At 33.1% G+C, this 72,089-nt stretch overlaps 7 protein-coding genes and 3 pseudogenes across 7 annotated transcripts in view; 5 read left to right on the forward strand and 5 right to left on the reverse strand.

Moving 5' to 3' along the window:
- Nucleotides 1-13,138: 13,138 nt before the first annotated feature.
- LOC125834490 (disease resistance protein RUN1-like) lies at nt 13,139-16,764 on the forward strand. The gene is made up of 6 exons (XM_049513636.1): nt 13,139-13,575; nt 13,648-14,752; nt 14,835-15,277; nt 15,315-15,318; nt 15,368-16,273; nt 16,425-16,764. Exons 1-6 carry the CDS (start codon nt 13,139-13,141, stop codon nt 16,491-16,493), a joined length of 2,964 nt encoding a protein of 987 aa, XP_049369593.1. The 3' UTR covers nt 16,494-16,764.
- Nucleotides 16,765-16,778: 14 nt separating this feature from the next.
- On the forward strand, nt 16,779-17,343 carry LOC125834483 (uncharacterized). Its single transcript, XM_049513631.1, has 2 exons — nt 16,779-17,087; nt 17,172-17,343. The coding sequence occupies exons 1-2, from the start codon at nt 16,820-16,822 to the stop codon at nt 17,282-17,284; spliced, it is 381 nt and encodes a 126-aa protein (XP_049369588.1). The 5' UTR covers nt 16,779-16,819; the 3' UTR covers nt 17,285-17,343.
- Nucleotides 17,344-17,722: 379 nt separating this feature from the next.
- Nucleotides 17,723-18,609, reverse strand: LOC125834491 (B3 domain-containing protein At2g31420-like; annotated as a pseudogene).
- A 3,319-nt stretch (nt 18,610-21,928) lies between these two features.
- Nucleotides 21,929-22,795, reverse strand: LOC125834492 (putative B3 domain-containing protein At2g27410). The gene has a single exon (XM_049513638.1). The coding sequence runs from the start codon at nt 22,793-22,795 to the stop codon at nt 21,929-21,931; it is 867 nt and encodes a 288-aa protein (XP_049369595.1).
- Nucleotides 22,796-27,214: 4,419 nt separating this feature from the next.
- LOC125834493 (disease resistance protein RPV1-like) lies at nt 27,215-33,654 on the reverse strand. The gene is made up of 9 exons (XM_049513639.1): nt 32,497-33,654; nt 31,961-32,407; nt 30,624-31,517; nt 29,878-30,452; nt 29,743-29,813; nt 29,570-29,627; nt 27,900-27,951; nt 27,601-27,682; nt 27,215-27,441 (listed from the first exon to the last, which is right to left on the reverse strand). Exons 1-9 carry the CDS (start codon nt 33,652-33,654, stop codon nt 27,215-27,217), a joined length of 3,564 nt encoding a protein of 1,187 aa, XP_049369596.1.
- Nucleotides 33,655-34,098: 444 nt separating this feature from the next.
- On the reverse strand, nt 34,099-34,609 carry LOC125834494 (disease resistance protein RPV1-like). Its single transcript, XM_049513640.1, has one exon. It carries the CDS (start codon nt 34,585-34,587, stop codon nt 34,099-34,101), a length of 489 nt encoding a protein of 162 aa, XP_049369597.1. The 5' UTR covers nt 34,588-34,609.
- Nucleotides 34,610-48,248: 13,639 nt separating this feature from the next.
- Nucleotides 48,249-50,875, forward strand: LOC125834495 (putative late blight resistance protein homolog R1A-10; annotated as a pseudogene).
- Nucleotides 50,876-52,659: 1,784 nt separating this feature from the next.
- Nucleotides 52,660-53,566, reverse strand: LOC125834496 (uncharacterized; annotated as a pseudogene).
- Nucleotides 53,567-61,441: 7,875 nt separating this feature from the next.
- LOC125834497 (putative B3 domain-containing protein At2g27410) lies at nt 61,442-62,272 on the forward strand (the record flags this gene model as incomplete). Its single annotated transcript, XM_049513641.1, has 1 exon — nt 61,442-62,272. A coding segment is annotated over one exon (831 nt), but the record flags the coding sequence as incomplete, so codon positions are not given.
- A 5,917-nt stretch (nt 62,273-68,189) lies between these two features.
- Nucleotides 68,190-72,089, forward strand: part of LOC125834535 (uncharacterized) — a 13,472-nt gene continuing 9,572 nt past the window's right edge. Inside the window, exons 1-4 of the mRNA XM_049513663.1 lie at nt 68,190-68,417; nt 68,566-68,785; nt 70,748-70,877; nt 70,998-71,100. Coding sequence (XP_049369620.1) covers nt 68,636-68,785; nt 70,748-70,877; nt 70,998-71,100 — 383 coding nt within the window. The 5' untranslated portion in view covers nt 68,190-68,417; nt 68,566-68,635. The remainder of the gene's footprint in view (nt 68,418-68,565; nt 68,786-70,747; nt 70,878-70,997; nt 71,101-72,089) is intronic.

Here is a 72,089-nt window from a genome sequence, read left to right on the forward strand (position 1 = left end):
TCCCAAACTCATCCATAAACATGGGATCATATACCTTGAATCCATAGTTCAATTCAAGGCAAGTTAGGATCGAAGTCAAGGTGAAGTTAGAGTCAAGTCAAGCAAAGTTAAGAAGTAAGTTCAAGCAAGTCGCTAAAGCTTTTCAAGAGTCTTTTTAAACGTTTTACCTTCGTTTTAAGGTTCAAGTTTCAAGTCGAGTAAAGAGTATAGAGTTCAAGCCAAGTGAAGAGTCTCAAGTTTCAAGTTAAGTCAAGAGCATAAAGTCAAGTCCATTTCTCAAAGGTTAATAGGGAACTATGTATTTTCCAAAGAAGTTTCTAAATGTTTTTACATTTTAGTAAGAAAGGAACATCGATTCCAAGAGAGACTTTGGGCTAGATTTTGAGCAATTATCTCAACTAAAGAAAGATGTGTTTAAAACACTTATGAGCTAAAGTATATTTTTGGGAGTAGTCTTGAGCACCGAGTTGGGGACACGAGTTCATAGTAACTCAGCTCTCCATAAGAACCATGCGGCCAACATGGGATTTTCTCGGGTCATACGTTTTAGATGATCACGAAAGTTAAGCTAGTGGATCCACTTAGTAAAGATAGTTTCATATACCACGGCCAGGTATAGGATGGTCCTTGGGCAACGTGAGGTAAAACGTTGTATCACCACTAGGGCTCATGGTGGTGATTGTCGGTTAAAGAATCTCCCACTAAAGTTATATTACTTCTATATAAGTAAAGTTGAGTTTGTTATTGTTTTATCATTAACGAGCTAAGTTGTTCACACTATTTTACAAGCTTTGTTTATTGCATGTGTCTTATTGCTTTTTATATTGAGTTCAGTTATTCATGAGTCGAACAGAGCCAAGGTAAGTGTTCTCTTGTACTCTTTTCAAGCTTAAGTTGTGTCTTAGCTTTCCATCTCACATACTCATACATTCAATGTACTGATGTCAGTTGGCCTGCATCTTATGATGATACAGATACAGGTACCCCAGATCAGCATCCAGCACGCCGTTGATCCAGTTGAGCACTCCAAAGTCAGTGGTGAGCCTCCTTGCTTTCCGGAGGACTCGGTTGTTTTGTTCTCTTAGTTTTGTTTTATTAGGATGTTGCGGGGTCTGTCCCAACATCCATCTCAGTATTATAGAGGCTTCATAGATAGTCAGTCAGTTAGTTTTGAGTCTCTCATCTATGTATATATGTAAATATCCTATTTTGAGGTTCGAGTTGCCTTTGTGGCCAGATGTTATAAGTTAAGTTGTTTTGTAACCTTGCGTTTGCATTGAGTTATTCTGTTGAGTTAGGTTTCCGCTGAGTTAAGAAAGCCAGACCAAGGGTTCGCTTAGGGCCAGAAATAGTCTCCGGGTGCCGGTCCCACCCAGGGTGTAGGCTCGAGGTGTGACACCATACTATTAAATCAAAGTTTGTTATATCAGTCTGCAGGGAGGTAAGTCATTTGAAGAAACATCGGAGAATTTCTAAGGCCTATCAGCTCCAAACTCATGTCTAAGGCAATCACTATCCTACACCTAGGTTAAGGCCAATAACAAGCTACCAATCATCATATCAAAAACATTTCAAAAACCACAAATAATGATAAGATCAACACAACTATACATTAGCATGCTTGATTTCTCGAAAACCCAAAAATAAGATTAAGCTATGAATTCTAACAATTAAGCATGATTCAACTATAAATCCATCCTAATTCTAGCTATTAAACATGAATTTACATTTATAAGCTTAATCTAAAGGTCGGTAAGTCATAGCCTACCTCAATGCAGATTGTGTGCACTCCAAAATCATAATTCTAGATCTTTCCCCTTCTGAACAACCTCCGATTACTACCACGTCACCACAATGATCACAACTTAAATACGGATGTTTAAACACTAAAAATGCAATAATTGGAGATGGCCCCGAAATTGAGTCAAAAAAAATTTTGGGACCTATGTTGTGAATCTCAAACAGACTCCATCAATTAGTCATAATTAGCTTACTGAACTTGTTCCCCAAAAATGGGCACAATTAAAGCTCGAAAATAATTAGAAACAGGTCATGCAAGAAAATGATCACAAGAACACCATTAAAGAGACTTGGGCAGTCTATCTAGACAAGAAATTACCTCTGAAATGAGCTTTCCACGCCTCCTCGAATAATCCCAAATGAAATCCATAAAAAACCCCAACAAAATGCAACATGAATCAACTAATTTAGAGGCTCCTAGTTCTTAAAATTGTAATTTGAATAAGCTATACTAAGCTGAAATCGCGACTGGTATTTATCAACAAAACCCAATTAAATAACCTCTACGAACATGGGACCCAATTGATGGTCGCAGAAGGTTGGGACCTCAAGGCATCGTGAATGCAGTTCCTAGCCCACGATCGTGAAGGGTCAGCCTATTTGCTCACGCATTTGCAGTGCAAGGCCCGCGAACGCGATGGCCAACCCATCAAGCTCCACAAATGCGACATTGGGCTTGCGAACACGGAGACCAAGACTGATAGTCACCATGAACGTGGATCAACGCGTGCTAACACAAAGGGTAAATAGAGGCTACACCAGCTGATGCACATCAGCTGGTTCCACAAAGTTGACAATCCCCAACACAATGCTCGAGATTCATTCAGAAGCCCGTGCATGTAAATAAACTATGCTAACCAACCAAATTCAGCATTCTAGACTTCATGGAGATGTCTAGACTTCCAACCAATGTCGTATTGACGTAATAAGGGTCCTACACATAAACTCTATTTTAAGCCATAAGCTACAAAATTGCTCGAACTAGGCTTGGAAGCCTCGGGATTTGCACCAAATGTATGGTGGTTATAAAGCAATTCAAATAGTTGCGATGATTGAAAAGCTACCTCCTTGGTGGAGAGACTTCAAAAACTATCTAACGTAGAAATTCAAAGAGATGAAGCTAGAAGATCTTGTGATTCATCGCAATATTGAGGAAGATAACAAAATAGCCAAGAAAAAGTCGTGTGGGAAATCAAAATTATGGGAGCTAATACTGTTGAAGAGGCACCTCTAAAAGGTAAGAAAACAAAGAAGTCCACTAAAAAATAAAGAAGGGGCAAGCTAAGAAAAAGTTCAAGGGCAACTGCTACAATTGTGGAAAAGCTTACCACATGGCTCCTGACTGTCGTCCCCCAAAAAAGAACAAAAACAAGGGTCAGACAAACATGGTGGAAAATATGGATGATGTGGATGGCCTTTGTACTATGATAACCAAGTGCAATTTGATTAGAAACCCTTGGATAAGAAGTCACATGTGTCAAAGTTGAGGTCTCAAAACAACAACCAGAATATGTCTTGTACTCAACAAAGAAAAAGCAAGTGCAGTATTAGTACAAAAACCACAATGTACTGGTAAAGATCATACGGCCAGTTCTAAGGTATGAATCTAGAACAAGTAACCACAATACAGTAACACAAGTCAACACATCTAACCTTAAGTCAACCACAAAAATAGACTCTTACAATTTTTTACTTAACAAACACATGAAGCATATCCCACGGGTAGGCACCTGTGATCATATGAGGTCCGGGTAGATTGTTGTGTGATGGTTGAATTGCTTGTTATTTGGGTGATTTGTATCAGACTTAAGGGAAATGGATACAAACTATAGAGGTAATGTTGTTTCGGTGAGATTTTTTTTGTACAGATAAACTCTATCATATTAAGGTTTTTAATTTTGAGTTTTGTTTTTGTGGTTATTTTAGTCACCTTGCATATTCGTTACATTATGTCGTACAACGTCCCTGTTGTCTTGGGGTGCTACATTTATGCATGCAGGTTATTAGGAAGACATGGATCCTTGTTATATCTGGTCCATTTTTATTGATGGTTTTTATGTTCCATTCATTCCGTAGTTTTTGAGTTTTCGGTCTTCTTTTTCTTTTATAGATAATGGGTATGTCAGGCCTCGACCTGACTAGATGTTAGTGGTTTTTCAATTTAGGGACTTGAAGATTCATGTTGTTGGTCGAGAATGTCAAGTGTGGCCTTACTGGATTTGTCATTAGATTATGCTTATAAGATTGTGGCATGGATAGCATTACATTTTTTTACATTTCAATTTTTTTTGTTGAATGTTATTGATTTGATGTGGACCCGATAGCCCACTTGCATTGTTTGATTTGGTTTCACTTGGTTTGCTCGGTCAAGTGAGGCACTAGGTGCCAGTCGGGACTCTTTCTTTCATAATGACCCTCATAGTCATCTTCATGTTTTTGTGTGCTTTGACTATTTTTCCCCTATACATAGCTCCTATGTTATGTTTTTATGTGATAGGATGGGAGACACTTCCCAAGGTAGTCGGGAGAGTTTTGAGTGAGTTTTTCCTATTTTGGAGCTTTTGTGTTAAAAGGGTTAAATTCAGTTAACATTCTCGAAAAATGGGCTTGGATTGGAAATTTGTCAACTTCATTAGCTCTAGAGCGTTGAGTTTATTCTAGTAGGACCCTTGGTTAGAATCCTATAGTGGTCAGGTTGATTTTGTACTTCATGGTTATTTTTTGGTTTTTAATTATTTTGGTGGTAGTGTTGACTTCGGTCAACATTTCATCAAGACAACATTCATTGGTTGATTCATCTTGTTGAATCCAGAATATCATTTTTAATTGGGTAACATATTTGATTTGCATTTGAAGGATCCTAGATGAATTCTAAGGTCTATTAAAGACTTGAGATTTTTTATCCTAAGATGTTGATACAACTGCTCCCGCGAGAGCTTGGCTAGCTTCAAAGGATATGCTCCTACAATGATGGTGTTGCTTCATTGATATCAATAGCCTTCACTGCTACAGAGCCTTGTCGCTCCAGCAAGCTTGTGCTAGCGAGCTTTTATCCTCTCCGGTGGAGTCGGAGGAAAGGTTGACCTTTGCTCTTGCGAGCCTTTTCCCGCTCTAACAATGTTGCACCTGCGACCAATGGTCCACAAGTGTGACGAACCCTGATACTTTTAAGTCTCATCACCCTTCTAATTCCATATCAGTGTGCTCCCATTTTTTGTCCATTGTCGAGTTCATGATGAGGAGATTTTTGCTCATTTTTGTCCATTTTCTTCTCCTTTGCCATCTATTGCATATTCTAACTTTTATTCTGCGTTTTGTTCTTGATTTGAACCTCAAAATTCCCTTACTTTTAAATTCTTCAAAGTAAGCTTTTGAACAATTTGAGGTATGAATTGACTTCTATTTGCACATAACTTTGGGTCATGTGATCCTCACCTTGAGGGTAACATAATAATGGAGTTAATTCTTCATTTTATCATCGATCTCCAAGGGTCAACTTTTGACCCATTCTATGGTATAAAATTTTAATATCAATATGGATATCATTATTCCCGTATTGACGTATAATTTCTGTTTTCAATAGCATGACAGTGGCATGAGGATTTTCTGAAAGAAAAAGTTTTGAGTAGAAGTTCGAGTGCGATTTCGACATTGAGGTAGGTTACGACTTCCTTCTTTAGACTTAGCATAGTTAGTTCTTATATAAATTGACTTGCATGATTGTTAGAAATGTGTTAGAATGAATTTAGGCTATATTGATTCTTTATTATGATTTGGCCATTTTTGGGAGTTTAGACTATTAGCCTAGCCTTAAGCCTTAGTTTAGGTTGATTTTTTCCTTAGCTTTGACTAGTATAGAATCCTTACAATGCTCTTAGGGGATTTAGGATTTAAACTTAGTTCTAGATGTTGTAAGTTTCTTGTTAGAATATTTAGGTGTTTTCTTTTTGTGGTTTTGGCTTTATCTATGGTATTGTGATGGTGGGCCTGAGGCCTTGGATTTGGACAAACAATAAATCCTTGTTAGTACCATTGTACTATGGAGGGTGTCTACCCTATTTGATTGCGTGATATGAATATGTTAAGGATTGATGTAACTGTGAATGGAATACATCTACATGCATTTTCTTGTGAATTTTTGGGTTTTTAAAATTACAGGCCTCAGTTTTACTTGATTGGGCCCCGTGGGAGTGTATTTCAAAATTACAAATGAAAATTTTGTTTTTACGAAGGATTGTGCCATTTTTATGGGATTTCAACTTTTAAAAAGAGATTTATCCTAAATTTGTTGGTCCTAAGGTTTCTTTGAAAGATGTACTATTTTCTTATTTACTCATAGCCTGAGGTGTGATTTCGGATTTTACTTTATGATGATGAGTCTAGGGTGTGATTTTAGTTGGCCTATAGATTGAATTTCAGATCTTATTGTTTTTGCATTTGTAGTTGAGCGGCAGCATGTCTGCACAACGTCTTGGGGAGACTACAGCGGCCAACAAGGGGGATTCAGAGACTTTTTACTTTATGTTTTGGCCACATATGCAATGCATCATCTCATATTGTATGTTTGTATGTGGTTGGCTTGCATTTAGTGTGACTTTAATCCTTGTTATTGGTATCTTCACTATCGGTACTTATGAGAATGATTCTAGTTAACTGTTACTTCATAGTGTTAGCACTATCGTGCCCCTTATATTTATACAATTTCTTTATGGGTTCAGTCAACCTATTATTCCTATTGAGTACCCTATGTTTTAAGTACTCATAATGAACTTCTGCCTCTTATTCTGATGTAATGCCCAAAACGAGACACCCTTGTTGATTTTTGATTATTCAAGATTGTTGTTGCTTTGATCGTGGTGAGCTCTTGATGTCTAGAGACTTGCTACCTTCCTTCTTTATTATGTTGTTTATATTTTGTATTTTGTGAGCAAACCTATTGTATATAGCTCTATCCTTGTACTTGAAACGCTATTGTACCAGTGCCACTAGGCTTGAAATTCGTTCTTGTATATATTTGTCTTTCCTGGTCACTTTTAGGCCCTTGTTGTATATTCTGTACTCTTTGTACATATCTATGATATGGTCCCCTTATTATTTTATCATTGCTTTTGTGTTAGTTATATTCTAGCTTTGTTTATCGCGTATTAGTTGGATTTTGGCTTACCTACTAGGGGTTTATGATAGGCGCCATCATGATCCGATTTCGAGTCGTGGCAGTTTTGTAGAGTGCCAAATTTGTAATTAGTGTAAAGATATGTCATAGGAATTAAGCTTACACATTGTGTCTAGTAGAGTCTTGTTTACGGGTATGTTGTGCACTACACTCAATATTAGGAGGCTACATGACAAGTGTCTTAATTTGAATTTATGACAAGTGTCTCTTATCCAAATAAGAACTTGAGAAAAATGGAGAAAAAAATGAATGGAGCATAGCCAAATCTCAATTTTTCATCTCCAACTGCAATTGCTGTAAAAATATGGTCAACAACATTGAAATAGTCTGTTTGTCGGAGGAAAAATGATGCTAAAAGAGATTTATAATCATGCTAGAACAAATAAATTTAATTCAAGAAATACCTTTCGAAGCTCTATGTTTAAGTAAATTTGTAAATGTAACTCCAATTCTATCTATTTTTGCAATGATCCCAAATTAGTCATGTGTCTCATTCTTCCTTTAGGTTAGAAAAAGACTTGTATATCCATCACATTTTTATTTGACTGAAACCTAGACAAAAATAAATTTGTTTTCTTTTCTGTCAAAAATAAGATTTTGAATCCCAGTTAAATAGAATATAGCAAAAACTACATAATTAATCATTGAGACTTTCTATCATAATTATAATTCGAAAATATAATTTAATATCATAATAAATTACAAATAATCGCACCATATATTTGTTCTCATGTTAAGGTTAGAGTGAAGTGTCAATAATACACCTAAATTTTTTATCTCATGTTTTTGTGTTTCATACCTAAACTATTGAGAGTGTGAGTTCATACATAAACTATCACTCATAATTAGTTTGAGAAACACACCTCAGTAGTGTATGTAACACTCTCTTTTATCTAAAAAAAACTTGTCACATGGACAAAACATTTCATCTTGACAAAAAATAAATAAACTATTAATACTAGTTAAAAGTTAAAGATTAAAATATTACTATCTCCCCCCCCCCCCCTCAGTATCCCTGACGATTCCCCCTCCCCCCAAAACCACCCACTCATTCCCGAATTCTTTTATATATCATATATTATTATAAGTGGGAAGCTCCAAAGTAAAAAGTTGAATTATCATTTTTCCCTTTTACTAAATTAAAATTTGATTAATTATTTAATTAAATACAAATATTTTAATTACATAATGGTAGAATTTAAGTCCTTAAGTACTTTAATAATTAAATTATTATTTTCTTGATAAATGAGTACATTGATATTGCTTTTAATTATACTCATAATTCTCATAACGGAAGAATTTGAAAAGTTATGATTCATTATCATATCATATATATTACTAATGTATCATATATCATATATCATATATTATATCATTCATATATTATTAAAAGTGGAAGCTCCAACCTTCAAAGTTGAAAATAAAAAGCATATCATATAGTAAATGTTCAAAGTGGGAAAGTATTATATCAAAAAATGAAAGATGACAATGTCCATAGAAAGTTGCTAGACATTTTTATCCCTTTTTAAAGACTTAATTTGTTATTCTATATTTAATCATACCATATTGTATTAGCTTTTCTCATCAACGTCGAATTACAAGTTCACCATTGCAATAAATCAAAATATTATAAAACATTTAATTAAATATTATACAAGCATATTTTAATTACTTGAAAGTTGAAATACAAGTTCAGCACAGTACAAAATTTACGACCCTTCATTGAATTAAAATCAAATTAAATAGTAATGTTTAAATAATATAAATAGTGAGTAAATAAAAAAAATCAACAATCATATTTTAATCCTCTACATTCAATTCTCCTGAAATGTGTGAAACTAATTTATTCGCACCATTACGTACTTTTGTAAGTAACTTCTTACACAAATGAGAAGTTGAACAATTTCTTCCTTAATGAGTCAATTTTATTTTTTCACCTATTATGAGCATATGTAATGTAACTTACACATATTTTTTGCATCTACAAAACTTCATTTATAACAATATGAATTACCTCAATTATTACTGCTAATTAATTTAATTTTTCTTCTTCTCTCCTATTAATTGTTTTTCACAACGTTCCACATTCTTGTTATTTTCACAATATTTGATTTATCTTCATTAAATGATTTATCGTAAATACTTCTGCACATGCACAATTTTTTGAAAGTGTAACAATTTTTTGAGAAACTGAAAAATTAGTCCAATTAAACTGACTTGATATATTTATTGTTTACAATTAATGTAAACTCATGAAAAAAAAACACACATATATGGATTTGTGATGGGTTTTCAATCCAAAACTCAACATGTAGTAATTCATTTCTTAAGGTGGAGTGATTTGGATAGCAAAACAAGAAACTGTTGTACCAGTAAGAATTTTGACTAACTCAATAATTTCTAATTTTTTGTTTTTATTTTCTTTTTTCTGTGAAGAACATATGAATTGTTACCAAGTATGTAGGTCACTGTTGTTATCTTTATATTTTACTACTTTTGTTCTGTGTTGCTTGTATTTCGCTGGATGTTCACGTGATTTCTTAGCATATTTTATTTTAAATTTTCTTGTCACCTTTAGCCTTTAACCAATCAGTTCTAAACTAAAACTTCAGGCTAGAAAAATGTTTTCATTGCAAGGATACTTTCATATGTCAAAATGAAATTTCTATCAATTATAAAACTTTTTTCTATCAGAAAGTACATTTATAATTAATTATAATGATTCTATATAAATTAGTATGGGATACACGTGCAATGCACGTGTCCAGAACTAGTTATTTTAAACAAAGAAAAACTACTCCACCTCATCTATCCCTCGCTCTCTATTTTTTTTCTTTAACATTTTTCTCGTTTTGTGTTAGATATATACATATCTTTTTAGAAAAGTGTCTTTTTACTTGTGTACCGAATATAACACAAATCGGAATTTTATTTTATTTTTAAATCTTGCGGCAAGTAGAAATTACTTTTTAAAAACATATGTATATGTCTACAACAAAACGAGAAAAAAATTGAGAGCTAACGGTTAAGGGGGTGAGGTATGGAATATTTTTTTTTAAAAAAATAAAAATAATATCTAAATTTATTTTTTTTGGAGGGGACGTGGTTTGGGGATGAAGTAAGAAATTTTTTTAAGAAAATTAAAAAAATAAAAATAAAAATTGTGGGGCGGGGGTTGGGGGAGAGGGGTGTTGGGGGGTTGCAGTTGGAGGAGGTGTGGGGAGTAGGGTAAGAAAAATATTTAAATTCTATTTTTATAATTTTCTTTTGAGATAATGATACTCTAATCTTTAACTTTTAAACAATATTAATAATTTATTTAATTTTTGTCCATATGGAATGTCATGTGACAATTCTTTTTAAATAAAAGAGAGTGTAATATACATACCATCAAGAGAATGTAATAAATGAGAGAAGTGTGTTTCTCAAACTAATGAGTGATGATTTATGTGTGTTTTTGACACTTCTCCCTTCCAATAGTTCAAGTATGAAATTACAAAAAAAAAACGAGATAATTTAGGTGTATTTTTTATACTTCTCCCTTATGTTTACTATACCATGACAATTGGGAACAACATAAAAGGTGTGTTTGGTAAGAAGGAAAATATTTTACTAGAAAATGTTTTCCTTGGAAACATGTGGATTTATGACTTATTTTCTCATGTTTAGTTGGTGAATAGAAATTATTTTTTTAGTGTTTGGTTTGTGAATGAAAAACATTTTTAAAACAATATCTATTATTTTTTATTAGGCAGTAGAAAATAACTTTTTACCCGGAAACCAACCTTGATAATGATCTAGGACATGGCCCCGACACGCGAACTAGGAAACAATTCCAACGACAAATTTGAAATCCGACCCTGAAATCTGACCCAGGACCTGACCCTCACTTTCGACTCGAGACCTAACATTCAAATTGGGACATGATATCCGACCCAACACCTGACCTTGACACCTGAACTTGAACACGATCCATCATTCCGGATTTTGACTTCGACACTCGAATTGACACCCGACTTCCAAATCAAGATCTGAAGCCGACAACAACAATTGATGCGAGACCCAAGATTCGACTTTCAAATTGGAATTTCGACTTCAACTTTCGAACCGGGATCCAATCACACCCGACTCGAAAACTTAACTTTCAAATTGAGATTTAAATTATTTTAAAAAAAAAAAAAACAAAATTTTGAATTTGTTTTGTGTGTGTGTTGGGGGAGGGGGGCTGGTAGGGGGGGTAAGAAAATAAAAATTTGAAAATTTGAAAATACTTTTCAAAAACAAACTTTTAAATCGAAAATATTTTTCAAAAACAAACTTTTAATTATTTTTTTGGGGGGAGGGGGGCTGATAGGGGGTGGGGTAAAAAAATAAAAAATTTAAAATTTGAAAATAATTTTTCAAAAACAAACTTTTAATTTATTTTTTTTTGGGGGGGGGTGCTAGGGGGGTCGGGGTAGGGTTAAAAAAAACTGAAAATATTTTTCAAAAAGACAAAAATAGACTTTTAAATTATTATTTTTGAGGGGGTGGTATGTTGGGAGGGGTTGGTAGTGGGTAGGGGTAAAAGATGGAGTGGGGTAAAAATTAAAAATTGAAAATATTTTTTAAAAATAAATTTTAATTAATTTTGTTTGGGTGGAGGGGGCGGGGGGTAGTACTAGTAGTGGGTTAAAGAAAATAATGAAAATTTAAAAAATTTAATATTATTTCAAGAATAAACTTTTAATTTTTTTTTGTGGGCGGGGGGGGGGGGGGGGGGGGGGGGAGTAGGTGTAAGAGGGTCAACTCAAATCGATCTAACGCACTTAGGCAGTCAAGACACTTAAATTCAACACACTTTACTTTTTCACTCTCGTTCCAGATTAACTCTAGACACGCATACGAAAGTAGAACACACAAGCACGTTACAGGAACAATCCCCAACTTTCTATTTAACTCGCATCACAAAGAAGCACACAAATAGTATAGCCTTACAAAATTCGACCAAAAGACATGTTGCTTAAGACTAGTGTGCTTGTGCTTCTAAATAGGCCACAACGCCCAATCACATGTCAGGCACATGCCCACAAATTCAATTGACAAGCCCAACTGATAAGCCAAATTCAAAATTTAAACAAGTCTTATATATAATGCTCATAAGTCTCCAACGGCTAGAAACTGTCAATTTCGCATAACTTCCCACGCGTGTGCGAGGCACACACGGGCAACCTTCAGCTTTGGCGCAAAAATCTCCTTCAACTGCCCAATCTCGCATCTGCCCACGTGTCAGTCATGTGCACTGGTCCTGCCTCACCCAGCTTGTCATTGGGGTCCAATCTCCTCAGATGTTGCCCTTGCCCAACACTTAGGCTTCAAAACTTGTTTAGCCACGACCTTGTCACTATCACAACTTCTCCTTGCCTTGCCTTAGTCTGCTCAGCCCTTGTCATGCCTTAGCCACATCTTACCTCACATGCCTTAACTTTTCCAGCCCTTGTCATGTCTTGGCCACCCACACCTTGCCTTGCATGCCTTAGTCACGTCATTGTCAAAGTCTTCTTTTATTTGAACTTAACCTTGATTGAAGTCGTTGGGCCTTGACTAGGCTCGTCATGTAAATCTCTAGTCAAGTCAAAGCCGCTCGAACCATCAAGCCGAGGGTATAACAGTAGGGTAGACACGAGTTGTACAGGGTAAAAAAATAGAAAATTTTAAAATTTGAACTATTTTTCAAAAATAAATTTTAAGTTGTTAATTTTATTTATTTATTTTTAATTAGGGGGAGGGGCTGGTTTTGGGGTAGGGGGTGGGACAGACAAAATAAATTGATTTTTAAAAAAAAAAAAAATTTTAAAAATTTATTTATTTTTTAATGTGGATAGTTGGGGTAAGAAAAAATATTGTAATTTGAGATTGGAGGAGAGTTTTGAAAAATGTTTTTCTTAATATTTGAAGAAATGTCATATTTTCCTTAAATTTAAAGAAAATAATTTGATTTGAAAAATATTTTTCAAAACATTTAAGATGAAAAAATTGGAAAACATTACCAAACACACCCAAAAGACAGAGTCCACTTCAACATAGAATATTAAACATGATTAGTTTTGACTGTTAAAGTAGCCCTCCATACTCTTGTGCTCCATTGCTGGTCTTTACTTTGATTCTACTTGATCAAAGAAGAAAATGTCTCATCAGTTCGTTCATCATGTATTTTTAAGTTTCAGAAGCAAGACCTTTGGAGATCATCTTCATACAGCTTTGTTAAATGCTGGTATCCCTTCATTCAGACCTGATGATAAAGAGCTTGATAAAAATCTGCAGAATTCAATTCAAGAATCAAGAATTCTAATAGCTATCATTTCAAAAGACTATGCTTCTTCATACAGATGCCTTGATGAACTCACCCATATGATTCAAACCAAGAAAGCTTTTGGAAATTTTCTTCTCCCTGTATTTTATGATGTAGATCCATCAGATGTGAGGAAGCAGAAAGGGAGCTTTGAAGAACCTTTCTTTAACTTTAAAAAGAGATATAAAACAGAGAAGGTGGATCAATGGAGGGCTGCTTTAAGAGAAGTTGCTGATTTGGGAGGAATGGTCTTACAGAATCAAGCTGATGGGTAATATTTTTCTGAATAAAATATCTGTTTATCTCATTCAATTCTTGTTACTAAATTGTAAAACTATTTCAGATCTGAGTCGAGGTTTATACAAGAAATTGTCAAGGTGGTTGTAGGAAAACTGAGACGTACTGTATTAAGTGTTGATCCCCATCCGATTGGAATAGATTCTCGAGTCAAAGAAATTGATTTGTGGTTACAAGAGGGATCCAATAATGTAGATATTCTTGCAATACATGGTATGGGAGGTATTGGCAAGACTACAATAGCCAAAATAGCTTATAACCTGAATTTTGATAGATTTGAAGGCAGTAGCTTCCTTGCAGATGTTAGAAAAGTTTTAGAAAAGTATGATGGTTTAGCTCGTTTACAAAGACAACTTCTTTCGAATATTCTTGGGAAGAATGTTGAAAAGATATATAATGTTAATGAAGGGTCTGTCAAGATTCAAGAAGCCATCAGCTGCAAAAGAGTTCTTCTTGTTCTTGATGACATAGACAACATAGATCAGCTAAATGCGGTACTCGGTATGAGGGATTGGTTTTATCCAGGTAGCAAAATTATAGTAACAACGAGAAATGGTCACTTATTAAGTTCTACTGAAGCATGTAGATGTAGGATGTATAAGCTAAAGACTTTGGATGCCAAAGAATCACTTCAACTGTTCAGTTGGCATGCATTTCGGGATGAAACCCCCCCGTTAGAATATATGGATCTTACGATAGATGTTGTACATCATTGTAAAGGAATTCCGTTAGCTCTTAAAGTGTTGGGTTCGTCTCTTGGTGACTTAAGTATAGAGATTTGGGAAAGTGCATTAAGGAAATTGAAAGCTATTCCAGACAGTAAAATCCTTGAAAAACTAAGGATAAGTTACGAATGTCTACCAGATGATAATGTTCAAAACCTATTTCTTGATATTGTCTGTTTCTTTGCTGGAAAAGACAAAGATTATGCAGTAACAATACTTGATGGATGTGGTTTCTTTTCAGTCGTTGGCATTCAAATTCTTGTTGACAGATGCCTATTGGCAATTGAACATAACAAACTGATGGTGCATCAATTACTTCAAGACATGGGAAGAGAAATTATTCGGGAAGAATCCCCTTGGGAGCCCAGTAGTCAAAGCAGGATTTGGAAACACAAAGATGCCTTTAACATATTTCAAGGGAAGACAGTAAGAAATCTGAATCTTTGATTTTTAACGCGCAATCATCCATATCTATGTGCCTTAATGTATGATTTTCGTTATCATGTAGGGTACTGAAAGGATCCAAGGTCTAGTTCTTGACATCCGGATGCTGAAGGAGGTAGAATATGTCGGGCAAAAATTGAACGGAAATGATGTTGAGCACTGGCAATTTGAATGTCCTGCAGATGTGAGATCACTGAGAATGACTGATGCAAACTCACAAGGGAGACAGAGTTTAACTGTTCTCGAGCTGTTCAGAAATGTCTTTTCAGAAACTTCAAATGGTATACTGTTTGAAATTGATGCATTTTCAAGAATGAAGAAGCTGAGAATTCTACAGCTTACAGAAGCAAAATTCACTGGTAGCTACCAATGGTTTCCTAAGAGTTTAAAATTGCTTCATTGGCGTGGATTCTTTTTGAAGTCCATTCCAAAGGATTTTCCTTTGGAGAGCCTGGTTGCTCTCGATATGAGGAGAGCAGATTGCAACAAACCTGGGAGGGAACTAGGGTAAATCTTTTAACTTCAGTTTTAGCATTGACGGTAGGAAAGTTGATAGTATGTTAATAAACATGATGTACTTGTTATTGGCTATTGCAGAAGCTCAAGTTATTAAAAATTCTCAATCTTAGTCATTCCCATTTCCTAAGAAGAACTCCTGATTTTTCCGGGCTTCCTAATCTGGAAAAACTCATTTTGAAGGATTGCGTAAGATTGTTCCATATTCATGAATCAATTGGAGATCTACAGGAACTTGTTCTCTTGAACCTGAGAGACTGCAAGAGTCTATCGAATCTTCCAAGAAGCTTTTGTCAGCTCAACTCCTTGGAAACACTTATCATTTCTGGCTGTTCTGGACTTGCTCTATCAACAATTGATCTAGGAAATCTGGAATCTTTGAAAACCCTTCATGCAGATGAAATTAATTACGATCACGAGAAATCATGGGTTGCACTCTGGCAATCTTGGTCATCCAAATTAAGAAAATCCCCTGATTATGACAACTTTTCACTATATTCTTTATCAAGTTCACTGGTTAGCTTAAGTCTGGCAAGATGCAAGCTAACAGATGATGCTCTATCACTTGGTGTTAACAACCTCTTCTCATTACGCCATTTGAATCTAAGTGGAAACCTGATTTCTAACCTACCACAGAGCATCACAAATCTAAGTATGCTTCAGGACCTTTGGCTAGATGCGTGCCCGAACCTCCAATCACTCCACAATCTTCCTTCAAGGCACATCAAGCTGAAGGCTACAGAATGCACATCACTAGAAAGAGTTACAAATATGCCAAGCCTATTGGAGACTCATACATTATTCTTGGATGTTAGAGGCAGTGAGAAACTAACTGAGATTCCTGGATTGTTCAAGCTGGAGCCAATAAAAATTTTTGAAGAGGAAATGGTGAACACTCTGAACCATCTAAACCTGGATGATATACAACATGCAGAAGTGGAACTATTTAACAGGCTTACCAACACAAAAAAGAAATATTCAGTGCAGGTAAGCGTTGTCTGTCAAATGAATTTCATCTGTCTTGTAAGCTTCTTTCCTACTAAAACCACCCCGACAATTAACAAAACATGTTTCATAAGAAAAAACGAGAAATCTCCTATGTCAAAATTTTCATGCTGAATATTTCTTTTTCCCATAGGGACTCTATGAGTTTGGCATCTTCAGCACTACTTTCCTGGAAGTGAGATCCCAAGTTGGTTCAGCATGAAGGGTGAAGAAAGCTTACTGACTCTGAAAGTGGATTCTCTTACTAATACAAAGATAATAGGACTTAATATCTGCATTTTATATTCACGTTCCAATCATCAAAAATCTCGATGCTGGGAAGAAAACCAACTTGGGAACTGGTATTCTTTTTTCATCAAACTGAATAATTTGTCCAAGGGTGTCAAATGGATTTATGCCCCAACATTCATAGGCATTCCAGGACCAAATGAGAACTTGACATTTTTATGCCAGTGGAAATTGGGAACGTACCTTGAAGCAGGTGACGAGATTAATGTCTCAATAATAGGGTGGAGTTGTACTTTTCAGATGAAAGATTTTGGAGTTAGCCTTGAGTGTGAGACAGTAGAAACAGATCTATCCGTAACATCAAACGAGCTTGCAATTAAAAGTAGTGATCCTAGTGCTTATCTATCTGGACACTGTGTCATGGAAAGTTATATGCCTGTGTATCAGCTAGCATGGAATCATTACTGCTTTTCTCACCCAGACTACTTTTTGTTTAATGGCCACCAAAGGAAACAAGCAGCAATGAGGTTGATTTTGTACCAAAAGTTATTCGAAGATTTTGTGCAGAGTAAGTAGTACAGGTTTAAGGTTTATAAGCTTTCTGTTTCCCACAGTCTTTCTTGTTACTGATCAGTAACATGCTTTCATGAAGGTTCTATAGATGCTGGAACAGAAGATGATAGTGACATTGATATCTATCATGAGAAATATGCTGAGGAGGCTGCCTTGGCAGAACTAGAAGACGACATGGAATGGCCTTGGTAAAGGGCGAGGACTGGAGCAACGAGGGTGCAGCAATCTTAAATATTGGTTTAGTTGGCTATTACATGATTGACAAACTATTAGGTGATAAGCTTCTTATAATGTGTATCTTATAAGGTACACAACATATATCTTCTGGCAAGAGGATTGGACAACCATTATGCGTACAAAACAGAAAAGGTGATGATTTTATCCCATTAAGAGTTATAAATTTAGAGTACAAAACAGAAAAGGTGAACTACCAACAGGCAATAAAGAATCTTATTTCAAAAAGCTATATTTCATACACTTCCATGTATAAAAATAAACTAAAAAGATTCCTGTCAAAACAAACTTACTAATTCTAAACAAAATCTGGCAAACTGCACCAAATATAGCCAACCATGAAATCTTCATGGCAAACTGCACTAAATAAACCAATACATGAAATCAACATTTAAATTATTGTGGAACCAAAACAAGAGCCAGCCATGGAATCAAATGTTGATGAAATGACCACAACTGCACTACCATTCCAGATTTGAGGTTATTCCTTTCTACTACTTGCATCCAGTCGTTCAATAACACATAACTTGAGCTGTTACTCATGTCCCATTTTGCCAAATGAATCTTTGTTTCTTCAAGGGAAGGCTCAATCAAGTTGAACTGAATCCTGTTCTTTTTGTTAGACACAATATCTTTCGTCTCCAATACCATTTTCTGTTATGGTGTCAAGAAATCCTTATCCTCCACTTGGTTGATGGGGATTGACAGACGCATATGCTTATAACTCAAATCTGTATCATAAAGAACTTTCTGAATTACGAGTCTCACTTCAGTAATCTGAACCCCCATTATTGAAATCTTCTCCTTCAACTCATCTGGCAAACCTGGAGAATCAATTATGGTTTAATCTTTCTTCTCTTTTTCGCTCTGTCTTCCTCTTTACTCTGTTTTTCATCCAACAGAATTTCAGTCTTCTTTTTCGCCATGGAAAGGTCTTCATCAACTATTTCGTCTGTTTTGTGTTTAAGAGTGATTCGAATCTCGAGACCCTTTTCCTGTGACGGGATAACAGTAGGAGGCTTCTTTCTTGTGAAAATTTTGCTTCTTTGAGCCCTTGGCAAAAGATAGTAGTAGTGATCAACAGAATGTTCACACATATATGGATTCTTTCTAAAGGCTTCATCTTTCTCATGCTCTTCATCATCCACATATTCGGAATCAGTAATGCACGACTCCTCTTTCGACCCACCACCATCATCTTCCTTTAGTATTCCCATGGAAAAAGAAAATCTCCAGTAACAGAGATAAATGGAAAAACTATTAGAAAGCAATAGCTTCAACATTGGGAATTCTTGATTTCTTGGACACGCTAGTAAATCTTCCAAAAATAATATGCTTATACTTTACCTGTTTCTTTTCACGTAACTTTTTTTCATGGAATACAAAAATTTCTATATATTTTAAGGAATTTTTGCTCGTAAACATTTATGCTCTTAAAATCGTGTTCTTGACCACTAAAATGCACCATCTTTCCGCCTACTCTCCCAACATATTCCCTAACCCCATCAGCTTTAGGGTTGTTTGATACCTGGATACAGTTATGTAAGTATTAGTAATATATCATTGATATATATATAACCATATACAAATCAATTAAAGTCTCATTTGTTTAGTGGAGGTCTGAATGAATGGTTCAGACATTACGCCATTAAATGCATTTATTTCTTCTACTTAAAAATCTCTTAATCGGTCTGAAAAGGTCTGAATGAATCAGAACTATGACACAGTTTTATTCTCATTCAGACTCTTTTTATTCTCATTCAGACTAAAAATACTTTTATTTTCCGAAAAAAAAAAAATATGCTCTATATTGTTTTCTTTTTAAAAAATCCCAGCATCCCTCATTTTCCAACTTTATTAGTTCTCTAAATTATTTCCATTATTTTTTCAATTTTTGTTCTTGCTACTTGTTTATTAAGAATTGAAAAAAAAAATTATTGTAAAATTTTTATTTGATTAAAAAAGCAAAGCAACTTCATAAATATGTGTTGTTGAAATAAGATGATGATATCTTTATAAATTTGTTTAGAATCATTTGAATGTATCATGTTCATTATTTATTTTAGGAAGCGTACATGGACAAACACATTATAGAACATGGAGATGTTTCACCTATTATTTAAGATTAATTTGTGTTGAATTTCTTTGTAATAATTATTTTTAATAATTATAATGTATATATGTAGTCCATGTAGTTTCATTTTATTTTTATCAAACTTAAAATATTTAATTCATAATTCAAACATCTCAACGTTTGTCAAAGAATAGCATTTTTTCTAATATTTTGTTAATGTAATAATTAACTAATCTTTTATCTGAATTATAATATTTATTCTGTTTACATATTAATAAATTATTTATATATTCAGATGTTTAAAAACAAACTGTCTTAATCATTCAGTGTTCAGATCTACCGACAAGATCTTAATCATTCAGATGTGTATTCAGATTCATATGTCTTAATCTTAATGAAAACAAATGAGGCATAAGTTTATAAAATCACACTTTAATCCTAACACTCTGTTTGGATCATTGTTACTCATTGTTTCATAATGTATTGTATTGTACTGTATTGTATATTGTATAGTAGATACAATGTTTGGCTTGACCATATTGTTTGTTGTTGTTTAATAACATTTTAATTGTTTGGTTTGATTGTATCGTACTGTATTGTAATTTAAAATTTTACTAAAATATAGATTTGACTAGAATTAAATAGTATAAGGTAAAGGGTAAAATAGTATTTTGAAATATTATGTAAAGATATAATTAGAAAAAGAAATTAAGTAACAATGGGAACACACCAAATCGGTTGTTCCATAAAATAGGGTGTTTCATTGTTATGTAACAACGAAATTTAACAATACAATATAATACAATACATTTTAAGTAACAATCAAAACAAACATTATAGGTATAGTAACGATATAATACAATACAATGGGTAACAATGATCCAAACAAAGTGTAATTCTCAACTATAACTTATTATTATTACTGTTCACACAATTTTTTAATATCTCTCTATGAAATTGCTCTCGAGTATTAACTATAATTCACCTATTAATTAATATTTGAAAATTAAGAATGAAATTGATGACTAGTTTGAGGATGGAAAAGATAACGAAATAGGGCAAAATTTAAAATTTAAAATAGGAGGGAAACTTTTCAAAATTTTCAATATATTAATATATACAGCCCAAAATTTGTAATTACTCTAATCAAGTCCGCATTTTATTTAATCTCATTTAGCTAAATTAATATCACCAATTTTAATTTCTAGAGTTGAATGATATATACCTTGTACTCATTTCACTCCCGAAACATGAGTGTGCTCCATTTAAGGTTGCCAAGTTGGGGCGGCCCACTCCTATCGAGTCGGTATTTAGACATAATATTGAATTTAAACTGATAGTACAACTCAAAGATAACAACGATCCAAACAAAGGGTAAACAAGCAATGGATCCATCGGTGGAAGATGAAGTTTCAATAAAGGAACATTCAACATTCAGAAATTAATGCAGATCAATTGCTGCCACAATCTTTATTGATTAGCATTAATCTTTGCTGCGAAAATAAATTAATACTTTCTACTCGCAAGCTGCTATTGCTGAATTTCTGTTACAACCATTGTTTCCATTATCGGTAACCAAAATGCAGAAGTTCGTCATTGGATGGAACTGTTTTGTTAGTATTGGGAGCTGAAATACATCATACACCCCTTGCATTGAATGGAACTGTTTCCCCATTGCTCAGTTCAAAAGAAGTATTTTTACACATGTGGTATTTTAGTTCCTATAAAAGCTGCCATACTGCGAGCTTACTCGTGATATTCAAATGGGCCTATTATCGAATGTCAATAATTGTAAATCATGGAAGGTGTTCGATGAAATTCCAGAGAAGTAAGTAGATGCAAAATTTCTTGATAGAAAAAACACTAAGATGAGACCTTTAAAGATGTAGTGTATCCTTTCATGAAAACTGAGACTACTGTTTTGAGGATATCTTGATGGTTATTTTTTTACGGAGAATGGGTGTGGAATTCCAATAAAAAGCATCTTAGGATTTATGGAAGATGCTCCTAACAAAATATGAGCCAGGAAATTGTATTGATCACAATTACATCCCAAATGAGAGCATTGTGTTGAGTCTTATAGCCTCAATCTACAAAATATCTCTTAACACAACCCCATGTGGTTGCAACACCATCACCAAGTCTTTGGGCCAATGGAAAGAAAGAGGTCGAGACTACTGAATCGAGAAAGTTATGCAACACAATCCTTTAAGGCAACTTAATAACACAATGCACATACGGAGCACTGTGTTTATTGTTACCACTGCAGCTGATGATAGATAACATAGTTTCGAGTTCTGTCTTTATGCCTGAGAATCTCCTCTCTAGTTAAGAGTGCAAAACAGAAAAAGTGAAGTACCAACTAAAAGTAAAGGCAATAAAGAATCTTAGTTTAAAAGTTATATTTCATTCAAATTAACTAAAAAGGATATCTGTCAAAAACAAATACTTAAAAGAAGTTTACTATGACACTAATCCTAAACAAAAGTTGGCAAACTGTACTAAATAGTTACACATGAAATCAACGTCTAAATTATTATCGAAAGAGCCAACCATGGAACCAAATCTTGATGAAATGACCACAACTGCACTACCATTCCAGACTTGAGGTTATTCCTTTCTACTACTTGCATCCAGTCATTCAATAACACATAATTTGAGCTGTTACTCATGTCCCATTTTGCCAAATGAATTTTTGTTTGTTCAAGTGAAGGATCAATCAAGTTGAACTGAATCTTGCTCTTCTTGTTAGACACAATATCTCTCGTCTCCAATACCATTTTCTGTTGTGGTGTCAAGAAATCCTTATTCTCCACTTGGTTGACCGGGATTGACAAACGCAGATGCTTATAACTCAAATCTGTATCATAGAGAACTTTCTGAATTACGAGTTTCACTTGAGAAATTTGGACACCCATTCTTGAAATCTTCTCCTTCAACTCATCTGTCAAAACTGGAGGATCAATTATTGGTTTAATCTTTCTTCTCTTTCTCTCTCTGTCTTTCCATTTACTCTGTTTTTCATTGAGCAGAGTTTCAGTCTTTTTCTCTCTATCTTCCAATTTACTCTGTTTTTCATCCAACAGAGTTTGAGTCTTGTTTCTCTCCATGGAAAGGTCTTCATCAACTGCTTGAATTGTTTTACGTTTAAGAGAGATTCGAATATTGAGACCCTTTGTCTGTGACGTTGATTGAGACGGCATAACAGTAGGAGGTTTCTTTCTTCTGAAAATTCTGCTTCTTTTTGCCCTTGGGAGAAGATAGTAGTAGTGATCAACAGAATGTTCACACATAAACGGATTCTTTCTAAAAGCTTCATACTCTTCCACATCTACACATTCGAAATCAGTAATGCACGACTCCTCTTTTGACCCACCATCAACATCGTCTTCCATTAGGAAAAAAGAAGAAATTTTTCAAGAAACAGAGAGAGAGATCAACTGTTAGAACGCAACAGCTTTGATGAATGTAATTAAGAAGATGAATTGTTGATAAAGAGGGTTTATATTGCTGTCCAATCAAAGGGTTTGAGAAACAGGGGATATTTAATTTGTTAACGTTGGGGAGTTCTTGATTTCTTGGACGCGCTAAATTTACACGCTGCTTAACGAGTTTCTAAATATCATTCACTTTTAACTTAAAATCTTCCAAAATAATAATTACTTCATGATTTTGTGTTATTGGATAAATAGAATTTGGACAATGCAAAAGTATATTATAGCTTATAGGCATATTGATGAAAGACATTGTTTTATAAAATATTTCTAAGATTAGCAATTTTTATGCAATTAGTAACAACGATATTACTATTAATTTAGATAATGCTATCAACATTTTAAGAACTAAGTAAAGTTCATCTTTTCTTGAAATTTTCTTATTAGATGTGCTCATCATATTTATAAATTATAACGTAGTTATACAGGATGACCAAGAAATATTAATCTCTATTCTTGGTAAAATACATTTTGTTATTCTAACATCAAGTTCTTGCCTCTGGAAAATTATAGACAAGAAAGATAGTACAAATAATAAATATTTACGTGAATTACAATCTTTAGACTATCTGAAATACAAAGACTTAGTCCTCCAATTCTTCTTCTCATGATCGTCAACTCAAAGGCTTCGTTTGTTCTTGAATTGATGGACTAACTTATTTATTGAATATGATCACGAATGTGGAGCTAAACACCGAGGTATGAAAATGTGTGGATTACTACGTCTACCATAGATGAAGACTTATTGATTTGCGAAAAACTTATGGATCCGCACTGGAGAAGACGGTTTCTTGATATGTAGAGGATTTGTACATCAACACCGGAGAAGAAAACAAACGCATCAAGATTTCAAATTGGATCAAATTTTGAAAAAACAAAAACCATATCACGTATTTAAACCAACATCAAAATAAAATGGACTTGGAACAATGGTAAAGTTGTCTCAGTATGATTTATAAGTTGTCTACATCACACATCTTGAAATGTGGACCTTTGTTGAACCTGCTTATAACATGGGACTGAACTGCCTTTTTACCACGTCATCAGCATAATAACCTTATTAGAGGCTAAAGCTTGTGAAAAATTAAAGTTGATTTTTTGGAGGTACAAAAAATATCTTAGATATTTAGTAGAACTTTCTAGAATTTTGTAAAGTAATATCTTTGATATTTGTACTTAAGAAAAATCTAGATAGTCTAGAATATTAGATACTTGAGGAAGATATTGTAGAAGAGGTTAGAACAATCTAGATTCTTAGTATCTAGAATCATCCCCAACACAACTATAAATAGGGGTGGCATTAGGCATTTGTATGTAACTCAAGAACAACCCAAATCAAATAGTGTTCTTCTATATCAAAGTTTTCTTATTCAAAATATTCCTTCTCCTTTCTAGCTTCTTCTTCCTTAGTTGAATCTTCCGATCTTAGTTAACGATCTTGGGCTAGTAGAAGGTTTCCCGAATTATAAAAAAAAAAAATCTACTATTCTCTACATGGTATCTGAGCCTTCAACTTTCCATATATCTTTCTCAATACTTTCTCCATAAAGGTCACCATCAGCATATATAGCTCCAGGCACTGCATGTTCAGAATTTACTTCCTTAATTTCTTCGATAGAAGCTATCATATGTAACATCCGGCAATGTGAAATAATTGAAGAGGCTTAGAATTGGAAATTTTCATTTTTTTGGAAAGGATTTGAAAATCTGGAAAATTTTGGCTAAGTATGGAAAAGGTGAGTTTTTGGCCAACTTTGATCAGTCGTAACTTCTAGCTCATGACGAGTTAGAAGTATTTCCAGTTATGGTTGCATAGCCCTCGGAACGATCTTTCCAACGCCGCCGAGTTTGCTCAATTCCGAGTTCGTATGAGCGAGTTAGGGCCTTTGAAAGTTGGGCAGTTGACAAGGAAATCGTCCGGGAATCATTAAGGGCATTTTGGTCTTTTCCCTAGCCTTTTATTTTGGTTATATAAATGTGTTAGGCTGATCATTTTGATCAGTTTTACCATTTTAAAAAGAAGTGAGAGTGAGGGTTTTGAGAGAAGAAGAAGAGAAGAAGAAGAGAAGAAGAGGAGATCAAGCAAGGAGATCATCGTGGATTTTCGTCGGGGGTGATCCCTATCAAGGTATGTGAGCTTTTAGTGTTGGGTGATCCTTTCCCCCACACACCTAGCCCCTTTTATTCATTAAGAAAGGTTTGGTTATGTTGTTAAAGTTGTTAGTTGTTGTTGTTGAAATTATAGTTGGTATTGTTGTTGATTGAAATGTTGAGATTCTTGATGATTTGGGACTTGTTTCCGGTTGGGGTTTTGAGTTGTATTCTATTGAATGTTGAGGGATATTATGTTTCTAAGTGATTGGGGCTGGAACCCTGGAGGTTAGAGGATTTAGAGTTGGAGACGTGAAGGAGAAAGTCGGGCAGCTTGCGAGGAGCACGTCCGCGTCGCGGACTTGTTCCCTCTGTGAACAAAATCTTCTCCGCGTCGCGGACAGGACGCGGACTCCACTGTTTTCAGAATTTATGATCAATTAGTTTCTTAAGGTTGGCTGTCCCAAATCATTCCTAAATCATTCCTTAACATCATGAGGTCCTTCCAGGTACCAAATCAAGTCCTTGAATCCATAATTCAATTCAAGAAAGTTAGGATCAAGTCAAGTGAAGTTAGAATGTCAAGTGGAGTTAGAGCCAAGCTTAGAAGTTAAGCAAGTCAAAGCAAGTCCTTAAAGCTTTTCAAGAGTCGTTATTGAACGTCTTAACGTCGTTTCAAGTCTCAAGTTGAGTTAAGAGTATCAAGTCTCAAGTTGAGTTAAGAGTTTCAAGTCAAGTCAAAATTAAAGAGTTTAAGTAAAGTAAGGAGTAAAGAGTCGAGTGCATTTCTCCAAAGTTATTAGGGAACTATGTACTTCCCAAAGAAGTTCTAAATGTTTTTACATTTAAGTAAGAAAGGAGCCATGTTTTCCAAAAGAGCCTTTGGGCTAAGTTTTGAGTAATCGTCTCAATCAAAGAAAGAAGTTATTTTAAAAGCATGAGCCAAAGTATTTTTGGGAGTAGTATTGAGCACCGAATTGGGGACACGAGTTCATATTAACTCGACTCTCCATAAGAACCATGCGCCAACATGGGACTTGACGTATCATTCTTTTTAGATGATCACGTAAGATTAGGCTAGTGGATCCACTAAGCAAAAGTAAGGTCCTATATCGATGGCAAGGTATAGGATGGTCCTTTGGCAACGTGAGGTAAAACGTTGTATCATCACTAAGGCTCGTAGTGGTGGTTGTCGGTTAAAGAACCTCCCACAAAAGCTATATTATGTTTATAAAAGAAAAGTTTAGTTTGTTATCATTTTATCCTTAACGATCTAAGTTGTTTACATCCTTTTACAAGCTTTATATGTATGGCTCGTGTCTTATTGCTCTACTTTGAGTCCAGTTACGTATATGAGTCGTTCAGAGTCAAGGTAAGTGATCTCTTGTTCTCCTTTCAAGCTTAAGTTGTGGTTCAGCTTTTCCAGCTCACATATTCGTACATTCCATGTACTGATGCCAGTTGGCCTGCATCGTCTTATGATGCAGATACAGGTACCCCGGATCAGCATCCTGCACGTCGTTGATCCAGCTGAGCACTCCAGAGTCAGTGGTGAGCCTCTTTGCATTCCGGAGGACTCAATTATTTTGTGTACTTAGTTTTGTTCTATTAGGATGTGCGGGGTCTGTCCCCACATCCATCTCAGTATATTAGAGGCTTCAATAGACAGTCAGACAGTCAGTCAGTCAGTTAGTTGTGAGTCTCTCATCCATGTATATGTATATATATATATATATATATATGTAAATATTCTATTTTGAGGCTCGAGTTGCCCTTTGGGCCATATTTTATTAGTTAAGTTGTTTATGTCTTTGCATGACGTTGAGTTATTCTGTTGAGTTAGGTTTCCGCTGAGTTAAGAAAGCCAGGCGAAGGGTTCGCCTGGGGCCAGCAATGGTCTCCAGGTGCCGGTCCCGCCCAAGGTGTAGGCTCGGGGCGTGACATCATATCACCAGTATGAACATCTTCAAGAGTTTCTTGCTTCATATCAATGACATCAGTGTCTTGCTTCTCCACGTGGTCGACTGCATTATATTTTGATTCCTCGATCCAATCTCTTTCAAGGTTGATAGAAACCATAGCATCTATTGCTGGAGGCTTAGCTACTAAACACTTTCTCCACTCTTCTTATTTTTCTTCAACAACCTTTTGAGCCATATTACTCTCCTTGGCTCGGCAATATCTTTTTATGTGTCCTACATTACCACATTGATAGCATCTGGGAGGCTTCTAACCATAATAGTTAGAAGGCTCTTCCTTCTTTCCAGGCGAGCTTGAATCGCCATAGGATCGAGAGTGCGACATATCTCTTGATTTTCCTTTGAAATTTCTCTTGTTGGCTACAAGAGCATCTCCCTCTCCATCTTTGACAAACACACTAGCTAACTGCTTGACTAGTAATTCCTGTGACGACAACAAATTTTCAAATTCCTCTATCGATGGTTGTTGAGCCCATCCTTGAATCGACGTCACAAATAGAATATATTCAGGTTTTAACCCACGAATGACTATTCTTCTCATTCGTGCTTCAGAAATAGCCTCCTCCGGATTCAATAAACATATTTCAAAACATAAGTTCTTAATCTTTAAAAAATATTTGGAGATAGAAAGATTACCTTGAATGGTGTTAGCCAATTCGTTCTCCAATATCTGCAGCCGAGCTTCATTCTTCTTGTTGAATAAACGATCGAGGGTCCTCTATTTCATGAGCTGATTTACATTTTATAATATGATCAAATAAACTGGAGGAGATTGTCCTCTTCAGAATGAACTCCCCATTCCCATTAATCTACTTCCACTTCTTGTACGCACTATTATTTTCCGGTCCGTCAGTAGGAGGACTTGTGTCATTCCCATTAACAACATCCCACAAATCCTCTCCCACAAGGTATGATCCCATACATGTCTTTCATACCTTGTAATTGGACTGATTCAACAATTTCATCCCCAATTCATTAACACGATCGCTAAAATCCATAAAGACAAACCAGTTGAATCTACCACTAACCCGATCTTGAAATAAAATCCAGAAGTCAACAAATGATTATGGCTTTGATACCATGTAGCGAATAGCAGAAAAAAAGTATAATTTGGGAAACCTTCTGCTAGCCCAAGATCGTTAACTAAGATTGGAAGATTCAACTAAGGAAGAGGAAGCTAGAAAGGAGAAGGAATATTTTGAATAAGAAAACTTTGACATAGAAGAAGACTATTTGATTTGGGTTGTTCTTGAGTAACATACAAATGCCTAATGCCACCCCTATTTATAGTTGTGTAGGGATGATTCTAGATACTAAGAATCTAGATTGTTCTAACCTCTTCTACAAATATCTTCCTCAAGTATCTAGTATTCTAGACTATCTAGATTTTTCTTAAATTGATGGTGTATCCTACTATGGTGTCGAGGCTTCACAAGAAATAGATGACAATATCATCACCAACTCAGATGAAGAGGCTAATACTAATGAAATCTCTCAATATTATGGAGTTGCATCGGAAGAAGCCTGTTCTAAAATTTTGAGCATCGGAGTTCTAAACTTGTCCATCATAGATGTATCTTTAGATAGTACAATTGCAGGGAAGCTAAGAGAAAGGGGGAGTCTAGGAACTCATGAACGAGATAGTTCAGATGGCTCATTCAATAACAGACAATCTTTATCATTTGATAAAGCAAGAAGAGTCTAGAAGAAATTGTTGAGATCTTCACCAAGGTGTGGCTCAAAGCTTCGTTTGAGCTCTTCCACAACAATATGGGGTAGTTTTCAAAAAATCACTCGAAGGGGGAGTATGAAAAATTAAAGTTGATTTTTTGGAGGTACAAAAAATATCTTAGATATTTAGTAGAACTTTCTAGAATTTTGTAGAGTAATATCTTTGATATTTGTACTTAAGAAAAATCTAGATAGTCTAGTATATTAGATACTTGAGGAAGATATTTGTAGAAGAGGTTAGAACAATCTAGATTCTTAGTATCTAGAATCATCCCTACACAACTATAAATAGGGGTGGCATTAGGCATTTGTATGTAACTCAAGAACAATCCAAATCAAATAGTGTTCTTCTATATCAAAGTTTTCTTATTCAAAATATTCCTTCTCCTTTCTAGCTTCTTCTTCCTTAGTTGAATCTTCCGATCTTAGTTAACGATCTTGGGCAAGCAGAAGGTTTCCCGAATTATACTTTTCTTCTGCAATTATCCACAAAGCTAACACTGAAGAGGAAATGATAGAAACCTAGCTAAGTTGGATCTGGAATATTGATCATAACATGCTTAAACAATTTACATGTGGCTAGTTTGTCACAATAGACCACAAATACATAAAACAGAGTTATTAATTACCACTCCAACACAGACTAAGAATTGCAGTTGAAATGAAATTAGTAAGACAAAATAGACTCCAAAGAAGTACGATAGAAATGATCAGTCTGGAAATAACTAGTACTCATACTGAATTACACGCGCTACTGCAAGGGCTTACGTTAGCTTTTCCTCATGGAGTATATCCTCTTAAATTAGAAACGGACTTGATTCAGGCACTACAAATGCAAATTAATGAATAGGACATCAGTTTGACATTGAACCACCTGGGAATGGAACCAGCCTGCATTGATACCCATTCACTACTCCTTTTTGAAGAACCACCTGCAAATGTAGTGGATTACCTATGATACTGATAAAATAGGAACCTACTTCCCAATGAAAATAAAATATAATGAGTGGTCAGTCATAATAATTTAAGAAAACCTTAGCTCCACACCAGCATCAAGGTAATGACCAAGTTTTATCCTCCTCCACTCCAGATATAATAGAAGTCCATAGACATTCTGGCTAATCGTAGGGAGACATTTCGTCAGGAAAATCTTCAGAATTATCACCAAACAAGAATTCATACCAGCCCGTTGAATTCCATCCATAAATGGAACAATTTTGTTGAACATCAAAGTCATGATGACAGAGGAAGTAGGAGCCTTGAACCTGATATGCAGAGATATCCACCCCATTAATGAGATGGCGTGAAGGAGGAGATGATGTATTACATCTCAAATTGTTGTCATTTTGCTTATAGACAATGTGGACGCCAAATTCCTTCAACCGAGCACCAGCAAATAGAGTCACTGAAATGCTCATAGAGTCTCCAGTATCCAAGTGATCTCCTATTTCCCAATGGCATAGCCATGTGATATCCTCACCATTATCTGGAAGACCCTTAAATGTTGGACTGTATGTCCATCTCAGATCCTTGGTCTTATTTGCTACTCTGACATGAAACTCATTCCAAAATTTATTTCTCCTTGTACAATAGGATGTGCTCGCATTCCCATAGATAACATATAAGTTCAAACCCTGAATGTCATAATTAGGCACATCAAAACTAATTGAGGACGACCCTGTAGAATTGTAGCTTAACCCGTCTGGAAGCTCACTTCCATGAAAAGAAATGCTGAATATACCAAATTCAGAGAGGCCCTGCATATTAAACACAAATATATATACATCATGTGGAGACGAAAGGAGATTATGTTTTATCCAACCAAATCTTGGTATCTTACTTCCACTATAAGTATGACAGAAGAAAGAAACTCATATTTCTTAACCAAATATGAAATATAAATGGGACTTGTAGGAGATGGAGTAAACCTGTATAGGACCTTTCCATCTTGTAAGAGTCAGACTGTTGTAGAGATCCACTATCATGTCACTCAAGTTGGGTAATCCCAGAACACTGATTAAATCAACATCAAATGAAGAAATACATTTTAGCTGGAACATTTCCTGAACCTCAATAAGTTTATTGCAAGATAATCCAAGAAAATTCAATGTTGTCAATAAATTTGGTAAATTGTGTATCCGTTGGAGTGACCTGCATTGCCAAGTACTCAAGATTTTCACACTGGCTGGGATCTCTGGAAGATATTCAAGTTGTTCACAATTTTCCAACTCAAGTTTCCTGAGATTGGTAAGCCTCTTGATGCTTTCTGGTAGACTGTAAATTGGATTCTCACTTAAAAACAAATTCTGCAGCATGGAGAAATCACCAAGCTCCTCTGGAATCAAATCACTTGATAGACCACATCCAATAAGACTTAAGGTTACTAGTGTATGAGATACTGTAGTTAACAGGATTCCAGGAGATTTTCTTGGGCTTGAGACTGAAGAGCACATCAATAAATGCTTCTTACTTACGGAAGTAGAAACTTCATCGTTAGCAGTTCCACCGGCATCAAGCTCTAGCAATGACTGCATCTTATTCAGCTCTAATGAAGACCATACAAGTTTTGAGCAACCATACAGAATTATCTTCTCGAGGGAATGAAGATTACTAATACATCTGGGAAGCTTCCTTAGACTTTGGCAGCCTCTTACGTTCAAAATGAGGAGTCTCTTTAGTCCCCCAATCGATTTATCAATCTCAATCAACCTAGTGCAGTACTTGAGAATTATCCTCTCGAGATTTGGGAGCTTTGAAAAGTCAGGGGTGCAAGACAGACCTTCTGAATGACTGAGATTCAGAATCCTCAACGCACTGAGAACCTGTAAGAGAAACAAATAAAAATCAGTATTTGACTCATCTATCAATCTTTAAACAATCAACCACTCAAAGGAGTTAGAGAAAAAGGGAAAACAATTCATAAGAATGTTGAGTCTTAGACATGGTAGTGACTAAATAATTACAATAGTTTGTTGCTCAAAGAAACTACAAACTCTCTATAAAAAGGACTTGTGCAAGGAACACGTTTTCAAGGCAGAGAGAATACACATTGTGTAAACTAGAACATTCTGGTCAAATTGACAATCCAGAGAAACAAAAAAACAATGTCCATTATTATCTCCTAAAAGCAGACATGATATCATGCAGCCTTCACTTCAGAAACTAGATGTTCAGTCAGGTAGGCGGGATTATTAATACAATATAACAACTTCTGCTTGTTGAATATAATAAGTTTCGTTATATTTGGAGTTTGTGCCATATTTACCTTGTTTCCTTGGAAGAGATGATGCAATCTACTATGGCGCATTTCCAGGGCCACCACTTTCTCCAAAGGTAAGCCATCAGGTAAACATTTATATGGGAATTTGTGCCAGCACAACCACCTCAACGACCTCGGGAATTCCTTGTAATTTCCTTTAACTGCTAAATTGTCAAGTTGCAGCAGTTTTAATTTGCGCATACCAGAAAAGGCATCAGTATTGATGCTGTCCACCTTCTTTGATTCAGAGTTTTTATTATTAGAACCATAAAGGAGAACTTTACGAGGCTGTGGTTGCCGTGGTGGATCATTTTGGCGTGACAGTCTTATTTTCCTCATTATATTGGCACATTCCTGCAAGTACTCCTGTGTTGTTGGATAATGGAAGCTCCTTGGTGGCTTATCTTTCTCTGCACAAGACCTAAGGTTCAGGCCTTGAATTATATCTGAACCCTGATGTAAACATAAACTGATCAATTGATTTGTGAAACAACATATATAAAACTAGATTTGCAAAAGTAAATGAAGATGAATTATCTTACATTTTTTTCTTTCAAAACTTTAAATGAGTCCTTGTAATGCCACAATCTACTCCGTCTTTCAGGATACTTAGGTGATTCTTGACGTATAATTTCTCGTCCCATATCTCTAACTAATGGATGCATCATCAGTCTACCATATTCATCAATTTTTAACAAGAATATATCTTGGAGATTCTGAATCCCAACCATTGAATAATATCCACATGCATCAAGTATAGTGACAACGTGGTCTACATTCTTTCCAAGAAAGAAGCAGGCAATGTCAAGGAATAGGCTTTTGTCATGATCATCTTGTATAAAGGCGAAACTAATCTGCAATTTCTTGGATACTTGACTATTAGGAATTACCTCTAGTTTCTTCAGTGTACTTTCCCATACATCTAGACTTTTACCAGAGAGAGAAGAACCCAAAACTTGTAAAGCTAGAGGACATCCAATACAGTATTCTATAATCCTTCTCAAGAACTTGGTGTAATGCTCGACTGGATGGCCTTGTCCGAATGCATGCCAACTAAATAGTTCAACGGATTCATCTTTGTTCAGTTTCTGAACATGATCAATCAATTCAATTTCACAAGCCCTCAGTAACTCTATCTGCCTAGTTGTCACTATAATTTTACTACCTGAATAAAAGCAATCTCGCATTCCAACGATAGCAGCTAACTGTTCCACTTCATCAATATCATCCAGCACAACGAGAACCCTCTTACCATAAACAGCACTTTTGATCTGATTGATTCCATCTTCAACACTCTGAATGTCAATCTTCCTCCCATCAAGAATATCAGAAAGAAATTGTTTCTGCAGATAAATTAGTCCATCGGTAGACTCGGAAAAATCTCTCACATTGTAGAGGAAGCTGCTTCTTTCAAAATTTTCAAAGTTAGAGTTAAATGCATATTTGGCGATTGTTGTCTTCCCTATACCACCCATACCACAAATGCCCCAAATACCAACATCATCTGTTTTATGTTGCAACCACAAGCAAATATTGTTAACCCGAAAATGTATACCAATTAGGTAAGGAGCAACACTGAGGATTGAACGGTTTACTTTATTTTCAGTAACTTTCACAAGTTTCTCTATAAATCTCAACTCATCAGTCCTACAATAAAGATCAAAGTGGAACAAACAAAACCAGAAATGTTGGTTAGTCATATGTGTTACGGTTGACAAACAGATTAACTATGCCTGATATTAATTTGGCTACTCTGACAATGAGTATTTACTCAAGCTTAGGTTTTGTATGTCTGTTTTCACTTAAGTGAGTAACGTTTTCGGTTATTGCACTATTTTGTTGAAGCAAGCATTGTGTATCCATTGTTTGATGTTAGGCATGGCAAGCCTAATAATGGAAGTTCAATTGACAGCCATCTACAAGGAAAATTCAGCCATCTAAAGTTTTAACAAGAGATCATAGTTTTGTTCAAAAGCAAAAGTCAAAGTCTCACTCCCGGTAAGCTTCTACTTTTTATTTGTTTCGTCCAGAAGACGTTTCTATTGTTTCCATATGCTCGCATCTTATACGTTGTTCATCATTTGGTACCAACATGGGTAAGAGAGATGAGAAAAATAGAAAAGAGAAAGAGAAGATGAATGAAATTACTCTTGATCTGAATTCTGTAAAACCATCCCATTCCCACGTTGATCAGCCACTTCCCTGAGTGCTGCCCTCCACCGTTTGATCTTCTCGATCCACTCCTCTTTACCTTCATCAGTTTGTTCCATTATTCGTTGTTCATAACTAGCAAATGCAGTAGCAAAGCTCCCCATTTGCTTTCCAACATCGAGCGGATCCACATAGTAGAAAACTGGCAATATAGCATGTCCTCTTTTCCTCTTGTTTTCAAGAATCATGACAAGCTCATCAAGGCACCAACTAGATGTTGCATAATTTTTTGACAAGACGATAATTGAACTCTTTGAGCTATGAATTGCTTTATCCAATTCAGATTTAATATCTTCCCCTCTTTCAATTTCATTATCATCTCTGAATGTTCGATAACCCTCATCCACCAAAGCTTTGTAAAGCTGATCAGTGAAAGTCTTACGAGTATCCTCGCCTCTAAAACTCATGAACACATCGTACATACATCGGGACCTGAAATTTGAGGCTTCCATCTTGAGATCACTCTTGCTGAAAAGAGATTCTCTTCTGAAAATATGAAAGTTAATTTCATTGAGCACTAGTCCAAAAAGTTCATTTGGCCGGCCTACTCAAGTTATTGGAATGCAACATATTAAAATCTAAAAGTTAAGAATAAACTATTGATAGGGGTCCCCAGAAGTCCAACAAAATAAGTAGCAAGCTGACTTGAAGTCTACAATAAAGGATTAAACTAATATGAATTATGCAATACATCATAGAAAGCAAATGGATTTAGAAAGAAAAAAGATTAAGTAGGCATGTACAACGACTCTCTCCAAAACAGCGCGATCATGACTTTCTTCTTCAAGGCATACAGATTCCAGTCCAAAATAAACTAACATGATTTGTAGTGTAGTGTGTTGAATGAATCTTGCAAGAGAATAAAACCTTCTCTTTTTGTATGTATTCCTCAAACATTGAAGATAGATTTATATAGAGAAATTGTTTGTTTCATTAATATATAATCCATGAAATGTGAGTTTTTCATTGCTAGCTGCAAGCTCATGTTTACATGTACATGGTATTTTATTCTGAAAATGGTGGAGCTAAATGAATTGTTCTTTGGACAAGTACACTCACAAACTATTACTCACTCCATCCCAATTTATGTCACACATTTCAGGTATTGAGATTCAAACAAGTTTATTTTTTACCGTAAATTTTCATATATTTTTTAAATATTTTGGTTTGTCAATTACTATGACTTATAGTACTTTTTGTGTAGTTTTGGATATATAAATTTCATTTCAAAAAAATTGAAGATTTCATGTGCACATTTTTGATCAAACTTAAACTGATTGACTCTCGAAAAACGAAATGTGTCACGTTAGGACGGAGGGAGTACAACTTACTTCACAGCTTTCATCCAAAAAAAAATTGGTATTTTTAAACGGGCAATTGAAAAATGTCAAAAGTATAGTATATATTTCCACAAGTCATGCCCAGGGTAAATGACTACATTTCGTTCTTGAATAATAATAATAATCAAGTAAAGGGAAATAGCGACAAGTAATAATATTTTATTTCAATAATCCTCTCATTCTTCTCCACGATCGTCAATTCAAGAGTTAGCATATTGGGTTATGATTCGCATTTTAGCCCAATCCATTTCAATTCAAGTAGTTCTTGGGCGGATCAATAACATGCTTAACTAAATCTATTTTGACCCATTCAAATTCAGTTCAATTTGTCTGTTTGTCAACTCTAAATGATATCTCTCTTAGAGCTAGGCTAAGGGTGAATGAATTTTTCGGATTCTTGACAGTTCCTCGATTACACCCTTATATGTGTCCACATTTGCTTATTTAAGGAGTAAATGAGTTCAATCCACGCTAAATACTTCTCTCTCTTTCGTTCTATACCCGTTTTCTTTGATTGAACTTAAAACTTTTTTGTCATGCATGAACCCGGTTCACATGGGAAGCACTTGATTACAAGCTGATGTACAAATTTAGACAAGGATTGAAGTTGTTGGGTAAGTTATTTGCAAGTTGCTTATCCAAGAAATTATGTATTAAATGAAAATGGGAAAAGGGACAAATATACCCCCGAACTTTCAAAAATGGTATGTCAATACCCTTCATCATTTCGTCCATCAAAGCCCTTGCCGTCCAATAATCAATACATATTTACCCCTCCCACTAACGGAACACTTATTGTGTACACGTGGTGCAATCTTACGCCACAACCCGAATTGACCAATTTTTTAATCCAAATTTCAAAACCCACCCATAACCCATTTAACCCACCCGATTTACCCACAAATAAACTCTCTAAAATCCTAAAGAAAAATGGAAATCCTTATTGAATTCATCAACATGAACCCTAATAGTATCCTTATCAACATTAACATCATTTTTAATCTTCTTCGCATTTTAGTAATCCACATACGGCACCGCCGACCACGGCAGCGGAGGTGGCGACGGAGGCTAAGGATAAGGATTTCGGGAAGGAGGAGTTAGTAAAGGATAAGGATTTCGGGAAAGAGGAGGTGTTGTAGAAGCTGCAGGTAAGGAGTAGGTTGGGTGGGGAGGTGGTGGGGGAAGGGTAGGAAAGGGCGGAGCAATAGAAGAAGACGGCGGCGGAGGAGGAGAGTGGTGGAGGTGATGATTTTGATGCCTTTTACTCCATGAAATTTCCATTTTTTCTTCCTTGCAGAAACTAGAGGAGCAGTAGTAGAAGAATTTTGAAGAAATCAACCGAAGAATTAGAGAAGAAGAATGATGGAAAATATGGGACCCATGTTGTTAAGGGAAATTGATTAGGAAGTTAAGTTGTTGAAAAAATAATTTCAAAAATTAAGTTTTACCAAAACAATTCATTAATTAATAGGAGTATTACAATAAAATTCCTATTACAATCATATTTTTTAAAATGTGTGTAAAGTTTAACATAAATAAATAATTTTTAGGATTTTTCTTTAGGATTTCAAAGAGTTTATTTGTGGGTAAATCGGGTGGGTTAAATGGGTTGTGGGTGGATTTTGAAATTTGGGTTAAAAAATTGGTCAATTCGGGTTGTGGCGTAGGATTGCGACACGTGTACACAATGAGTGTTCCGTTAGTGGGAGGGGTAAATGTGTACTGATTATTGGACGGCAAGGGCTCTAGTGGACGAAAAGTATAACGGAGGGTATTGACATGCCATTTTCGAAAGTTCGGGGGTATATTTGTCCCTTTTCCCAATGAAAATTCACAATAAATGTATTTATAGTATAAATGCATTCCCTTTTTAAAAATAAATAAATAAGATCCATTAGATAATTGAGAGGCACATGGCAAAATTATAAGGGTTTACACTTTCATGAGATGGAATTATATGGATTTTGTTGATTAATTGCCTCTAGTAACTAACTAGTCAATAGAAGTTGCTGGATTTTCGCCAACTTTTTAGCCATCTTCAGCATTTTAAGTTAGTTATTGGCTTTTAGGCGTTAAGTTGCTATTTTTAAGAGTTTGTTTATCATGGAATCATGTGCAAAGTAGTTGCTTAGATATAGGCTTTAGTTATTGCATTTTTTCTATATTTAAACATCATTTCAGTTCAATTAATTAAAATCATCTTTCCACCAGAAAATATTTCTTCTCTTCTTCTTGCCTTTATTTCTACTAGTTTCTAAGCATGTGTGTTGCACGTGTATTCCATGTTAATGACTACAACTTCTTAAAATTACCATAATTTTATTTCTTAACTCTTCCAAATAGATCATTGTTCTCAATTACATTTACTTAAACCATTTGCCTAAAGACAAGTGTATTTTTCTAAAAAAATAATAAAGGACAAATTACTTAACTACACTCCTTTACTTACCTTAATATCCATTTATCCCTACTTATTTCAAAAATTTCAAAAATCTCTTATTTACCTATGTATCCCGCATGTATCCCGTGCACAACGCTATGTATCCCGCTATGTGGAATGTATCAAACGCTATGTATCCCGTGCACAACGCTATGTATCCCGCAAAATCCCGTGCACAACATTATGTATCCCGCTATGTGGAATGTATAAAACCTAATGTATCCCGTGCACAACGCTATGTATCCCGCTATGTGGAATGTATCAAACCTAATGTATCCCGTGCACAACGCTATGTATCCCGCAAACATCATTTTTAAGGGATTTTTGGTAAATAGAAAACTAGAAGGGATATGATGTTATTTAGTACTTATAATATGTGGTTCCTATAATTTATACAATAATAAAATGATAGACACAATTGTGTTATTTCGAATATATATATATATATATATATATATATATATATATATATATATATATATATAGGTATAAATGGCCATGATCTTGATATTTTCAACATAACCTTGCAAATCTTTCTACTGAAGCTTTAGACACTTCTCCGAAAAATAACATATACCTTCTAATTAAGAAGAGAATGAAAGAGACATCAATATTCTCTTTGCATAACTAAAGTAGAAACACTATGTTTGCTATATATATATATAATGTTTTTTGATTTGGTAATGACGCGTAGTTTTGACTTACAAAAAATAAAGAAACTAAAAGTACAAGGAGAACATCTGAATTTGTAAAAATAAAGATACTATTTGCTAATATAGTAAAAGACTTATAATTTCATCGATAGTTCCACATAAACATTGTATACCTTCAAATCAATCAATATTGTGTGAATGTGTTTCGCTCTAACAAGGAAACTTATCACGCGCAATTCTTATTCCAACTTCTAACATTTGTGCATGCTTCCCTTACTGTTTTTTTTTTTCTGCATAACAAAGAAGAAAACCAAAATGATTATATTACAGAAAAATTGCTAAAAAATATTCAGATGTAAACCCTTTCTCCCTTTTTATACTTTTTTTTGGTTGGTATTTCTTTATTGAATTTTAATTACTTATTGACCTTTTGAATTCTCCAGATTATAGACATAGAGGTTAGCTACGTAAGTTTAGTTAATGCAGTAATAGTTTATGAAGGATTAATTTAATTTTTTATTTTTTTTAAGAAAGCCAACAATCTTATTTGAAGCAGTATTAAGAGCCCATATGAACAGGTTTCATATTTATTGCCATCTAAATGACTATCACTTTTTTTTTCTTCTCATTTACTGCGTTTTCTTAATTCTTTGAAATTTGTTTTAAGATTTTTTAAATTCTTTGTAGAATGTATATATATATTGCACACAAATGTTTTAGAAATAATGAAAGCTTGAAGTGCAAAATGAACGTTCAATATTTGATAGACAAAATGGTGTTTTAAATTTCAATTTTGTGGCTTCCCATTTATAAAAAAAAAAAAAAAAAATATATATATATATATAATAGTATAATAATATGATATGATTACTATTTGATGTTTTATTAATTAAATGTTTTATAACTTTTTTTAATTAGCATAGGGGTAATATGGTAATTCAACTTTGCATATTGGAGCTTTCCACTTATAATAATACTAGATATGGGACCCCGTGCTAGCACGGGGCCCAATATATGTTACTGTTTCAGTTTCAATTTCAATTTATGTGATACATGCATATGAAATTTGAACTTGATCAATTTTTTAGTATGTTTTTATATATTTTAAGTTGCTAATTAAATTTATTTAGAGTATGTTTTACGTAAATATATTATAAATCACAATAATTAACAAGTTAATATAAAAAAAAAAACTTATAAAAAATTCATTGACTTTTGAAATTTCATTTGTATCACACAAATCAGGACAAAGCGAGTAATATATATGAAAATTACATAAAATGTACTATAACTCACAATAATTAGCAACTTAAAATATCTATATATCTATATTTCTCCCAATTTATGTGGTATAGATGAAATTTTGAAAGTTAACAAAAACTTTTTATATGTTTTCAAATATTTTAAGCTATTAATTATTATGATTGATAATACTTTTTACATAAAAAATTTATTTATATAAAGTATAAAAGAAAAAAGTTAAAAAAAAAGGAAACATAAATGTCAACACGAGTCCAATCTATGTTAATTTTTATGTTTTAATTATTGTAATACCGATTGAATTTGGAGAGCCAACTAAATTTTTTTAAAGGACTTTTTTTATAAATTTGAAGTTGTTAATTATTATAATTTATAATATTTTTATTTATTTTAAACCAATCTATGTTTCTCTCTGTCTCAATTACATGACACATATGGAATTTGGAGAGTCAACTAAAATTTTAAAATATGTTAAGTTGTTAATTATTATACCTTATAGTACTATTACGTGATTTTCAAATAAAATATGTAATTTTTTTTATTTCAATTTATGTGTCATTGATATAATTACATATATTAAGTAATAAAGAATTAATGTCTAAATTATGTGACACCTATGAATTTTGGAGTGTAAATCAAATTAGTTATATGATTTTAAAAAAATAAAGCGGTTAACTATTACAATTTATAATACTTTTTATATATTTTTTAAATGATATATATATATATCTTTATGATAATGATATTAGTATTATAATAAATTAAATTTTATTATTTTTAAATTTATGATCTCAATTGTCAGCCTATACCACATTATAAAATGTTCCAAAGTAGATATCAAATTTACAAAAATATCGATGCTAGATAAACTAATAAAATAACATCTAAGGGCATGGGCATCTCTCTATGGCCAGTATTTCTATTAATCTTTTTTCTCATTTTTTTGACATTTAATCTTTGTTTTGTATTTTTTATTTGTATTTAAAAAAAAAAGTATTTATGTCATACCCAATTAATTATGCCCTTTATAACATCCATTACACTAATATAGATTTAAGTAAATGGAAATGAAAGATGAAAAGATAAAAACTATTCATTTTTCATAACTGTTTATAATTATTTAGCCTATAAAATAAATAAAAATAGTTGAGCATTTGTAACAAATAAGAACAAATTTCTTCACTTTGGCTCTTCTTCTTCTGACGATGATGATTAATATATGGTATCAACTTCTGTCGCTAAGATGTCCATCAAATTTCTAGGTGATGTGACTTTTTTAACAAAAGAGAAAGAGAGAATATTTCATGATTCTTGTGAAGACATTGATGTAAAGAAAGAGATCATGTAACAAAAGTTTCTCTTCAAAATAAAAGACTTTTTGAAAAAATGTTTATTCCTCCTACAAGGAGAGAAAATTCATTATGGTTGAAAAATTTATAAGAAGGCTGATTAGTGTTTCAAAGGGTAAGAAAAATTATTTGGAGAAAAAATCATTCTATTTATGAAATTCGTATCAAATTAGGAGGAGAACAAGCAAAAATTTATTTTGTGATTTGAAAAGAGAGAAAATTAGATATTATTTCTTTTAACCTCATTATTCTTCTAATTTCTTTCTTCTTTTATTTTGTCTTGATTTTTTGTATCTTTAATTAAAGTTTTTTTTTCTTATTTATCTTTAATTAAAGTTTATATATATTTTCTTAAAAAAGAATTTAAAAAGATGATCATATTTAGTTCCTTTCCTCATCAATGCTATTAATCTCATAATTAGTGTTACTTATATTATTTTCTTAATTACTTTTTTTTCCTTTCTTTTAATTATTTATTTGAAGAAATTAGTTATTATAACTTTATAAGAATTGCACATGTATTTTTACATAATTGATTTGTCATTTTTAAAATTTTTGGATCATTCTTCATCTTAAAGTTTCTATCTATATGTAATAATAAAGCTAAAATAGAAAATGTGGGGTGACACCTTCTTAGCAATAGCTACTTATTTATTCTTATCAATGTTTCTGAGATTTTTTGTTATTTTTTCCTTAAAATAATTGTTGCCTAGATTTTTAGTTTTAGTTTTATTTTTTTAGCATTTTCTAATTTTAAAAGACTGAAAAAATTATAAAATATAAAAAATGATTTATTTAACTCCTATCATCATCAATATTATTATTAATTTCTTTTACTTCTTTCCTTAATCTTCATTTCATCATTAATGTAATTTATATCATTTTCTTATATATATATATATATATATATATATATTTGTGACATTTCTTAGAAGTTAGGATTACTATTTATTTAATTTCTAAATATTTTGAATTCTTTTGTCATACTAAATACAACATGTTTTATTATAATTACGTTCAATATATTAATCAATATGTTGTACGAATGAAAAGAAAATTATCATTTCACAAAAACAAAGGTTAAAATATAATTTATTATGATTAAGGAAAGATAAAAAATATTATTCCAATATCCATAACCATATTTAATACATTAGAAATTAATTGAAAAGTTGTAAATGGAAAAGGAATCATTATTTTTAAATTTTTGGATCATTTCTTCTTCTAAAAGTTTCTATCCATATGTAACAATAAAGTTAAAATAGAAAATGTAGTGACATCATTCTTAGTAATAGAAACTTATTTATTCTTATCAATTTTTTCTGACAACTTTGGTTATATTTTTCTTTAAAATAATTATTGCCTCGATTTTTATTTTTATTTTTAACATTTATTTTTAATTTTAAAAGATCTAAAAATTTATGTTAAAAATTTAAATAATAGAAAAAATAATTTATTTAACTTTTATCATCATCAATACTCCTAATTTATTTGACGTTTTTTCTTAATCTGCATCTCATCATTAATGTTATTTATATAATTTTCTTAAATCACTTATTTTTTCTTTTTTAACTCTTTTATATATATAAAGTTGGATATGTAAATGATGATGTGACATTTCTTAGAAGCTAAGATTACTATTTATCTAATTTCTAAAAAATTTGAGTTCTTTTGTCATACTAAATACAATATGTTTTATTATAACTACATTCAATATAGTAAACAATATGTTCTAGGAATTAAAACAAAATTATCATTTCAGAAAAATAATGTAAAATTATAATTTTATTATGATTAAGGAAAGATAAAGATATTATTTCAATATCCCATAACCACATTCAATACATTAGAAATTAATTGGATATAATTGTAAATGGAAAATGAATCACCATTTAAGGAAAATAAATGTTTGCAATACCATAATAATTAAGGAGAGAGTAAGGTATTATTTTAATATCCTAATTCGGAACTTTTAATCTACTACTCAATTAAAAAGAAAATGCATTTAATAACATTAAAAAGTTATTAGTTTAATATTTTTTGTCATTCTACTAATTCAATTCAATCAAATTTAATTTTAAAGATAAAATAACAGCTCTATTTTAATTATTATCAATATATTTCAAAAAATTATCGTGAAAAGGCTTTTCTTGCACCTTATTTTAATTTTCATATACTATTATTATTTTTTCTGTCATTTTTCAATGATTTTTTATTTCGATTTAAAATTTAATGTTTATTCTTAAAACTCTAATGGTACAAATTAAGGTGGAGTAGAATATAATAAATGATGATTCTTCTACTAAATAAGAAGATATAACGAAATTGAAAGGGTGAAATTTTTTTTTTAAATGGATAGGAAATTCTATTAAGGTATCATTACGTCATTATTCAATATATTTTTAATATAAATTTCATTTGTTGATGCATTTGTTTAGTACTCCTTCTGTCCCTAATTACTTGTTCACTTTTCCTTTTATAGTTGTCTCTAATTACTTGTCCATTTTGACAAATCAAGAAAGAACAATATTTTTTACCTATTATACCCTCAATTAAATGACTAATTACTTTGAAAATTGCAAAACTTTTCATCTACTTCATAATTAATAGGGGTAAAATGATAACCTCACTATGTCATTAATTGATTTCTTAATAAATGTGTCAATTTAAAAGTGGACAGGTAATTAGGAACAGAGGGAGTATTATAGTGTTATTTCACATTACGAGATATTTCTTAGACATTTAAGGAGAATGGTACACCGGAATATATATTATGGATCAACTTCATGCAATGGAAGAATTTGTTATTAGCAAATATAGTTTAACTTATTTGATAAAAAATATATTCTTCCTCATTTAATAGGTGTAAAATTTGTCAAGCTTTTTTTTTTTCACAATCTTCATACTATTAAAACAACTAATAATATTACGATTAAACAATAGAGTAAATATAAAATTAATCAAAAATATTTAATTTTAATGCTCGCGCGAAGTGCGGCCAAGTTCTCTAATTTAAAACAAAAAGGTAAAATTTAAATGGGTCTACAATAGAATTCCTAGAAATTTGACTTGAAAAATTATGTTAAAAATGAAAAATAAAAAGTGAAATAAATTTAATTGAGAGTTATCCTTTGTCTGTCCCATTTTATGTGACACTTTTTATTTCTCGAGAATCAAATAGTTTAAGTTTGACCATAAATTTGCGTATGGTATCTTCAATTTTTTTAAATGAAATTTATATATTTGTAAACTACGTAAAAATCAAAATATTATAATTCATAATAATTATAATTCAAAATATTTTAAAGATGTATGAAAAATTTAAGATCAAAGATAAACTAAAGAGAGTAAAAGGGGAGAATGGAAAGTAGGAAAAAAGGAAAAAAAATGAATATATAGAGTGAGAAACTGAGGAAAAAAAGTCAGAAAAATAATTATTCATGTGGGTTGTTGTATATGTAGAAAGACACGTGTACAATTAATGAGCCACAATTAATTTTATAGTACAATTTGAAATGATTTGTGTACAACTTGGTAGTGCCGTGATCGTCCTCTAAAGTCTCACTTCTAATCAAAATCTTTAAATTGAGACAGTTAAAGTAGTATATATTTGGAGCTATTGTGTCTGGTAACTGTATATATATGTATGAGTAATAAAATGTAGTACAGATGTCTTCAATATAATGAATGATCAGACAACTGGTGACATATAATACTCCTATTTATTCAAAAGTTAATGTACAATTCTTTTTGCACGTTGTACAACTAATTTAATAAAGTTAAAAGTTAATGTAGAAAATTGTTTGCACGTTGTACAACTAATTTAATGTAGTGTTAGTCCTTTTAATTGTCATTTCTAAATAAGAGTAAAATATTCTGATGGTCTTTAGACCTTTGAAATTCTGATGTTGAAATGCAGATATAAAGAAAAATTTTATTTTGTACCAGGCACACTTATTGTCAGTTGTATGAGGGCCTCTTTGGATGCCATTTGTATATTCTGGGACCCACTGGCTACTTTTTACCTATCTGAATTTCTGACTGTTTCTCTCCTTAAATTTTAATCTTTTTTCTTACTTTTTCTTTCTCATCACACATTGTCTTCTTTTTTCAGCTTCTTTTTAACCCTTAACGTAATTTTAACTTTAGTTTAATTAATTATTTTTTTCATTTTATTCTCTCTATTAATTTATTATTTTTGTTCTCGAAATTCAAGCTATAAAATATTTTTTATAATATTAACATGACAAGAATTGCAACTAATAATATTTTAGGTTGAATTGCAACTTAGTGAGAAGGTTATATTTTTGAACAAACACTATAAGTTGCGATTCTTATCATGCTAATATAATAATAAAAAAATATTTTTAAAATATCAATTAAATTTCACATAGCTTGAATTTCAAGAATAAACATATATCATATAAATTGAGAGAGTATGTATGTATGTAGGAGTTTATGGATGATTTTCGATTTTGGATTACATGAAAATAGAAACAAAACTTATGTAATTATTTGTGAAGATTACGGATGGTCTTTCTATTATATTTTCTTGTTGGAGAATATTAGATACATTTAAGTGTTTACGAAATTAGAAAATTATGAAACTATTGAGAAGAGAAAAAAAATTGATTTTATACTCTTTTCGTATTAGTTATTTTACTTTTTTTTACACATTCTTTAAGAAATTATTAATAAAAATGATAATTTACTAATTTACTCTTTAAGATATTTATTTTTTTATAACTTTACAAAAATTTTGTTTATACTTTAAAACAAATAATTGCTAGGGTAATGAAAATTTTAAAAATGATAGTTTAATTTTGTTAATCGATAAATAATTTTAATAATTATTTTTAGTAATTTATATAACTAATATAGGATAGAAAAATAATAGCAAATGTTAGGAGTATGATAAATTAGGCTAAATTTTATACTTTTAAAATTATTTAAAGATACGGAAAATAATAAAATTTGAAATAATGGTTAAAACAAAACAAAAAGTGGAAAAGTTAAAATAAAGGGAAAAAGTTAAAAAGTAAGAGAGAGAAGGAACTTTGACCCATTTTTTTTTAAAATGAGACCCAATTATGCAGTTGTCAAATTATGAAAGGAGACTGATACAACTTTTGTAGGCCACCTGCAGATTTTCACGTGTTTAACAGCCAATTGAATTGAGCCAGAAAGGGAAAATTTTCATTGTACACTTTTAATTGCTTTTTGTACAATAATGGGAAGCTGTGTTCGTCCCATCAAGTCCCATTTCTATATAGGAGTAATATGATTTATAGAATTGAAGTTCAGCCTAAAAACTCCAACAAAAGTGGTATCAGAGCTTTCTTCTTGAGGCACATGTAATTGAGGGAAACTCATTTTCCTTATTTCTTTTTGTTTCTTATATGGATTTAGAAACTCCTCACTGCACTAGGTCTACCTGTCTTCAAAAGGTGAAGGCTATCATATTTGGGCAACAAGAATGGAGGCACATATGGAGGCAAATGATCTGTGGGAATCTGTTGAGGAGGACTACGAAGTTCTTCCCTTGCCTGCGAATCCAACCATGGCGCAAGTAAGGAAACCTTAAGATTAGTTCTAAAGACACTAATTTTAAAACCCTCAATTTTTATCATTTACACAAGGACACTATCTTTTCCACCCAATCCCACCTCAACCCTCACCCTCCTAACCCTTCTTCTGTCGTCACCGTCACCTCCTCCACCACCTCCTTCTCTTCCTCCTCCACCACCATCACTTTATCCTCTTCTTCCTCCTCCATCATAACCGTCATTATCTCCTCCTTCTCCTTCATCACTACTCAATGATCAGTGGAGAATCTTTGGCTCGATTGAACATATAGGGAATTGGAGGTAGCATTCTCCCGATATCAAGTCATGGACTAATTTCTTCAAGGAAGACTTTTAAAATAAGAGGCAAGACTTTTCAAAATTCTGAAAAATTAATCTATACACCAAAGTTTTTAATACTCTAATCAAGTCTGCATTTTATTTAATCTCATTTGACTAAATCAATATCACCAATTTTAATTTTTAGAGTTGAATGATATATACCCTCTACTCATTTCACTCTCGAAACATGAGTGTGCTACATTCACGGTTGCCAAGTTGGGGCGGCCTACTCCTATCGAATCGCTATTTAGACACAATATTGCATTTAAACTAACAGTGCAATGCAAAGATAACAACCATCCAAACAAAGTGTAAATCAATCAGTGGAAGATGAAGTTCCAACAAAGGAACATTGAACATTTAGAAATTATCGCAGATAAGTTATTTGACAAATTGCGGTTCACATAGTATCCGTATGTAACAACTACTTAATCTAATATAGCGGAGCTAGAAATTTCGTCAAGAGTGTTCAGACTTTAAAAGGTGGGGTGATTTTGTTTAGCAAAGTGGGTGCACAAAATATATTTTTTTTACTCATGAGTGGGTGCATCCAAATTTAAAGATACGGGACAACTATTTATGTTTCTTTCCTTCTTTCTTTGTTATTTTTTGAAAAAAGATTTTATTCAAGCAAGGACCGAAGCAGGGACCTCAGAGACTTAAATGAGCATGCCACAGTCTAATTTTTCGGTGAAGGGTCGACTGACCACGGACCACCCTTACTTAGTTGTAGCTCCGCCTCTGCTGGTGAGGCTCGTCAGGTCAATAATGGAGAAAATGATTAAAAAAAACTATTTTTTACTCCCTCCATTCTTTTTTATTTGTTGCAATTTATTTTCGATGAGTCAATTTGACTAATTTTAAAGTTAAATTGAATTAAAATAATTTATCATTTAAATTTAGATATTCAAAATTTATATGAAAATACTATAAGTTGTCTTTTTCATATTAATATATGATAAAATAGATCTTAAAATTGATTATTTGAAAAAGTTAAAGGACTTGTTGAGTCAATTCTAAGACCACATATTGATGAAGGAGTAGTATTCTTCCCTAATCTAAAAAACAGAGAATTTAATATTATCTTGAATGAAAGGTTGTCCATTTTAACCACTCAAAAAACATCCAGCTTGTTCATCTTGAGACCTTGATGGCAGCCTATAGTGCTGTAACTTGTCTTCTTCAAACTCTTGAGCAACGAAATCCACAACTCTTTGATGCTCTCACTGCTAAAGCGCTTGAATCTATTCATGTTACTGCTCAATATTTTTATAATTTTCTTGAAGGATCAGGCAATAAGAATGTTGAAAAAATCAAATCTTTGGAGGAAAAAATTAGAATTGCTGCTAATCATGCAAAATATGCTGTTGAGCTGAAGATTTCCGATATAATCGATGGCATATCCTACACAAATGCAACTGTACAACAAGAGGATTTGCCTGTAGTTGTTGATGAAATGGATACAATAAAGAAAGAAATGATGGAGATTATTGCTTCTGGTTTTAACACAACTACTCATGATGATGATGATCGAATTCTTGAATTATCGAGGGATTCCTTAATTGGCACTTCTTCTACATATTTGGAAGATGATATTGTGCACGGACTTGATGATGACTTGGAGATCATAATTAAAAGATTATTGACAGGACAATCGCGGGATCTTGAAATTGTCACAATAACAGGCATGGGTGGCATTGGCAAGACCACACTCGCTAGAAAAGCATATAATCATCTCGCAATCAGGTATCATCACTTTGACATTCTTGCTTGGGTTACAATATCTCAAGAATTTTGATGTAGAAATGTGTTGTTAGAAGCTTTACGTTGCATTTCAAAGCAAACAGTTAGTTCCAATGCAAAATATTATGATAACAAGGATGACTCTGACTTAGCAGGCCTAGTGAAGAAAGAGTTAAATGGTAGAAGATACTTTGTTGTTGTTGATGATATTTGGAGTAAGGACGTTTGGGATAGCATAAGAGGAATATTTCCTGATTGCAACAATAGGAGTCGAGTCTTATTGACTACTAGGGAAAATGAGGTAGTGATTTATGCAACTACTAGTAGCCCTCATAAGATGAACCTCTTGGATTTAGATAACAGTTGGAAGTTACTTCGTGATCAGGTTTTTGGACTAGAACACGATCATCCTCCTGAGTTGGGAGAAATTGGAAAGGAAATAGCAGAAAAATGCCAAGGACTACCCTTTACGATTTCAGTTATTTCTGGACATCTCTCTAAAGTGGACAGGACATTAGAAAGTTGGAAGGATGTTGCCCGAACCTTAAGTAAAGTCCTTGCTAGTCATCCAGATAAATGCTTAGGAGTGCTCGGTTTGAGTTACCACCACTTGCCTATTCACCTCAAACCTTGTTTTCTTTCTATGGCTTGTTTCCCAGAAGATTTTCAAGTTGATACTCGGAGATTGATCCAATTATGGATCGCAGAAGGTTTCATAAGGATATCTGGTAGAAGTCGTAAAAGCTTGGAGGAAGTGGCGGTATATTATTTGGAGGATCTTATTAGCAGGAACTTGATAATGGCAAGAAAAAGGAGATTCAATGGTGGGATAAAAAGAATGTGCAATGCATGATCTACTACGTGAATTCTGTTTGATAGAAGCTAAAATGACAAAGTTTATATATGTTGTGAGAACTGACCAAGAAGTTCTTACTCTTCCAACACAAAAGCATAATGGTGGTCGCTTCAGTTTTCAATCCCTATTTTGTTCAGCTTAAGATTTTATCTATCGATTACCATTTTTTACCAGATCTATCTACATATTTTGTTCAACACGCTTTATTCATTTCAGCCATTTTCAATCTTCTTAGGGTATTGGTCTTCCCCCATTCTTGTTTTGCATTTCCATTTGACTTGACTAATTTATTTCATTTGAGATATCTTGAAGTTGAAAGGTTTGATTGTCCTCCTGAATCAATCTCAAAGCTTCAGAATTTGCAAACTCTAATTCAGCACGAACAATGTGGGAGCTATATAACCGTACCAGGGACGATTTGGCTGATGAAAAACTTGAGGCATGTGTATCTGGGGTCACCGAGTTATTTACCCAGTCCTAGAATATCAGAACTTGAGATAGGAATATTGCCAAATCTAGAGGAACTTTCTGGTCTATGTTCCTTCAGTTGTACAAATGACGTTTTCAAAAGCATTCCCAATCTAAAGAGATTAATGGTTCGTGTATCTTGTTCGAAAGAAGATGTTATGACCAAACGCCTTATTGATATGTCCAGCTTGACAAAACTCGAAGCATTGAAGTGTTTCAGAAATGCTTGGGAAGCGATTTCCATCAGGAGGTTCAGTTTCCCAACATCACTTAAAATGTTGACTTTAACCGGTAACTATCTTTTTCCGTGGGAAGAAATATCAACTCTTGCATTGTTACCGAATCTTGAAAAGCTCAAACTTAAAGAATCGCCAGCTACAGGTGAAGTATGGAGACTGAGTGATGACGACAAGTTCCAAAGTCTCAAGCTGTTGATAATTAGCTATCTACATTTTCAGCACTGGGAAGCTAGCAGTGATAGCTTCCCAAATCTAAAACGCCTTGTTCTGAAGAACTGTAGCTTCCTTCGAGAAATTCCAACAGATTTTGGGGAAATTGGTACTTTGGAGTCAATTGAGTTACATTATTGCGGCACTGGTGCTGAGGATTGTGCCAGAAAGATTGAACAAGAACAAGAGGACATGGGAAATAATTCTCTTAAGGTCTACATCCATAACAGTCGTGGTAAGTTTTAAATCTCTCTAACAATCCATTATTCACATTATTAGTTACTAATAATGACGTCTTCTTTTTATCTTATATTCAGGAAATTGAAGCTTATTTTGAAGGACAATCCTCTAAATGCAGAACTTTTTAATGTATACTTTGAAAAGTAAATTGTTTCTTTTATGCTCTAATTGTCAGTTGTTAAATATATATTTTAGGAATAAGCATGTTTAATGAACGTCTTGCCCATTCGTGATTTAGTATTTTGCAAATGATAACTATTGATCTACTGTAATAGGAGAATTCATTTTGTGTTATGTAATAGTTTGAAATGAATAAGGTTTCTATTATGCGGTGTCTATGGGTACACTTGAATCTGTTTCTTTTGTTCAACTATAATTTATTTTCATATCATACTATAAATCACTTGTATTTCTTATTTGAGCTCACAATGACTTAATTCCATAATCTACTCTCGCGGCCTATCAAAGATACAAATCAAATACTTGTCCGAAAATTGGCATATATGGTCTAAATATACTTTTTCTATGTTTTTTTATGGTTTTCTCCCAAGAGGGGTTCTGGAAAGCACTGGAGTGTCGATTGAGCTGATTTGTAAATCTCTTCAGCTAGTTGTTGAGCAAAGCTTGAGGAACAACGTTGGTGGTAGTAAAACGAGTAGCTGCCAGAACAATATAATATGATCCTACAAACTCTGGTTGGGTAATATTGGAAGCAATCACTTTGTTCCTTGTGTGTTCCTCTGATTCAACAGAATCACCGGGATCAAATGGAAGTTGTATGAATATATTCATATGGTTCAATCTGATTCCGTCCAAAATCAAGATGCCGCTCCTTTTCCAGAGTGATTCCATCACTTGATGTTCTGCCCAACTCTTTGTGAATAACTATCAGACACCTGCCTCACATAAGTACTTTTGGGTGACATTTGTTATGTCCAACATCAATGTAAGGAAATAGAATACAATCTTCTCTTTTCAGCATATTTATGTATATATTCTTCTTCTCGATATTATTCAAATTTAGGAGAAAAATTCACATCTTCTAGATTAATTGTTAGAAGAGAGGTTTTTAAATTTACGCATAGATACCAACAATACTTATGTTATGTATTGTATCACTCAGATGGTAAAGTTTTTGTCTAACATAGGTCTCGTGGTACTATGGTTATGATTACTTAACAATTACGTATCATTGGATAGATAAAAAAATTGGACAATGCAAAAATCGTACATTTACGAATAACTTTTCAGTTTTCACCTGAATTGACATGTCAACCACTATTAAGGCAAAGCATTATCACAACCTGTATAATCCCCATCCTGAGTATTTATACCTCAATTTATCATTTGAGACTTTGTACAAGTTGATTTTACCATTTGAGACTTGTTGGGGTGGTTTGACTTGAGACCCGAGGGGCTCAGGTGAGTTTCGAATAACTTGAACTCAAAATGACATTGCACATTTTTGTTGTTAGATGGTGTACAGCAATGGAATCACCAACAAACGATGGTGAGCGCGTCAACTGTTGTACTGTAGCAACGGATTGTCACTTCATCTTCCATTGATTACTGGCTTGAATGAACTGTGGTCTCATTTCTGAAAGAACTAATCTTGTGACATAATATAATGTAAAAGAGTATGTATCAAAAACTCATTAAAACTTTCCCTCTATTAATATAATGCATACAAACATGGTAATGTTACCACTGCAGCTGATGATAGATAATATGTCCGGCCGGTGCTATGCCTGAGAATCTTCTACTACAAAACAGAAAAGGTGAACTACCATCTAAAAATGAATTTTTGTTTCTTCAAGCGAAGGCTCAATTAAGTTGAACTGAATCTTGCTCTTTTTGTTGGACTCAATATCTCTGGTCTCAGGTCTCCAACACCATTTTCTGTTGTGATGTCAAGAAATCCTTTCTCACCACTTGGTTGACATACGCATATGCTTATAGCTCAAATCTGTATCATAAAGAACTTTCTGAATTACGAGTTTCACTTGAGAAATCTGAACACCCATTCCTGAAATCTTCTCCTTCAACTCATCTGGCAATACTGGAGTATCAATTATTGGTTTATAAATATTTCTTCTCTTTTTCTCTGTCTTCCCACTTACTCTGTTTTTCATCGAACAGAGTTTCAGTCTTTTTTCTCTCCATGGAAAGGTATCCATCAACTGTTTCGATTGTTTTACGTTTAAGAGAGATTCGAAACTTCAGACCCTTTTTCTGTGATATTGATTGAGACGGCATAACAGTAGGAGGCTTCTTTCTTCTGAAAATTCTGCTTCTTTTAGCTCTTGGGAAAAGATAGTAGTAGTGATCAACAGAATGTTCACACATAAACGGATTCTTTCTAAAAGCTTCATACTCTTCAACATCTACACATTCAAAATCAGTAATGCAGGACTCCTCTTTCGACCCACCACCATCATCGTCTTCCATTAGCATTCCCATGGAAAAAACAAGAAACAGAGAGAGATCAACTGTTAGAAAACAATGGGTTTGATGAATGTAATATAATAAAGAAGAAGAGGTGTTGATAAAGAGAGTGAAGTTCCAATAAAATTTGTTTAAGAAAGAGGGGTTCTTGATTTATTAACGTTGGGGAGTTCTTGATTTCTTGAACGCGCTAAATTGACACGCCGGCTAACAAGTTTCTAAATTTGTATCATTTGTTGGGCAATGACCCATTTTCTAGTCAAAGGCTAATAACCTAATTTGGGAAGTATTGGAATTTTTTTCCTATTTGGAGTTGGTTTTGATTTTAGGAAAAAAAAACATTACTCCATTTGATGGTTTGAGAAAATTATTTAATTGTTCAATAATATTTGTCTTTGAAAGACATTAGCATTTCAACAAGAGAGAAGAAAGACGAAAACGATTCTTTTTGTTGTAATCTTTTTCTCCAATCAGCAATCTTCACATCATGTTTTCCAATTTGTTAATTGTTGTATCGGTCTGAAATTTTTACCGAGTGTTCCTATATCTTCATGTTTGATTTGAATGGAGGAGATGAGATTTGGAGGTCAGCCGGATCCAATTTCAGATTTCGAACAACAACTGGAGTTGGGTGTTTCTTTCTATTTATATTTGTTAGTGTAGCTATTGCTTCTTTGTATTTGACAATTGTTGTGTAATCATTTAGGAGAATATTTATAGCCCTATTATTGTTATAGGGAAGCAATTTGAATATGGGCGATCACGTGATTGTTACCTTCGGTTTGAAGGGTTTTTTCACGTTTTTTATTTTCGAGTTTATGTCTTTCCATCGCAACATCATTCACTTTCAACTTAAATCTTCCAAAATAATATGCTTATCTTCTTATACTTCATCGGTTTCATTTTAGGTAAGGTAAAATTATTTGATGGGATACAAAAAAATTTTAAAAAAATTGTTATCTTTAATCTTAAAATATGTCATGACATTTTATAACGGTGAAAATATTTTTTCCATTTATTTTTAATTGTCTAAATTTGAATTTTGCACCTTCTTAAAAAATAATGATTAATATAATTTTTTACCATAATATTTGCTTAAGTAAGGTAGTTGCTTTTTTTGTATAATTAACCTAAATCTTTCCAAATATGAGGAGGAAAGTGAAATCGTTGTCAATCTTTATCATTGAATCCCCAAATATGCATCTTTGAGTGTTTCAATTGATCCTCAATCTCCCAGTATCAACATTTCGGCTGCTCAAGCTTAAGTCTTGAGAAATAATTTGGGGGAATAAATAAGTTACTGTTGAGGGTAAAATAGGAAATTTATTTTCATCTTTTTATATGTTAAAAGTGACAAGTAAAAAATAAAATTTTACTTTTAAAATAGTGGACAAATAAAAGTGAATAAAATGAATATATCACTAAGAATAAATTTAAAAGTTTAAAATTAAATTATTTTTAAATATAGAATTTTGTCATTCTTATTTAAGCATATACTAAACAAAATATTCATATCTCCCAATCCCTATCACATCTCTAAAATTACTATTAAGTATGTTGTCCTTTGGTAGCTGCTGGACTTGTTAGGTTTTTCCCTGATTTTCTTACCTTATTTGAAATTTATTTTTCTCTTGAAGGAAAATCAAAGTATTACCATAAAATGCTTTAACTTTTCCTAAGAGGAAAATATAATTTTCTTCCATATTTAGTTTATTATTTCCTTAGAGGAAAAGTTTGGAGATCTGTAAATTGAAGATCCATATTCTCATTACATAACATAATAACATCCACAATGTAGTCGTTTAAAGAGTGTTGTTTATATGGGAATTTTTCTCTCTACAATTTTAATGTTTTTCTTTTATAATAGTTTTTTCATATAATAATATTATGTTTTTAGTATAAGTTTTGTCATCTAATTTATCACTAATATATTTGCAATTGTAAGCTTCCGCATGACGCCCTAATTACTTTCAAACCCAACATGACTCAATTTTGTTAATATGACATTGTGGACAGGGGCGTATCTAAGGAAGATTTCGCCGGTTTACGTGAACTCATACTCCCGCTCTAGATCAAATATATTAGTGTTATATTCATTTATTTTAGAAGAACTTAAATATAGATGTATGAACTCACAATCAAAGTATTATATAACGCGATGATGATTGGATGCACATCTCTAAGTGAGGTTAGAAATTTAGGGGTCATTTGGGTACTAGTTAGAGTTATGCAGGGTTTAGTTATGCAGGTATTAGTTATGCATGTATTAGTTATGCAGGATTTAGTTATGAAAGATTTAGTTATGCATGATTTAGTTATGCGGGGTTTAGTTATGCATATATTATTTAGTTATGTAGAGATCACAATATATAAATTATTAACTATTAAATATTGAATTTGTTGTAAATTAATAATTTAATATATATTATTTACAAATAAATAAGTAAGCAAATAGTATAAATTCTCCCTCTTTTTGAATAAAAAGTAAAGAAAAAAAATTCTCCCTCTATACTTAATTGGGACTGCTATTTTTTCATTTTGCTATTTTCTTTATGTTTATAACTTATAAAAATAAAATACGATTAATATATTTCAAGTGCATTATAATATCCTATTTTATAAAATGTAAATATTCTATCAATATGTTGTATATATTGTTTATACAGTTTTAATATATCAAATATATGAATTATGTATAAACTCACATCCTAAACAAAATAATAATACACGTTAATTAAATAAGTAGAATATATTTAATAATATATAACGTTAATGTATGATTAACATATGTGCCAGAAAAATATATACAATTCAATTTGTAATATTAATAAAATATTACATTTGGATTTCAAATGAAAATAGAAAAAAAAAAGTTGTTCGTGTATTAAAAAAAAAAAAGTTAGGAAACTAGTATAGTTTAGTAAAGTTTTCAATAAAAAAAATTAAAAATAAATCAATAGGGGTAAATGTGTAATTTACTATTTTAATATATGTGTAGCTAATACATGCGTAACTTATTCTACCTTCTACCCTACATAACTTATACATAGATTCCCTCATAAGTTATGTTGGCATTAATTATGTAGGACTACAAAAAATACAATCAAACACCGTATAAAATTAATACATGAATAACTTGTATACAACATTTAGAATTCTACCAACCAAACATGGAATAAGTTATGTTGACATTTCCACCTAATACAAAACTTCTACCAAACATAGTAAACTAATGCAACTTTTTATACATGAATAAAATGCAACTTAGACAATAACCAAACGGCCCCTTAAATCTTATAACCCTACATTTAACTCTTAATGACTAAATTTTTAGATGTAGGTCGTGAGGACGAACTAGTCCAACACTATGATTAGCCTTACATACCTTGAAGGAAAATCTTGGAAGATGAACCCTAGCCTTAGTGTTTCTTGAAGTTCTTGAGCGTAGGAATTTAGGAGTGAATGAGAGCGTTTGGATTATAAAAACTGATATTCTACACGTTTAGGTAATTTAGGTGACTTTTTAAAGATTTTTAGGACAAAAATACCCTTAAAATAAATAAATGGAGCTGGAAGTCAGGATTTTATTCCAGCGGATAGTGAAGTATGTATTCACTCCGTAACGTGAGGCCATCGCGAAGCTTCTGCCAGGTTAGAGTATCTCTAGTAAATCAGTCATAACGTTTTACTCATAACTTGGATTGAGGCAAGCTTGGTGGCATTGGAAGAGGACTCGTAAACCTTTAATTTAATAGGTCATGAACCATCTATTCATTATGAGCTGAGATATATGATCATTTGAAGTTGACCTAAGTATAATCTTATATTAAAACTCAATCAGTAAGAAATCTTTCAACTCAACTTTGTGCTAGGAGATTCTAGTGACCTTAATTGATATCCAAAATCATTCCACATTAAAGAATTGACGTTAGCACCTAAGAAAAATTAAGAATCACTCGGCACAGCCTTATATAGATAAATAAAGAATAGTTCAGATCTTAACTTAGAAATTTTCGGGGTGTCACAGTGAACCTCTTTGTATTTCGAGTGAATTGGATGAGGTTATTTCTCTCTATATTTTGTACTTTCATCTTTATATAGTGGATTGCTCATCTCTTTTGTGGATGTAGTTCGATTGACCAAACCACGTTAAATCTTTGTGTCTTTTGGTATATTTCTCATTTGTCTTCTTACTCGTGGTCTTTTCAGGTTTGCTTTATTAGCTTCTGTATGACAGCTAATTTATATCGTACCTAACAAGTCTCCCCCTAATCAAAACTCTCAAATCCTCTGGGACTACATTGTAAATGTTGATTAAGTTAGAAGGAACGAACCTCTATTTATAGAGTCATAAACTTTTTCCTACAAGAAAATGACTATCCAAATAGGGAGACTTAATGTTTTCTTTTTAGGAAAAGGAAAATATATTTAGTAGTAAGAAACTCAAGGCAAATACCCAGCATGGCTTTTCCTTCCGAGCAACGTCCAAAGCCACACAATCTAATTTAATCAAGTAATCACAATAAGATTTAAAAAATAACAATACTCAATTCATACTCTTTGAAAAATGGGTCAATCAACTCAAAAACTGAATTCCGAAAAGGTTTGAATCCAAAAATATTTACTTGAAAACATTACTCAAGGCATTTGTAACTCATTGGTGAAAACCATTTCGAAAAAGAACTTAAAATCAATCCATAATCACCATTTTAGTTAAGAACTCAAGTCCTTGAAAAACCTTGTCATTTGTAGATCAAAATCCCAAGTTAAGATGTTAAAATCTAAAAATAATCAAAGGCAAATGAAGTTTTAGAATTACAAAAGCTTGCCCAAAAGATTTAGCACAAGAAATCTGTTCAAAATCGCCTCCAAAGATTATACCAAGCTTAAAAGTGAAAAAAAGGGCTAAAACCCCAAAATTTGCAGGTCGAAACCCCTCTCTAATATCGCTTTTGCGACCATGGGTTCGCTTAAAGTGAACCTCGCAAAAGTTGGGGTCTTCACTTTCGCGCTCTTACGAACATTGCGATCGCAACCCACGGTTCGCTTAAGCGAACCCCGCCAGAGACCCTTTGCTTTCGCGGCCAGGGTCTCGCTTTTGCGAACATCGTAATCGCGAGGCACCCTCCGCAAAAGCAAAGCACACCAGCTTCAAAAATTTCAGTCAACTCTCCAAAACATTGAAAGGACCCTAAAAAATTGTTTGAAACACCGTACACACAAATTGTATATGCAAAATGATTATACTCGACGTTCCAAACTCAATGGAATCGTCAAAACACGAATTTGAGGTCTCCTTGATCCGAAACTCGTGAAGGTCACAAGAAACTAACATAGCACCTAAAAAGGCCAAAACAAGCTCGGGACCTCTGAAAATTCAACCAAAACCCCACCCAGACCTAAAATCATCCCACAAATCCAATGGAACTCTCGAAATTCCGATCCAAGCATTTGGACCCCAAATGTTGACCAAAGTCAATCCTAAAGCTAAATTTCCACAATTTTCCAACTTGGGACCTCGAATCCTCAAAGAGACTCTGAATTTGAAACCAACAACTCTCTTAGACTAGTTCTACATTCATGATTGATGGAATCATCAAAATCTCATTCCGACACTCCAAACTACAAAAGATACCGAAAATCACTTTTTAACAACTTTTGTCTTTCAAACTCAAAACTTGCAAAATCCTCAACTTTTAACTCAAAGTTTGAAACCAACTTTTAAAACTCAAACATGAAAACTCGGGATCAAGATCGGAAAGGACAAAACGATAATTTTACGACACTTTCCAAAAATGACCAACCAGGTCATTACAATGGTTAATTACACTAACTCAAATTTGAATACAGTCTTCGTACATAACTAAGTATATTAAGGGTGTGTTTGGTATGAAGGAAAACATTTTCCGAAAAATATTTTTCAATTTTCTCATGTTTGGTTGGGTAAAATGTTTTCCAAATCAACTCATTTTTCTCAAATTTAAGGAAAATGACTTCCCTTCAAAACTTAAGGAAAACATTTTCCAAAACTCTCTTCCAACTTCAAATTACAATTACTTTTTTGTTGAAAAAATCAATTTATTTTGTCCTTACCCTCATATCAGCCCCCCACCCCAACCACTCCCCCCCCCCCCCAAAAAAAAATAATTTTAAAGCTTGTTTTTAAATTCAAGTTTTTTACCCCAGCCCCTACCCCCACCCCCTCCCAAAAAAATATTAAAAAATATTTTTAAAAGATATTTCTAATTTCAATTTTTTATTTTTTTACCCCCACCCACTACCCTCCCCCCATCAGCCCCCCTATCAACCCCCCTATCAGCCCCCCAACCCCCTTCAAAAAGTTTTTATTTTTTCATCCCGATCCTCGATCACCTCTCCCCCCCCCCCCCCCCTCTCCAAAAAAAAATTGAGTTTGTTTTTAAAAAATATTTTCAACTTCAAAATTTTATTTTTTTTCACCCCTACACTCGACCCCCCCCCCAACCCACCCCCTACTCGCCACCCCTACCCAAAAAAAAAATTAAGTTTGTTTTTAAAAAATATTTTCAACTTAAAAATTTCATTTTTTCACCCTACCCTCGACTCCCCCCCACCCAACTCCTACCCACCCCCCACCCCCACCCCAAAAAAAAAAATTTAATTTGTTTTTAAAAAATATTTTCAACTTCAAAAATTCATTTTTTCACCCTACCCTTGAACCCCCTCCACCCACCCCTACATGCCCCATCCCCTCCCCCCTCCCCCTCTCCCCCCCCCCCCCCAATAAAAAATTTAAGTTTGTTTTTAAAAAATATTTTCAATAATTTCATATTTTCACCCCTACCCTCGACCCCCCCACCAACCCACAACCCCCCCCCCCCCCCCCCCCCAAAAAAAAATTTTAAGTTTGTTTTTAAAAAATATTTTCAATTTCAAAATTTCATTTTTTCACCCCTACCCTTGACCCCCCACGCACCCACCCCCTACCATCCCTCCCCCTCGCAAAAAAAAAAATCAAGTTTGTTTTTAAAAAATATTTTCAATTTCAAAATTTCATTTTTTCACCCCTACCCTCGACCCCCACCCACCCACTCCCTACCAGCCCCCCCCCCCCCCACCCCAAAAAAAAGTTTAAGTTTGGTTTTAAAAATATTTTCAATTTCAAAATTTCATTTTTTCATCCCTACCCTCGATCCTCACCCACCCACCCCCTACCAGCCCCCCCTCCCACCACCCCCAAAAAATAATTTTAAGTTTGGTTTTAAAAAATATTTTCAATTTCAAAATTTTATTTTTTCACCCCAACCCTCGACCCCTCCCCCGCAACCCAACCCCTACTAGCCGCCCACCCCACGCACCCCAAAAAAATTTAAGTTTGTTTTTAAAAAATATTTTCAACTTCAATATTTCAATTTTTTCACCCCTACCCTCGACCCCCCACCCTCACCCACCCCCTATCACACCCCACCCCCAAAAAAAAATTAAGTTTGTTTTTAAAAAATATTTTCAATTTCAAAAATTATTTTCTAATCTAGTAAAAATAAAAGATATTTTTCATTCATAAATCAAACACTAAAAATCTTTTTCGAAAAATATTTTCTACTCACCAACCAAATATGAGAAAATAAGTCAAAAATGAACTTGTTTTTCAGGAAAACATTTTCCTTCATACCAAACACACCCTAAAAGATAAATTAAAATTATTAATCTAGCCTCTAGGTAGCAAATCAATGTTATTAAATAAAATATAATTTACACTGACAAGCACTCATTATTCCCGATTTTCGTTTGCTTCATGCAATCTTTCCTTCTTACTACATTTCCAAAAATTATTTTTTCAATTTTATAACCCAATCAAATAATGTTACCTTACCTAAAAAGGAAAACGGTCAAGTATAAGAAGATAAGCATATAATTTTGGAAATTTTAAGTTTAAAGTGAATCATATTTAGAAACTTATTTAGCAGCGTGTAAATTTAGCGCGTCGAAGAAAATCAAGAACTCCCCAACGTTAACAAATTAGGAATCCACTCTTTGATTGGACAACAATATAAACCCTCTTTATCAACAATAAAAACACTCTCTCAATTACATTCATCAAAGCTGTTGCATTCTAACAGTTGATCTCTCTCTGTTTCTTGAAAATTTTCCATGGGAATACTAATGAAAGACAATGTTGGTAGTGGGTCGAAAGAGGATTCCTGCATTACTGATTTCGAATGTGTAGATGTTGAAAAAGATGAAGCTTTTAGAAAGAATCCGTTTATGTGTGAACATTCTGTTGATCACTACTACTATCTTCTCCCAAGGGCAAAAAGAAGCAGAATTTTCAGAAGAAAGAAACCTCCTACTGTTATTCCGTCTCAATCAACGTCACAGAAAAAGGGTCTGAAGATTCGAATCTCTCTTAAACGTAAAACAATCGAAGCAGTTGATGAAGACCTTTCCATGGAGAAAAACAAGACTGGAACTCTGTTGGATGAAAAACAGAGTAAATTGGAAGATAGAGAGAAAAAGAGAAGAAAGATTAAGCCAATAATTGATCCTCCAGTTTTGCCAGATGAGTTGAAGGAGAAGATTTTAGGAATGGGTGTTCAAATTTCTCAAGTGAAACTTGTAATTCAGAAAGCTCTTTATGATACAGATTTGAGTTACCAGCATATGCGTCTGTCAATCCCCCTCAACCAAGTGGTGAGTAAGGATTTCTTGACACCACAACAGAAAATGGTGTTGGAGACGAGAGATATTGTGTCTAACAAAAAGAACAAGATTCAGTTCAACTTGATTGATCCTTCACTTGAACAAACAAAAATTCATTTGGCAAAATGGGACATGAACAAAAGCTCAAATTATGTGTTATTGAATGACTGGATGGAAGTAGCAGAAAGGAACAAGCTCAAGTCTGGAATGGTAGTGCAGTTGTGGTCATTTCATCAACATTTAATTCCATGGTTGGCTCTTGTTTTGGTTCCACAATAATTTACATGTTGATTTCACGTGTAACTATTTAGGTGCAGTTAGTCAAATTTGGTTTAGAATTAGTAATTTTTTTGTTTTGACAGGAATCTTTTTAGTTTATTTGTAAACTTGGAAGTGTATGAAATATAGTAGCTTTTTTGAAATAAGATTCTTTATTGCCTGTACTTTTAGTTGGTAGCTTACCTCTCTGTTTTGTACTCTAAACCAGAAAGATGATGCTTGGGCATAGCACGGTCCAACATGTTATCTATCGTCAGTTGGTAAAAATACCACCATTACTTGTTTTGAACTGAGCCATTATTTGTCAATACTGATTACCTTAAAACTGTTCTCCTGGTTACCGGTTCCTTCTTCCAAGGTTGTCCTTGTTGCACCTGATGTTGTTTTCATCCCAAGGAAACCAAGAAATCAAAAGCACCAAACGACAATGACACATCCTTTTGAGTTTTGAAGTGATGTAGTCTCATAACATCACCTTGCTCAACAAAATGAAATGGCATACAAGCTCTAATTTGCGCCAACATAAGAAACAAATTCTGTTTTTTCACAGTTGACTTAGCTTGTTGCCTGGAAACTTTTTATCTACTATACTAGCTTATTTTTCATCATATCCTCCAATAGTTTCATTGTGACATCTATACCACCCACATAAGATGATGCTGGTCTCAACATCAACGAAAGGCTGGCGTGGTTTAAAATCATGCCCAAGAGGAGTAGTTAATTGAAATGACAACCGTAGCTTCTGAAGTTGCTTCTCTGAGAGAAGGATACTGTTCTCCTCGACCCAAGAAAGCCTCTTTTGAGCTTCCACGCTACCAAGATCACTGTAAAAAATAACATCAATGACTTCACTAAATCCTAAATATATGGGTACTTCTATACGTCCTCTAGTAGCGTACATGTTTCCATCCTCAGGATTGTGTAGGGCACTCTCAAAAGTAAAATGTAACTGTCCACGCCAATATTATCGGGCAATGCATCTAAGAAATACACATCATTTTCAGGATCAAATTTAGATCCTGACCACTGCTAGAAACATCCTTTGTACCAGAACTGAAGATCTGCTTGCTATGCCCCATTATATTGCTGTCAAAATCTTATGTTCACTGAATCTATCAACATTGAAGGTAGCACCAATCAAGGAATTTCCACTTGTAAAGACACTCAAAACTTTCAAGAACAAGTCCAAATTAAGCTCAATGATTCTCGATGTATTGAACTGTTTCCTCGATACTAATGTTCCATCATTGACTCGCATACATATAGAAATCTGGCAACTTAGTGTAACAGCCAACACGAACTGATCCAAAAACATAACACAGTAGACCCTCAAAATACATCATTCCCTTTTTTCTACCATCCTCAAAAGATGATATCGTCTGCAACATAACATAATAGCTACAAAAACCGAGAGCATAACCATCCCATATTACAGTTATATTCTCTTGCAACAACAATATTCAAGCAAATTATCCATGTATAATAACCATTCACCGGTGACAAAGTTGTAAGCCATTTTTGGTATTTCAAATGAATTTATAAAAAACAAATATTTGAAAATTATTCCCCAACAAAAGTTACTTTCCTTGTATCAAGTAAATTATCCAGTTTCACAAGTAGTATTCCCCAGTCCGCTAGCTAGCAAATTAACCAAATGTATGAACTAGCACCATACATTTCATTAAAGATTTCTCCCAAACTTTGATCCTTAGCTACAACTTCTTTTTCACTTGCCATACAATTACAAACTAACATTTCGCGGACCGACTTACTTGTCACATTGCTATTGAAGCTCATGCAAGAAATTACACTAAATCCTTCGTCATGGATTGATCAATAGCACTAGATTTATCCTCTCTCGTTCTGGTTGACCAAAAATCAGTTGGCCTCGCAGTTTTGTTCTTTTGAGGAAATTCAAAGAGCAGTCAAAACTGCCAAAACAGTCTGGAGGACTTTTATCAAACACCTGAACTTCATTTTCTTCATGATGAGCATATTTTTGTTATAAATGGACAATGAAGAAAATAATGATTCTACTATCAACACCCTTCAACATCACTATATGCAATTAATGTTTAGTTAATTAAACATATAGAGTTTATTAATAATTCTCGAAAATTATACTATTATTAAGCATGTATATGTTGTTAGCAATGTATATCTAAATCTTGGAATTGTTTAGACCATATTTGAGTTGGCTGCAATCGAAAAGCAATTGGTCTGCAATGTATACATCTATAATATATACATAATTATATATTATTTATACAATATCGATATCGATATATATATATAACCATTTTGATTAACCTTTTTTTTATGGTACATATGAGTAACCTTATCTACTTTTGGGAAATTTTAAAAATCAAATTCCAAAAATCCAAAATCTACTACTAAAAGCTTGTTTTTGGATCAAAGTATAGCTATTGATTTCTTAATGATAATTTTGTTACATGATTATACATTATTTATACAATATCAGTATTGACATATTACATATATAAATGACCATTTTGATGAACTCTTTTTTTATACGGTACTAAGTAACCTTATCTACTTTTGTAACCTTAATCTACTTTTGTGAAATTTTAAAATTGAATTCTGAAAATTCAAAATCTACTAAAAACTTGTTTTTGGATCAAAATATTGTTATTGATTTCTTTTTAAATTATAAAGCTTAGGGATGATGCATAAGTACCCCTGAACTATGACCAAAATCTCAACAACACACCTTAACTTAATTAGGATTTTATTACCCCCTAAACTTTAAAATGAAATAACTACACCCTAAAAGCTAACGTGACATAGAGGGTTGAAGGCAAATAATGAGTGAAAAATTGGACACATGTCCTTTTTTAATTCGTAATTTTATAATTAGTTAGTACACATAATTATTGATATTAAAACTCATATATATTTTAATTATTTTTTATTTCTTTCTATTTAAAAAAAATATTTTAATTTCTTCCTCACTTCAAACTTTTTGTTTTTTTTCTTTCATGAATTTTTATCTTCACTTTTAATTATTTTTTAAAAAGTATGTGTATTTTTTTAAAAAAATAATTAATTAAAAAGTATCCTTTAATTTTAACGTTTTAATTTTTTTTATGTTTTATTTGATTTTCTTCACTTATTTTGATATCCATTCTAAATTAACTTATTTTTAAATACGAGGCATTTGGAATTAAATTTGAAATCAAATAAAAAGAAAATACAAAAAAATAACAAAGTAAATAAAATCAATAAAAAAAAAAAAAAGAGAAAAAACAATGAATGAAGGAAAAAAAATTAAAAATTTAAATAAAAGGTAAAAAAAATTCATAAAAAATATGCTTAATTTAAATACAAAATAAAGAAAATAAGAAGATTTAAAAAAATAAAAAAATGTTTACTGACGTGATAGATGCGTGTGTACAAACACAACCAACTTACCTGGTTGAAGGTGTCACGTCAGCACAAAAGGTGCATGAAAATATGGAAAAATGAGTTCGGAGGGGGGAGGGGGTAATATGACCATAATTAAGTTAAGATTTATAGCTGAGATCTCGATCATAGTTTTGAGGGTACTTATACATAGAGCCGTCAAAATGGGCTTAGCCCATTGGGCCGGGCCAATCCAAACTGTTATTGGGGTAGGGTTGGGATATGATTTTTCAAGCCCATTTAAAACTAGGGCTCATAAGTCCTTGCTCCTTGAGGCTTGACCGGGGCTAGGGTTGGGGTCGATTCATGGGCCAAAACTATTTATTTAAGGGTAACTTAGAGAAATCTCACTAGTGTATGAGCTAATTACTTAGATGTACGCTATGTAATATTACTAATCTTATTAAATTTTGGTGCATCCAGATGCATGTATCTTGAGATATGTGAATTCAAAATTAGGTGTAATTTGTTCTAGATACACTCTATCCAAATGGATTCGCATGTAACTAGGATACATAGACAAATCTCGTGCCCTCACTTCCCTCCCATCTTGCCACTCTCTTATCTCGCTATCCAAATGGATTCACCATTCTCTTATCTCACTCGCACATCTGGGATATATCACACCAGATACACGTATCTAGTATCCTAGATACATGTTAATCACACTGGATTTTTTGCTAGTTTATTGAAACAATACCATTGTTTGTCATATTTGATTTGAAATCTTTTCATTTTCTTGTTGTTATAGACTTTTAAGTTTGAAAAGAAAAAAAAAGGAAAAAAGAAAAAAAAAAGAAGGGTGAGCCCGCCCCAGCCTACGACCCTTCTAGGGTTGGGTCGGGTTGAGCATTTTCAAGCTCTTCCAAATGAAGGGTCGGCCCGCCCTAGCCCATCAAATTTCTTGACTCGCGAGACTTGGGCCGGATGGGGTTGGGCTGCCCTTTTTTACAACTCTACTTATACATTATCCCTAAACTTACTACAAACTTTTATATTTCATAAAAGAAAAATGATTCATCTGTTTATGTTCCCAACCAATTCTTATTTATCCTTTTGGTCATCTAACATGAAAATATCATGAAAAGATTGTCCGTAAAATGAAAAAAATTATATTAAAGAATAGTTAGTTACTATCATTGTTATTATTTATTTTTTCATTAGTGGATCTTCATAACTAATTATAATTTGACAAATTATAGTAACTAGTAATTGTGATATTAGTATTTTATTTTATTAAAATATCATGTTGTGATTTTAGATAATGTATTATTTAGTTCACTACAAAAATGATAATTTTATGTCAAACTTATAAATATTTTTGCTAGTTTTTAGAACTTGATATAAGCCATGTTTTTATGTTTTTTTTTTAAAGAAGTGAAATTTACTATGAGATTAGTTAGTGCTGAATTATATATTCTATTATTTATACTTCAAAGATGACATAAAATTAATTCATATATGGTGGAATAACTAATCTCATAAAATACCTCACAATCTATGAGACAACATTATTTATTCCATCCTTTAAACCACACAACTCATTATAGCATAACTATGATTGATGTTTTTTCACATACTTTTATATACATTGTTAGATGTAGGATTAGGGTGTGCATCGGTTGGTTCCGTTCAATATTATATATTATCGATTTTCAATGTGTGAACACGTTAAATTGATAATCAAATCAATTAGATATTTATTATCAGTTTTGATCTCTTAACCATCTGATTTTCGATTTAATCGATAAGAAAATACTCATATAATTTTACATACACAATGTTAATAAAATAAAAATAATAGCACGAATAGAAGTGCAACACAAATTTCTATATTAATCAATTTTGTTTAAGACAAAATTGTTAAATTCGTTCTAAAGACTCATACAATAAATTGCGGAAACAACATTAATTGTTCGTCTTTCACAATCAAATATAAAATTGAGAATATAGAAGGTAACACTAATTTGTGGAGAGAAGAAAAAAGGTATTGCAATAGAAAAGCTAGTTTGTTTTGCTTACGAGTGAAATAATACTAAATTTAGAAAAATAGAATTGATAAAATGTTAAAGTCACTATTTTATATTTAGAGGTAAAATAATAATTTAATATTATCTTATTGAGTTATCGGAAATCAAATTGGCAGTTTCGTTTAAAATTTGTTAACCTAATAATCCAATTTACATAAATCAATAGTGTTTCTAAAAAGGAAAAAATATATAAATACATATCTTATTTTACCATATTTTCTAAAATTCTTTATCATTTTAAAAAAATTACAAAAATCTTCATCGGATACATTTTTATACTCTCAGATATATCTCTCCTATTAAGTAATGTATTATTTGTAATCTGTGAGTTATGTATCTACAGATTGAATGATGTTTCCGAAATCTTATAAATAATTTTTATAATTTCAGAAAATATAGGGATAAGATGTAATTAAATGTAATTTTTACTTATAAAAAATGCAAAAGCCAACAAAATATACGGAGTATTGGTCCAGGTCTGCGTCTCAACTTGTCGGGTTAAGCGACATCTCATTCCAATCAAAAGCCCCTATAAAAGCCCTAACCGGCCGGAGGCAATTGATCTTCTTTCTTCTCCGGCGATTAGCCGTTCAAAATATCTACGTCGTCGATCACCATCCCTGAACGTAACACCTCTTCTCCTGTGCTAAATTTCGACCGATAGGTTTTCAGCAAGTCCGCCTTGGGAACAGGTAAATTCGACCGTTGTATTCGAATTGAAATGGTGACTAGGTAGTCAAAGTCGACTCATTTGAATTCTGAGATGACCTGACAGTTTATTTCTTAACTGTGTTCTATTTTGCACTAATTTCGAGTTCATTTGTTTGTGGTAATGAAGAGCGGAAGCTGGCAAAAAGAGAAAAAAAAAACAAGTTTTCATTATTTGTCTGGATAATGAGTTGACGTGATAATGAGTAGACTCTCATTTAGGCCACGTCCACTTGACATTCACAAGAAGTTACCTATTGTAAAATCTGTAAAGGATTTTGAAGATGATGATTCACAGTCCAATACCCGCAATCAAATCATTCGTCTCGCTGCCGAAGCGGCAGATATTGAGGTTTGCTGAAATCAAGTTTGATAATCTACTGCATTCTTGTTCCTATTTGATTGTTAATGTTGCATGGTTTGATATGTGTATGTTTAGCGTTCGTAGAACACAAAGCTCTAGAGAAATATATTTGAGTATGCAGATGAAATGACTGTTTAGGTCTTCATTTTCTTCCTCAATATTGAGAAAGATCATTCAGACATTTAGCTATTAAAAAGAATGAGCTTTGGGTTCTTCATACGTTCTGTGAAATTTTTAGTCTAGTGGTAAGTGATCTCTATTTGCTGATAATTTACTGTCAATAACCATAATAATTCAATGTTTTTGGATTTGGGGCCATGAATATCTTCTTAACTAAAGTGTATGTCCGAATGTAATTTACATGCTTTGGTTAAACAAAGGGGAATTAATTGTCTTGAGAATCGCCTATGCAGAGTGTTGGGCAATGGCTCTTTGGTATTTTGTTTTCCCTATTATTGGAAGTATAATGCATACCCTGCAACTCAGTTTCTTTGTCTTGAACTAAAGTCAGATTTTTTACGGCATTTATAAAAGAATGCTCAAAACAATTTTTCTTGCACAAATTCATGATAAAATAAGTCATGATGCTCAAGAAAGGTACTCTGAAGCTTGTATGACTGTGTTTGAGGGCTTCTAGTGGTGTGGTGTACTTATCTTGTTAGCCAAGTTGACAACTATATACTGTTAATGGTTGAACATAGAGGAGGGTTCTGGTTTTCTTAAGCAAATTAGTGAACATATCCAAAAAAAGAGAGGAGGTAATCCATTCATTATAGTATCATACTAGAGACGTTTTCCAAGTTTCTTAAGAGACGCATACTATGGACTTAGTGGTTTTTAGATTAGCTTCTGATATGGTGTATGAATTGTTCCTATTTCTAATTCTTACTTGAAACTCTGTTTTCATGGGAAAATCATTTTATGTATTGTTTCCCTTTCGCTTCTGCTGGTCTCTAATTAAAATAGGAGATCATAAGTCATCAGAAGACTCCTCATTCTAGAAATGACAGTAGTTATTGTAGTTTTAGTTTTTACTTAGGTCAGTGTTACTGATGGTTTGGTGTTATTGAATGATAAAAGTATGAGCCACCTGACAAGCATTTACTTGCTAAATGTGGTCTTCCTTCTTTCGTTTTGAATGATGAAGTGTGGACTGCTGCTTCTTTTATTTGGTGGTGTTCTTGAAGAGATGCAGATCTTTGGAATTGTAAAGTACTTGTTGTCAGAATTTTAAGGCCTTGATGGTTTTAAGGCTGTATTTCCCCTAATCAAAGTTTTCAGGCATCTTTGGTGTGAAGGTGTTTTTGGGGAAACGTTCGTTGTGAGACACTAAGGTGCAATGTCTGATTACAACGGGTTATAATTTTCTTAATTTGTTTAACCTATTCTACTTTTGAAGCACCAGAAAACAAAGTGAAGCCATTTTTAGTTCATTCACTGAGGAATATTCCGAGAAAGTTGTCTGTGATAATTAAAGAGTTCTCCAATTGTTTCTTCCCCGGAAGTGACTAAGGCATAGCCATAAAACTGGTATATCCTAAATACTAGAAGGTTAGTTTGAGATGTTAAAAGTTTGTTGCTGTGCAGTACACTCAACTTCTTTGGGAAATGGGCACCTTTTTTTAAGCGAGAGATGAAAAATTAGATGTTCAATAATCTATTTTGATTTCCTTGTATCTTAGATGCCATCAACATACTTTCAGAAGTTTACTTATCTTTCTTTTTATCGTTTTTAAAATTTGTATCAAGAGATCTTAAAATTTTTGGTTTTTGCAATATGAGGAAACTGTTCTTGCTTTAAACTCCACTGGAAGTTGTCTACTAGAATCATAGAATATTTTCGAAACTGTGAAGTTTATGGTGCGGAATAAGATGTGGAATTTAGGTTTGATATCTGGATAGGTTGTATTTGTTGCTAAATTGATTGTGCTGGAAAAATTTATTCCTTAGGTACAACACACTTCTAGCAAGAAGTTTATTCCTGAAATACCTATACCTGAGTATGTGGTGGTGGATACATATGAAAGAGATTATTCACGCACTTTTGCTCAGCCAACATCTTATATACATGCTAGAGGAGGTATGCGAAGAACATGACTAGTATTTGATTTTCTTCAAAGTTGATAGTAACTTCTGAAATATGCTGTTTATTCTTTATCTTAAAAATGAACTTACTGAAATTTTGTTAAATTAACTATAGCCCGAGCCGAGATTGGAGAATTTGTTGAGTACGATCTTGACAACGAGGATGAAGATTGGCTTCAAGACCTAAACAGAGAGAGAAAGGCTCTTGCAGCTGAAAAGTAAAAATCTTACTGTACTCCTACATGTATATTGTGTTGTGTTCATTGTCTGTTTAATTGGTTGGTGGCAGTCTTGTTTTCATTCTTACCTCATTAATGTACTTTTGAATGATTACTGATTACTATCTGTTTCTCCTGGTAGTTGGTCTTCCCATTTTCTTGATTGCACTGTTTAATTATTTTTTTACTAGTATTTACTGGATTAATTGTTGCACTTCTGTGGATATGGTGAATTCTAGTACTTGCAACTATTCATTCTGTCAAAAGAAGTAAGACGTGCTAATCTCACAAAAAAAGAGAAGAATTAAGACCTGCTAAAACCCATCCAAAGTTAATGGTTTATGGTCTTTATCTTATCTAAAACCAAAAAAAAGAAAGGATTATGGATATTTCCGGTGCAGGTTTCATTATAACTCATCGGCACTACATGTGACCACGACACCAATGCTTAGGCAACCTAGAAAACAAAATTTAAGAAAAATAAGGATATAGAATGATTCTGCACCCAAGGGTGTGGCCTGGTGGTCAATAAAGGTTCAAATATCAGTGAAGTAAAAAACAATAGGTGATATCTTCTCATATGCCAAGCATTGATTGGTAGAGCTACCGGTGTCTGTGTTGGTGGGAGGTAGCAGATCCCCGGTAAAATTAGTCGAGGTGCAAGCAAGTTTGCTAGGACTCCACCATCCCATTATAAAAAAAGAGGAGATAGAATGATTCCATTATATACTCATATTACAACTTCTTAAGCTATATATTAGCCAATTGAAGTGCTACATAGATAGTTGCTAATAAATCATGACTGCCCAATTTTAGGGGAAGAGCCTCTCTCTGATCTTGCCAGTGTTGTCTGAAGTGCTCCGGTGTGCTTCAATAATGGAAACCTGACTTCACTTTTGATGCTTTGAACCACATTGACGCTCAAGCCATTCTTCTGGAATCCTTACATGGCTCTGGAGGTCAAAGCTTGCGCAGGCAAAGGTGATCAT

This window comes from Solanum verrucosum, unplaced genomic scaffold, assembly GCF_900185275.1.
Source record: "Solanum verrucosum unplaced genomic scaffold, falcon-dt-bn FXZP01000287.1, whole genome shotgun sequence".
In the NCBI taxonomy this organism is placed as follows: Eukaryota; Viridiplantae; Streptophyta; class Magnoliopsida; order Solanales; family Solanaceae; genus Solanum; species Solanum verrucosum.

Excerpts from the sequence above, each read along its gene's own strand:
- LOC125834490 (XM_049513636.1), top strand. The coding sequence starts at position 13,139 with ATGTCTCATCAGTTCGTTCATCATGTATTTTTAAGTTTCAGAAGCAAG. Across the intron at positions 13,576-13,647 it reads TTACAGAATCAAGCTGATGG|ATCTGAGTCGAGGTTTATAC; the intron begins GTAATATTTTTC and ends AAACTATTTCAG. Across the intron at positions 14,753-14,834 it reads ACATATTTCAAGGGAAGACA|GGTACTGAAAGGATCCAAGG; the intron begins GTAAGAAATCTG and ends GTTATCATGTAG.
- LOC125834483 (XM_049513631.1), top strand. The coding sequence starts at position 16,820 with ATGAAAGATTTTGGAGTTAGCCTTGAGTGTGAGACAGTAGAAACAGAT. Across the intron at positions 17,088-17,171 it reads ATTCGAAGATTTTGTGCAGA|GTTCTATAGATGCTGGAACA; the intron begins GTAAGTAGTACA and ends GCTTTCATGAAG.
- LOC125834492 (XM_049513638.1), bottom strand. The coding sequence starts at position 22,795 with ATGGAAGACGATGTTGATGGTGGGTCAAAAGAGGAGTCGTGCATTACT.
- LOC125834493 (XM_049513639.1), bottom strand. The coding sequence starts at position 33,654 with ATGACTAACCAACATTTCTGGTTTTGTTTGTTCCACTTTGATCTTTAT. Across the intron at positions 27,683-27,899 it reads TGAATCAGTCCAATTACAAG|AGGACCCTCGATCGTTTATT; the intron begins GTATGAAAGACA and ends CTCATGAAATAG. Across the intron at positions 27,442-27,600 it reads ATTGGCTAACACCATTCAAG|GATGGGCTCAACAACCATCG; the intron begins GTAATCTTTCTA and ends CGTCGATTCAAG.
- LOC125834494 (XM_049513640.1), bottom strand. The coding sequence starts at position 34,587 with ATGTACGATGTGTTCATGAGTTTTAGAGGCGAGGATACTCGTAAGACT.